General features: G+C 34.5%; 7 protein-coding genes across 9 annotated transcripts in view; 4 read left to right on the top strand and 3 right to left on the bottom strand.

Annotated features, from left to right (window-relative positions):
- The first annotated feature begins 8,035 nt into the window (after positions 1-8,035).
- Positions 8,036-9,247, top strand: LOC145597807 (heat stress transcription factor B-2b-like). Its single transcript, XM_081654051.1, has 2 exons — positions 8,036-8,562; positions 8,667-9,247. The coding sequence occupies exons 1-2, from the start codon at positions 8,281-8,283 to the stop codon at positions 9,030-9,032; spliced, it is 648 nt and encodes a 215-aa protein (XP_081510177.1). The 5' UTR covers positions 8,036-8,280; the 3' UTR covers positions 9,033-9,247.
- A 4,514-nt stretch (positions 9,248-13,761) lies between these two features.
- On the bottom strand, positions 13,762-30,594 carry LOC145597806 (protein unc-13 homolog). 2 transcript variants are annotated; one of them, XM_081654049.1, is made up of 27 exons: positions 30,268-30,594; positions 30,097-30,161; positions 28,273-28,531; positions 27,979-28,045; positions 27,695-27,848; positions 27,178-27,345; positions 26,197-26,289; positions 25,900-26,097; positions 25,704-25,805; positions 25,022-25,240; positions 24,669-24,743; positions 24,146-24,232; positions 23,853-24,038; positions 23,566-23,724; positions 22,965-23,057; positions 22,407-22,478; positions 21,176-21,293; positions 19,589-19,761; positions 18,777-18,861; positions 18,074-18,214; positions 17,195-17,301; positions 16,886-16,963; positions 16,713-16,808; positions 15,913-16,008; positions 15,628-15,811; positions 14,640-14,840; positions 13,762-14,465 (listed from the first exon to the last, which is right to left on the bottom strand). In XM_081654049.1, the coding sequence occupies exons 1-26, from the start codon at positions 30,452-30,454 to the stop codon at positions 14,695-14,697; spliced, it is 3,408 nt and encodes a 1,135-aa protein (XP_081510175.1). In that variant the 5' UTR covers positions 30,455-30,594; the 3' UTR covers positions 13,762-14,465; positions 14,640-14,694. The 2 variants fall into 2 exon arrangements, with proteins under 2 accessions (XP_081510175.1, XP_081510176.1); XM_081654050.1 differs by lacking the exons at positions 13,762-14,465; positions 14,640-14,840; positions 15,628-15,811 and having other exon boundaries at positions 16,713-16,804.
- Positions 30,595-31,889: 1,295 nt separating this feature from the next.
- Positions 31,890-40,942, bottom strand: LOC145597469 (E3 ubiquitin-protein ligase At4g11680-like). Of its 2 annotated transcripts, none has more exons than XM_081653649.1 (5): positions 40,436-40,942; positions 37,565-37,687; positions 37,331-37,463; positions 34,182-34,346; positions 31,890-32,288 (listed from the first exon to the last, which is right to left on the bottom strand). In XM_081653649.1, the coding sequence occupies exons 1-5, from the start codon at positions 40,867-40,869 to the stop codon at positions 32,118-32,120; spliced, it is 1,026 nt and encodes a 341-aa protein (XP_081509775.1). In that variant the 5' UTR covers positions 40,870-40,942; the 3' UTR covers positions 31,890-32,117. The 2 variants fall into 2 exon arrangements, with proteins under 2 accessions (XP_081509775.1, XP_081509774.1); XM_081653648.1 differs by having other exon boundaries at positions 34,182-34,349.
- Positions 40,943-42,967: 2,025 nt separating this feature from the next.
- On the top strand, positions 42,968-45,925 carry LOC145598689 (replication factor C subunit 2). Its single transcript, XM_081655068.1, has 7 exons — positions 42,968-43,165; positions 43,959-44,065; positions 44,177-44,278; positions 44,398-44,593; positions 44,963-45,091; positions 45,176-45,370; positions 45,458-45,925. Exons 1-7 carry the CDS (start codon positions 43,013-43,015, stop codon positions 45,566-45,568), a joined length of 993 nt encoding a protein of 330 aa, XP_081511194.1. The 5' UTR covers positions 42,968-43,012; the 3' UTR covers positions 45,569-45,925.
- Positions 45,926-46,610: 685 nt separating this feature from the next.
- Positions 46,611-49,488, top strand: LOC145597928 (large ribosomal subunit protein eL24-like). Its single transcript, XM_081654200.1, has 5 exons — positions 46,611-46,766; positions 48,398-48,473; positions 48,591-48,692; positions 48,856-49,004; positions 49,145-49,488. The coding sequence occupies exons 1-5, from the start codon at positions 46,756-46,758 to the stop codon at positions 49,293-49,295; spliced, it is 489 nt and encodes a 162-aa protein (XP_081510326.1). The 5' UTR covers positions 46,611-46,755; the 3' UTR covers positions 49,296-49,488.
- Positions 49,489-60,210: 10,722 nt separating this feature from the next.
- Positions 60,211-64,293, top strand: LOC145598002 (RHOMBOID-like protein 2). Its single transcript, XM_081654289.1, has 5 exons — positions 60,211-60,784; positions 62,633-62,796; positions 62,932-63,095; positions 63,359-63,609; positions 63,941-64,293. Exons 1-5 carry the CDS (start codon positions 60,483-60,485, stop codon positions 64,050-64,052), a joined length of 993 nt encoding a protein of 330 aa, XP_081510415.1. The 5' UTR covers positions 60,211-60,482; the 3' UTR covers positions 64,053-64,293.
- A 1,690-nt stretch (positions 64,294-65,983) lies between these two features.
- The window catches only part of LOC145599016 (protein IQ-DOMAIN 22-like), a 6,282-nt gene continuing 1,338 nt past the window's right edge, over positions 65,984-70,927 (bottom strand). Inside the window, exons 2-4 of the mRNA XM_081655426.1 lie at positions 67,886-68,089; positions 67,148-67,225; positions 65,984-66,968 (exon numbers count right to left, since the gene is read on the bottom strand). Of these exons, the coding sequence (XP_081511552.1) occupies positions 66,192-66,968; positions 67,148-67,225; positions 67,886-68,089 (1,059 nt within the window). The 3' untranslated portion in view covers positions 65,984-66,191. The remainder of the gene's footprint in view (positions 66,969-67,147; positions 67,226-67,885; positions 68,090-70,927) is intronic.

A 70,927-nucleotide genomic window follows, 5' to 3' on the forward strand; every position in this document is an offset into this window, starting at 1 on the left:
GTTTGATGGGAATGAGGTTGTGAGGAGGGAATGAGATTGGGATTGAGAATAAAAGGCTTGAATTCCCATCAAAATAATACTAGGGGTGGTATTAAGGGATGGGAATTGAAATATGGATAAAATGACAATATTGCCATTAATGAAAAGGGGTGTGACAAAATATTAGTAAGGCTATTTTAGTAAATTTGTTATTTATTTCTACATATTCTCATTTTGCTACCAAACAAGGTAATTGACATATTTTACCAATTCCCAACCACAAATTCCTAATCCCATTCCAACTCTTTATTCCCCCAATTCTCATTCCCACATACCAAACGCCCCGTTAATCACATATACTAGTCCATATATGGAGTTGGAAAATCCCGGCCTGAAAACCAAATGATGTTCAATTAGTATTATATGCACCATGGTGCACCTAGAATTAGGTGCACCACATCTATACTTTTGAACATTTAGTAAAAAAATTTGAACATTTTACAAAATAATGAACATTTAGTAAAAAATTATGCGCACGTCACAAAAAATGAACATAAACATGCAATTTTATGTTCATATTTTATAGAGAAATGTTCATTTTGTATATAGTAAATGTTCAGTTTATATTACAAAATATTGAATTATTACGAGTCAGACAAACTTCTTTCAAAATTTGTGTGACACGTAATAATTCAAAATTTGCGATTGTTCAGATTTTTTAACTAAATGTTCAAATTTTGTTATTTGTTCAGATTTTTTTTTGCTAAATGTTCAAAAGTATAGGCGTGGACGCGTGGTGCATTGCGATTGTTCAGATTTTTTTACTAAATGTTCAAAATTTCCGATGTTCACATTTTTTACTAAATGTTCAAAATTTGCGATTGTTCAGATTTTTCATAATAAATGTTTAAAAGTATAGGCATGATGCATTGCGATTGTTCAGATTTTTTAACTAAAATGTTCAAAATTTGCGATGTTCAGATGTTTTTATTACATGTTCAAATTTACAATTGTTCAGATATTTTTTAGTAAATGTTCAAAAGTATTGGCGTGGTGCACCTAGTTCTAGGTGCACCATGGTGCATCTTATAATTTGCGAATGATGTTGGGTTTTGACGGAGAAGGGTAGAGGCCAATCCGGCATTCCCCCATGGTACATGAGAGGAAGAGGTTGGCCACGAGGCCCACGAGTAACTGAGGGGTATGATGCTGACTTTGATAATCCGCTAATTAATTGTGGGTTGCCATAATCCAATTACGATACCCAACTTTTCTACTTTTAGCCACCAATTTCCATTCTTGGGATCCTTCACACTATTGACTCTAAATACTGAAATAAAGTGAAAAACATCGATAAATATTTTTAAAGTAAATCTAAGTGTAGTATTACTCGCTTTTATGGCTCTCTTAACATTGATGCTAAAGTATCCCAAACTCTATTATGAATTGCTGATAGCTAAACTAATTGAATTGATGAGTTAAATCAAGTTGGTAGTGATTTCCAAATGTTGTAATCTAGTTGTTGCCTTGTTGGTACTCTGTCAATTAGGGGTGAAAGTAGTTCAGATTAAAACCGAATCGAACCGAAAATAATTCGGTTTGGATTTATTTTAAATTCAGATTGAATTGGTTTGAAAAAATGAAAAAATATGGGATTACGGATTGGATTCGGTTTGTGGTTTAAAAAAATCGAATTATAAACCGAATTTAAACGAACCATTACTTTAAGCTCATTTTCTTTTTTTAAAGTATCCGACCCCTTTCACCTTTCATAAATAAACTAAAAAAAACTAATTCTCCTTTCTCAATATCTTACTCTCTCTCACAAAGAATGTAGTTAACAAGAAGAGGTTGAATGATTGTAGGAATTTTCTGGGTGAAGTTCGGGTTTGAATGTTGCAAAAGAAGGGAACAAATTTCGGTTTGGATTGGATTTTAATTTGAAAAACCGAATTAATTCGGCTTGGATTGGATTGAATCAAATCTTTATTCGGTTTGGATTCCGATTGAAATTTTCGAAACCGAATGAATTCAGATTGAATTCGGCTTTAGCTATAATTCAAACCACAAACCGAACTTTCACCCATATTGTCATTCTTTTTTATCTAACCAAATCAAACGTTAAATTGACAATAATAGTACTACGTATATTCTAAGAACCAAATATACAATATTATCGCGCTAGATAATATTAATTCTGATTAATATGATACAAAGTAACGCTAGAATGATATGGAGTATCTCAGTGTTCAGAAACAACTCAAACAAGTCAATTTGATCGTAAGGAGTAAATACGAGAATAAATTAATTGTTAGAAAAGCTGATAATATGATATATGAAGGCCCTATTTGGTAATTAGCTGGTAGATGATTGACATAGCTGATTGCATTAGCTTATTTGACTAATTGGTTATATTAGCTGGTTTGACTAGCTGGTTATAATTAGCTGATTGTGTAAAAGTGTTTGGTAAATAGTTGTTAATTGCTAGCTGTTTTAATGTATTTATGAGCGAAAAAACTAATTGTTCAATAAGCTAATTTTAGAAAGCTCTTATAACAAGCTTTTTCTAAAAGAGCTTTTTGAGCCCAAAAAGCTCTTTTAATAAGCTACTTACCAAACACTCAAATTAATTTTTTTAATTGGCCAAACATCTAATTGGGCAAAATAAGTTAAAAGCTCTTTACCAAACAAGGCCGAAGTATAGCTCAATCTATGCATTATGTATGCAAAGTGGATTACTCAGAGTTGCTCAAAATTTATCTAATCCTCAAAGTTTTCAACTCTGGCTCACCAATTTGAATGAATGCGTCAATTTTTATTTTTTTTTTTAATTTTTTGTTTTTGCACAAACCGCAAGAGATGATTATATTAATGCCACTTTGTCAGAGATAACAAAGGGTAAAGAAGGAGGTGGACAATCTTCCATCCATTGTTGCTCACCAGACAAAGTAAGGGAGTATTTAGCTATTGAGTTGGCAACCTTATTACAAGTTCTAGGCTGAAAATTAAAGGTACAAAAGTCACACAAACTAGCAGCAAGAAGTATATCATCCACGAGCAGTTGGGTGGAAGTTCTTTCCCTTTTTTTGAACAGCAGCAGGTTGATAAGGTTCAAGCAATGAATTAGAAAGGGTTTTTTTTTTATAAATGGAGTATTAGAAAGTGATTTTGGTTAGAAACTTCATTATTGCCCATTTCCTTTTTTTTTTTTTTTTTTTTTTTTTTTGGAATTAGAAAGTGATTTTGGTAGTTTAATGTTAACTCTGCAATTTAGGAAGTGGAGCCCAATCTTAACATTAAATGGGCTGAGAAATATTCTAGTCAGACTGACTTGGGTACATCTGTACATGCGACCAGAAGTAAAAGCCAATTGTGCATTTTAGCAGCCCATTAATGTTGCCTTATCTTGGTTATTTAACCTACTACCAGATTCCTTCAAAAAAAAAAAAAAAAAAAAACCTACTGTACTACAAAATCTACGTTTTAGAATAATTGATGTAATTTTTTTTTTTTTTTTTAAAAAAAAATAAAAATTTATGGTATGTATAATTTGATACAATTACTTAGTTGAGCGTCAATCAATATACTTTCTCATCGAGAAGGTTTAATGCATAGATATTTCTTAACATGTGCTAGGTGCATGCATAGGTTAAAAAATAACCGTTAACTTTAAAGTAAGTAGAAAATAAGTAAAAGATATTTTCTCGCATCTCACTATCTGACACTTATACAAAATTTTATTAGCTTCATCTTAGTCATATAGTATATTTTCAAAATCGCTATGTTAAAATCTGTATGCATTTGTATCACAATTTTAAAAATTCTTAATGCCCGTTCACTTATGTGAATGTCAAACCAATATGATATAACAAAAATGGATTTTTTTTTTTATTTTTTTATTGAATACATAATGCTAAAAAAATATAATAAAATTTCATGAAAAATACTTACTCGTTTGTATCTGGATCTCCTTGGCCTCCTTGCACTTTCAGCTTCATTCTTTTCCAACTCCACCACATACATAAGCACACACCTTCTATAACACCCCACACTCTACAGGCCTACTGGCCTACACCCTCTTTCTTTGATGAATGAAATCTTAAAGGTTAAAGGATCTAAGCTAGTGATGCATATGATATACCACTTATGAACAAAATGAGACTTGAAACACAAACCAGCCTCAAGCTCCAATGTGGGCAGTCATTGAAGCTTGACAAACATTGCATGGACAGCTACATTAAATGGACGATAATGTTGTCTCTACATCAAGTGCACTGTGCACATACATATTTTGTTTTTACACCATACGCGTACATATGGACAAACCATGCATAGCAAAAACATCACACGTACATTACCAATGTCCAATGGTGCAGGCGTGTGGATGATGTGAAAGTGAGGAAGCACAGTTAATTAGAGCTTCTCTATTGATTTGAGGGATCCTGGGATCAATTTTTGTCATTCACCCTTGTGGCTCTCTTAGCACAAAAAAATAATGTAGGTGATGTACAACCATCATGCATGATTAACGTTCCATGCACGTGTTTCCTTTCTTGGACAATTCTTGGAAATTTCTTATAAATTCATCAAGTATATGGGTCTAGATCTTTTCTGACAAGTTTTTACCTTTCACTTGAAAATAAGGGGTGAGCATGGATCGGATATCCGAAATTGGATTTCGGATCGGATATCCGTATCCGAAAATCTTGAATTTTAATATCCGTATCCGATCCGAAATGGTTCGGACATCCGAAAATCAAATATCCGAAAAATTCGGATCGAATAACTCGGATATCCAATACCCGATCTTTCAATCATATTCTTTGTAAAAAAAATTAAACTCATAATCATAAAAAAACAATTATTCATATATTTTGAATCTAATAAACCCACAATATCAGAATATAACAACCCTAAAATTTCAAAATATATAACAATCAAAATTAACACATACAATGAGAAATACTTACATCTAAAAACCCAGGAAATTTTAACAATATATATACAAAATCTATCGTTTAAATCCTAAGTAAATCTAAAAAAAAAAACTAGAAAAGGCTGAGATTTGAGAGAGAGCCGCCGAGTTGCAGTTGGTGGAGCAACCGTGAGAGAGAGCCGCCGCTTAGGAGTCATCGCTACCGGAGTAGGAAATGAAAATAGTTATACGTATCTCAGTTAGTCAGTTTGGGGGGAGATCTAAGATAGTGGAATTTGATCTTTAAAAGTTTGAGATAGCAGAGGAAGGAGAGAGAATAAGAGAAAGGAAGGAGATAGAGAATAAGAGAGAGAGAGTGACAGTGAGGGGAGAGGAAAGAGTGGCGGTGTGTGTTGGGGGAATTTTGTGTTTTAAGGGCATGAATAAGGGTTTGGGCTTTTGGGTTTGGGCCTGAAAGTTGTTGAATGACTTGAATCTTTTAATAGAGTAAGTACTTATTTTCGGATATTTCGGATATTCGGATATCCGAAATCCAAAATTTTGATATCCGATATCCGAAATTTTCGGATCGGATATCCGATCCGAAAATGTTTTCGGATCGGTTATCCTAAATTTTCGGATCGGATGCGGATTGGTTTTTCGGATTTTCGGATTATCAGATAGTTTTGCTCAGCCCTACTTGAAATGGTTATTTTCTTGTAAAAATTTAGATTTTTAGTTTTTTAATTTAAAGTTCCTAGATGAATGATTGTTTTTCAATTTCTGATAATAACTAAATTAGGGTTTTTTTCTTGAGTTTTCTAGAAAGTTTAGGATTCTTTGATCTTTTGTATGGCTATAAAAGGTTCATTATTCAAAGAAATCATATCAGAGTTATTATAATTTAAATTAAATAGCTTTTTCTATCTAGGGTTTATATATTAAATCTAACACAAGACGAAAACTTTTATGTATTCTTAAACAACTACTTCAAGAAGATCTATCCTCAAAGCCATGACTTTTTTGCTATCTATCCTTAAATTTTTGTATTATCTCTCTCTAATTTGTCTCCCTAAAGGCCCAAAATAATCCACACAGTTCAAGCAAATTTAAACTATAATCTGCGTTGGTAAGAAATAATAAATGTGTATAGAAAAACTAGGGCATAAAGATCAACTGCATATGGAAGTATGTGGCTATAAAAGGCTCGTTAGTTAAAGAAAACATATCGGAGTTATTGAAATTTAATGAGTTTTTTCTATCTAGGGTTTATGCGGTAAACCTAACACAAGACAAAACTTTTACGTATTCTTGAATCGCAACTTCAAGAAGATCGATCCTCGAAGCCATGACTTTTGATAAGTTATCTATCTTTAAATTTCTGTTTTCTTTCTCTCTAATTTGTCTCCCTAAAGGCCCAAAATAACCCACACATTCTCGTTCTAAGTTTTCAGGCAAATTTAAATTATAATCTGTGTCGGTAAGATATTTAACGTGTATAGCTAAGGAAAACTGGGACAGAAAGATCAACTGCATATGGAAGCATGTGGCTATAAATGGAGCATTATTCAAAGAAATCATATCAGGTTTATTGAAATTTAATGAGCTTTTACTACCTAGGGTTTATGCATTAAACTTAACACAAGACGAAAACTTTTTACGTATTATTAAACTGCAACTTCAAGAAGATCGATCCTCGAAGCCATGACTTTGTACTTTTGATAAGTTATCTATCTATAAATTTTTGTTTTCTCTCTAATTAATTTGTCTCCCTAAAGGCCCAGAATAATCCACATTTTCTCATTCTAAGTTTTCAAGAAATTTAAATTATAATTTGCATCAGTAAGAAACAAATGTGTATATAGGAAACTGGGGCAGAAAGATCAACTGCATATGGAAGCATGCAATAGAGCAAAGAAATCATCAACGAGCACGAAACATGTGGATTATTATTCATTTTGCAAGAAAAAAAAAATCTTTTGAAAATCATATGTTATTTTTTATTTAGATTTGTGTTTAACAACATGGGATGGCAATAAAAAAAATAAACACTTTGGAAAATGTCTCAGTTGCCCTATCATCAATTACAAAGAAAATTATGTTCCTAATTCTTTTCTTAAAAGACTTACAAAATAGTACAATCATAGAATTAAGTCTTTTAAACACAAGTTTGGTATTCTAAGTAGACAAAGATAATCAACAATTGTCTATACTCTACGAAAAAGAGTGAGTTTTTCATGTTGGAAAAATACAGTAACAAAGAGAAATAGAGGGATTTGAGAACCACAAAGGTTAATATTTTTACATATTTAACCACATTGCATGACATCTTCGTCGGATTAAGTCAATTAAAGATTAAAATACGTAGTATTAAAGTTGATGATCTCGATATACATATACTATAGTAAGATGGTTGAAAATTAGAAGATTGCCAATTTGCCATACCAGCCAAGCAAATATTTTATTCGTCATATATGGTTGGTATGCATTAGTAATATACGAGTACTACTCTATATACTAATCGAGTGTAAACTATAAGTTCTTATAGAGAAAGATTTTATTCAAAGTATACTACTTGCCTTATGCAATAGGTATATAAGCTTGCATGAACTTATAATATACGGATAATTAAAATACACGAAGTAGATTGATTAATAAGTATTGTATAGGGAATCTCATCACCTATGTACACATTTTAATAAAGTCTGAAGAAAAAGAGAAGAGTTATAAGCGTATATAGTAAATATATACTCCGATGCTTGTAATCTATTTTTTGAAGTAACAATATACTCTGTAATCTTTAATTATCTAATATACTACCTCCGGTCCAAATTACTCGCAACTTTGGGGTATTATTTGTGAGATATAAAATATTCTAAAATTGCGAGTAATTTGGACCGAAAGTAGTGCAAGTTTCATTGATCAAAATAATGCATTTCGTACTCCGTATATGTCAAATTAGTATGAACAGTATCATACATTTAAATATAGAAAAAAATAATAACGCACAAAGATAGAAAAATGAAGTTTCTGGAAAGGACGTAGTGATTCGTATCCGCAGCTTCTCGCACTTTCCGCTTCATACTCATCCAACACAACACAACACAACACAAACACACACTCTCTCTCTCTCACACAAACCTTCTCGAACACCCCATGCCCTCTTTCTCTCTCATCATTTAACTCCCTACCACGAACTTTCTAGAACCCCAACAAACTAAACCTATCCTTCCTCTTTCCCCCTATTTTCCTTCTCAACTCCTTTCTTTTCTCTCTCCTCCCTAAACATCCTTCTCTCCCCTTTCTCTTTCCAATCCAATCTTTTCATTTTCACCATTTTTTCTGATCTTATTAATTATTTAACAGTTTGATTATTTTTGTACGCCATGCTTCCAATGCCGGTGGACCAAAACGGTGATTCCGCCGGCGGAGGTGGTGCTGGTGGTAGTGGTAATGCTAGCGACTCGCAACAACGTACTCTTCCGACTCCGTTTCTTACCAAAACTTATCAGCTTGTTGATGATCCTGCTGTTGATGATTTGATTTCGTGGAATGATGATGGATCCAGTTTCATCGTTTGGCGTCCTGCTGAATTTGCTCGTGATTTGCTTCCTAAATATTTTAAGCATAATAATTTCTCTAGCTTTGTCCGCCAACTCAATACCTATGTAATTTTCTCAAACAAATTTGGATCTAACAAATACTTATTCTAATTGTATCGTTTATTTCATTGAATTAATCGATCAATTTGATTTGATTTGATTTTTTTTAGGGTTTTCGGAAAGTTGTACCGGACCGTTGGGAGTTTGCGAATGATTGCTTCAAAAGAGGTGAAAAAGCACTTCTACGAGATATACAACGCCGGAAAATATCTCCGGCGCCGGCGATTAATTCTCCGACGACTGCAGTAGCGTGTCCGACGGCGGTTCCGGCAGCGGTGACAGTAGCAGCGCCACCTCCGGTAGCGATTAGGGCAGTCTCACCGGCAAACTCCGGTGATGAGCAGGTACACTCGTCGAATTCATCTCCAGCTCCCGGCACTACGACGTTACAGCGAGTAGCAAGCGGCGCTACCCGGATGACCATTGGTAACGCTATTAGTTATACAAGCCTAAAAATTTTATTCGACCTTTGCTAGTTTGCTCTCACTACTTATTCTTTGAAAATTGACTAAATTGTAAGGTTGTAACCATTTTATTGTAAAGAGGAGGAAGTATTGGTACAAAGCCATTTAATCCATGAGATTTTAGCAATTCTCCTTGATGTAAGATACGATGGCCTGCTCAAGATCTGTAATCTTTTCATTTAATCCATGAGATTTTCCTTTAAAAAAAAAAAAAAGATTTGTTACTAATATTGGACCAATTTACAAATTCTTCTTTACTTAGCACACAAGACACTTTTTTTTTTTTTTTTTTTTTTACGAACTCTTCTTTAGCTCACAACACAGTAATAAGTGTCAGGTACTACTACTACACTAGTAGCTACTCCAATATTTTACAAACTACACTTGTGCCGTGTGCGTAACTTACTCTAATATTTTACCAACTAAACTTGATTGGATTGCATCTTTGTACATAACTTACCCGGTTACTTCAATTTTTTACCAACTAAACTTAATTGCTAAAATTTGGGGTGGTCATAAAACTAGGAACTGGGATATTTCATTTGTTAATCCTGTTAATAGGCTTGGGCCTGTTTAATCTGTAAAGTCCAGCAAAAAGGCCGAAGACTTTCAAGTCCCAACTGCTTGATGGCCCAACCACGATTTCTGAATATTCTCGTCGTTTATCTTGTATAGCTTGTGATTTAAGTTAAGTTGTAAGTTCCACAATTGCTGTCCTTTTACTTTTCCTTTTTTGTACATTTATTTACTTTTAAGATTCAATGAGAAGCTATTGGTGTAAAGTGTAAGTATGACATCGATTTGGAATCACGCGGCTGACTATATCTTTTACGGTACCTTTTATGATTTGCATGTGAATTTCGTTTATTTCAAATTAATTCGTTCCATCAAATTTGGTGGTGAACTAATATGGTCCACTAAATTAATCTAATCTAATTGGCTAATTTTACACTACCCCTACAAATAATTAGTCATAATTAAACTAATAAATAGTTGTAGGCCATTAGGCCATCATATACTCAACACTAAAAATAAAACGTTGGTCTTGTGACTTAAAAAGTCATGAAAATAAATTTCACTTAAAAAGCTCAAATAAAGAAGAGGGAAATTTCCTTATTTTTCTCCCTCCCTCACTTAAAAAGATATTGATTTGATAGAGTACTTTTTCTTACCTTAAAAAATGAGTAAAATAAAATTATCAACACTAAATTATATTTCGAGAAAATACAAATGGCTTATCAAGAAGATGAAAAAAGAATTAATCATGAAAGAAGTATATAAAATAATGTTATAGATTATGTTAAATAAACCATGACTTGAGTTGACCTACAAAAGATAAGAAAATTCTTACAAACACATTTAAATTAGAAAGTTCCACAAATGATAATCCATGATGTGTAAGACAAATCCAATTTATTAGTTTAAATTTTCCAATCATATTCCAAATATTCCACAAAGGAAACTACACTACACCTCACTCTCAACCTCCTACTCAAAAAGACTAACAATACTATATAACACCACTAAACTCCCTATTTTTCCATCTTACTAAACAAACAAACCTCAATCATCAATGTTGGAGTTAACTATAATTTCAGCTCAAGGACTCAAAAATCCCTCCTCATGTTGTTCTCTCTTCTCTCACCACCTTAAACCCTTCATCACCATCACCACCTTCCCCTCACCATCATCACAACCGTGTCACGACACGATCAAGGGCTACAAAAATAGTTGTAACGTGTACACAACAAGAGTATATGATGAAGGAGGTCCTAATCCTAAATGGGGAGACAAGTTCATTCTACCACTAGATCACACATTCTTTTCAAACAACTACTCTTGTGTTTATCTACAACTTTTTAGAAAACGGGCCTTATTGGGCCCTTCTTTGATGGGCTGGATCCAGATACCTGGGTCCGATATGTTTGATGGTCATTTTCCTCTTGGGTTGGCCCATCACTTGAGTTACCGGCTACGTGAAAAAGACGGTTCAAGAGGGCAAGGGGTTGTTAATGTTGCTTGTAAGTTTGTAGGTGAAGTTCCGGTTGTACGTCAACCTTGGAGTGCAGGTGAACGACGTTTGGCGGCTGTGGATACGTGTAAGGCGGTGATTGGTGTACCGGTGACAGCGTGGCCAAAGAAAACGAAGTGTAGAGTTAAGATGGACAATGTAGCACGTACTTGTTATAAGCAGTAGACTAGTTAACATGTGGGTCAGCAAAAACTTGTATATAATGAGTCGATTGTACATTGTACTTCATCCGTTTCAAAAACAGTTACACGATTTACAATTTACAAAGAAAACAATTAGAACATAAATTTGGAAATAATAAAATAACTATGGAAAATAAAAGAAAAAACTTCGTACTAAATGTTGTAAAATAATAATGTAAATTGAAATAATTATTTACATGTAGTATATTCATTATAAGTCACAAAGCACCAAAATACTACTGTACAAGTTAACCTTATAAAAGATTTTAGGAGAATTAATGATTTATTTAAAATCACATTTTACAGTACTAGTGTATAGCTCGAAAGATGACTTATTTATTATCTCTACCAGTTATACATAATTTGAAAATAACTATTATATGAATCATAATTTTATGAGGTAAGCTTATTTTGTACTTATTATTTACCTAACCCGTTGTAATTGTAAAGGACTAAAGGACATGGTGTGATTGGTGTCTTAGTCATTGTTATTATTATCAAGTTGTTAATGTCGTTTACAACTTTACTCCGTAACTCTATAGCGATGACTCGGTCATCATATCATTAGAAACCGTCCATTTCATACAAGATTTACGGCTAATCCGAAGCACTTGGACGGTTGTAACATAACTTCTCGTTTTCTCAAATTTCTAATCCATGCATTAATTGTATGTTTCTTACCACTGATGATTTGTCTATTGTGGATGAAAAAGTCAAATGTGGAGTTATTGGTTGTTGTAGGATACTTGAGTTCTTTGTAAATTCGGTTCCATTTACACTAATAATAGTTATGCAAACGTTCATAGAAGCTCTTTACTTGCAATGAACACATAAATAAAGTATATTAACAAATTTACGAAGTAATGCTACTAAAATAAGTATTTGTGTGTCGTTACAAAAAAAAAAAAGGGGGATTTAATTTGTGGTCTTGAAACCTTTATCCGTATGATTCCTACACCCATTAGGGTAACAATTAATATTGTTAGATACGGGTCTGGGCCGCACCCGTCATGGGAGAGTGCAAATCCACCACTTTACAAGGCCAAGGAGGTTCCACCTCAAAACCATATGACAATGAGGGGAGTAGCCCCTTAGCTTTATATTGTAGTGGTAACTCTAAAATTCTTGTAATGTGGGATTCCATTATCACTACACTCTCCCTTTAGTGTTTTTAGTGTGTGGGACAAGAGAATGCTCATATTTGGGTTGTTCATTGGCTCAACAAATATCTCTAACTATCCATCCGTAAAACTTATAAAAATTAGAAATCACAAGTAGTATGGTAATCATTGAAACGAATCTAACAAGATTCTATTACGTTTTATCTATACTTATAAATGTGTGAATAGTGTGAAAAGATGTATACGAGTACTTAATAAGTAGACTTGGCTGATCGCATGACATTTCAAAAAGTAAGTTGCTTAATAATTTGCCTCTTTCATGTCAAATGTTCCAAGCTACAAGTTAACTAATAAATAATAATCCAATGCTACTGTTCATCTTTCGGCGGAACAAAATTGTTCCTATCTTTCCACATTAATTATGGCATGGAAATTGGAAAAAAAATGCACCTTATACCATTATACCAAGATCAGCAATCAGTACACAAAACATGACCATATGAGCTGTGCGTGAGTTAGAAGTTGACTTCATGTATGACAATAATATTGTGTGCGCTAAATTTATAGTCCATTAATCCTTATGGTATATTTATAGGCTTCGGCAGTGAGAAGCCTCGAACCGGAGACCATGGTTGTGGACTGTGGACAGTACTCACAGTAGTGTACCTACGACTTGCACTTGCTCTCCATTTCTTTCTCGAGCTAGTGGCCTTGTTAGTATTTTTGTGGTGTGGACCATTTTGAGCTAATGACCCCCAAAGTTCGGATTATTTAAAAATAATCCAAAGTTGGGATTATTTTGAGTGAACGGGCAAAAGTTGGGGTTATTTTTGTCAATTTTTCCTAATAATTATCTAACCGTGAGACAATTAGCAATTTAGCTTGACTGAGAAAGTACTAATAGAGTTTTGTTATGCATTTGTAAATGCATAACAAATATAAAAATATTAAAAAGTACATAGAAGAGAGAGAAAGGAGGAGAGAGATAGGTAAGTGGGATCACTTTTAAATGTGCCACTGAAAGCTTATATAATACCATTGTCTATTTAGTGATACTATTTCTACACATAATTAGTACCACTAATGTATATATAGTACCACTACATGCATACATTATACCACTGAATGTTCAACGGTACTCTTTGATCATCCAATGATAGTAAAAACCACCCAATAGTACTACTCTAAATTCTATGCATTTGCGTGTAATTACACCCTTGCCCCTTGTCTGCATTTCTCTATGCATAATCATTAGGACAAGCTCAGTTGGACTCGATGTCATTGACAAATCAGCATCCTGGCTGGCTCAATGACATCCGAAGTTTCCTCCAACTCTAATTCATCATGAATAACCACATATGAATATATGATGATAAGAGTATGACAGTGATATATAACAGCAGCAACATAGGAAAGTTCATTTCAAACTATCAACGTTACAATTAATCCAAGCTAGAGAGTTTCACAATCTAACTGAGAACAGATTGGCAATTTGGCATCATTAAAAATGTAAATTTGCGCTAAATGAAGACTTTATTACACACGTAACATGTTTATTAAACTAAAACAGCCTACAAAGATCTACACAATCACCAAAACGAAGCCTTACAGAACTAACAGAAGCTATAAATCTATCTCTTCAACTGCATCCCCAACCAGTATATGAATAACAGTTATTGGCAAAATCTACAACAACAAACAATCGACACAGAAATTGTGAACTCAATTATTGCTCATATTCTGTATCCGGGGGAATCTTGTTCCGATCTCCTGCTTGTTATTAGCTGATTTTTGCTAATTACTGTTACAACCTCACCCTAGAGGGGTTGTAGAAGAAATGAACCCCAATGTTAATACGTCCTATTGATTATCTCAAGTTGATCAACCTCAGGACAATATACACAAAATCTTCACCAACTAACTATAGCAAGACTTGACAACCATCAACCGCCTCATCTTGCAACTAAGTTATACTGAACGTCGTCGTTCCAGCAAGATTAGAGTTTTCACACCATTAGTCAAAGTTATAATCAAGTTGCATCAAGCTGCTTCTTGTTGGAAGTTATAAAACACAGTCAGCCACTGTTTGCAGAGAAGCGAAGCATGTACTCTGAGGAGAAATGAAGGAAAAAGAAACTTTGTGTCACAATATTACCTAAACATAAAAATGATTCAAGCTAGTCCAACTAAGAAAGGAAATACAATTTTAGGAATGACAATTTTGTTTATAACTTCTCCCGTCACATACACCCAAAAGTATACATCAACAAAAACCAAATATTACCTTAAGCCCAAAATATCATAATGTATACCCCTCAGCATCAAAGCCAGACCTTCTCTCACCATGCTTCTTGGAATTTCTTCTTCAATGATTTGAAGCTACTATGTCCTGTTTCTGGAAACCGAAATGATGCACTTCTTTTTAGCAGATCTGAAAATATGGCTGAACTTGATGTGGATTCATTTTTAGGATTTTCTTCGTATTCTGCATACAGCATACAGTGACAATCAGTCAGAGTACCACTCTTAAGAGTTTACAGAACCGAAACCATAATGATAGACAAAGTCATTGAAATATAATCACTACTTGCAAGTTTTACAAAATATGAATGAAGTAAATTAAAGGCAAATACCAGTGAGACCATCAAAGCAAAGAGAATAATTCAATTTAACACTTTGTTTGGATAGGAAGAAATGAAAGGAAAAGAAGAGAAGAGAAATGGAGGGGGCCAAATTCTCTTGTTTGGGTAAAGGATTGGGGGAAGGAACGGGGAAGGAGAGGGAGGGATCCATTTTCTCTCTCTCTTTAATAAGCATAATCTCTCCAAAATTGATGAGATTTGGAGGGAAAATGGAGCTCACCTCTCCCCTCTCTTTCTTTTCCCTTCCCTTCCACCATTTTCCCTCCCCTTCTTTTCCTTCCTTCTTTGCTATCCAAACAAAGCGTAAACCAAAAAAAAAGTGAGGAAAGCATAGAAAACAGAGCGGCGCTAGCGAAATATTTTATGTACCATGATCTTTTCCTGTCATAATGATCTAAACACAGCGAGGAGTCTGCTTGTGACCATTGCACACTAAAGTGGTCAAGAAGGGAAAAGAATGCTTCCTGGCAACAACCAACTGATCTCATTCCACCCATTAACTAGTAGCTTATTGTCTCTCCTTTATATATTGCTATGACATATATGTGTCACCAACTATCACTGTAAATTATCAATATCCTTGATTATGCTTATATATTCTAATTCATACAGAGTATAAGACAGAGTCACCTGAGGATGGTGGGAACCGATACTGCCTCTTAAGAAACTTTGAAGCTTCTGTGTCCTTTTTGTGACACAATATTCGTATCAAAGTATTAGCATCATCCAGTGATCTACGACTGTGATCACCTGACTGAACCCTAGTTGAGATGTGCTCACTTGCATTCATTAGCATTTGTATAACGCTACTAGTCTGCAAAGGATCAAGAATGGGCAAGGAGAAACAACTTGAGTATTAATTTTTTAAGCAACTCAACCTGCATGTACCTCAAATTCTAAAATCCACCATCAAACCTGAAGGGAAAACAAGCTTAGCACTTGATGAGCAAACTTCGCTGCTCGCTCTACTGTAGAACGAGGAAGACCTTCTCCTTCAGCCACAAAGAAATCCTGCAAAATGGCACATAAGTCCTATCTGAGGTAAAAGAGGAAAAACAAAGATTAAACAGCTAAAAGTCAAATGAGCACATCTATTTCTGTCGCATCTCCACCAATGTTACTCGGACTCTTCATTTAACCTCAAGTATGTACCCATGTAAGACCCTTGACCCTCGGACATGGATACAACACTTGGACACTTCGTTTTGGTTCAAAATCATGGAAAGAGTTCACAAAATAGTAGAGCCGGACACTTAGACACGTACCCGAGTCGGAAATGGGTATCCGACTCCAAGTAATATAGATATCTAACTACTTTCTTCTAGACAATTAAAAGATATGTAGCCCAATTCAGAATTTCACTGCCACTAAAAGTCTTTTTCGTAATCGTAGACAATTGATAAAATAAAACACTGTCACTAATTAGCTTTAAACAATACATCTTTCATTATACTGCTCTACTGGCCCTTTTGATGAGAAATTATGAGATAAGATCCCATTAACTACCCTGCTTACCCCCTCAATCCCCCTTTCCAGACAAATACACAGAATCACAGAGGGGAAAAAAAGTCAGGAGAAGCTGTTTAATTGCAACAGAAAAGAGATATCCTCCCCGCACCCCGCACCCCCCCCCCCCCCCAAAAAAAAAAAAAAAAAAAAAAAAAATTATCTGAGAAAATTTGACCAACTGCAACAGGAAAGGAGACTTCAAATACCTGTAGTGCTCTTAAATCATCCTCCATCAATATGATATCTGAATCAGAAAATGCACGTGAAGGTCCTCCATCTAACAATACCCAAAGGTAACCTTCCTGAATAAAGCAAGAAAATCAGAAGCATGAAAAGCAAGGAGAATAGATACCAGCGCTAACAGAGTTTCAGAACATACCAATGATGCATGAAATATACTGGAAATCACAGGATCCCTCACGGTGTCATCAACTGATCCACATATTTGGTTCAGAACCTACATCAATGCATCTCATATTGTAAGTTGTAAGTCTTGTAACTATCTCTCAAGCATAAGATTTATTGACCAAATTTACCAACTGAATAGTACTCAACATGACATGCAAATTGTTACCCCGTATATGAGTAAAAATGCTTCATCAGTGCATTTCATAACCTTTCTTCAGTTGGAGCAGAATAAAGGATTGTACGTAAAGAGAAAAAAAAAAAAAAAAGCTCAATTACTTACAGAATCAACACTGGGAAGCACTGTATCCATACGAGCTTTTTCAACACCACCACGATATAATTGGAAAAGGAATTCCTCTCTAAGGTCCCAGAATACAGCTTTTGTACCTGAGGTAAATGTGTGTTAATTGAGCATGAGAACTGAGGTCAGCAACAGCTCAAAATCTAGTCACTGTTAACATTACGTAACAATGTAATATGAAGAAATAATATTTAGGATTATATACAAAGTAATCATAAAGCTCTTTTGCAACATAAAAAAAAAATAAAAAAAAACTAGTTTGAATAACAGGCAGTGCGCAATGCTATTTCAAAGTAGGCCTTTATTTCCTTTTTAGAGTTAATTAAGTATCAATCATCGTTACAAGTATAACTCCATTTTCATTATATTATTTCAAGGTTTTGTGACAAGTAGTACAGAAAGACAGTTTCGAAATTAAAAAAAAAAAAAAAAAAAAATCAAACAAAAAAATAATCTGGTGGTGTTTGGAATGAATGAATGATAGATTATATAAAGTTAAATACTAAGGAGTAGAAGCAGAAGTTCTCAACCAGGATGTGACAGAAGCGATGTAAATATTGACAATTCAGGGTCAAGTGAAAGTTAAGGATTGTTAACAAGGAGGTTGAGACAATAAGGCGTTACCGCGTTTACTGGTTAGGTAACATTAGATAACAGAAGTAAACGTCCATTGCTCATTAGGGCACTTGGTAATTTTATTTGCAAACCACAAGGTACATACTATATAGTGCATTTGTACAAAATTCATCTTGTCTTAAAACAATAGGGGCACCTCGTCAAAAAACCATTTAAAAAAATTATGCAACTATGAAAGTTTATTACCATTTAAGACATAACTTTTAAGAGTTTATATCTCACCTGTGAAGTCAATATGTTTGGCAATCGCATCTGTGATACTCGTTCTAATACCATCAAACGTCGTCGCAAATAACTCATCAATTGATTCTTCACTCATAGTACTCTCCAAGATTTCAGGAGTTTCTTCTTCTACAATGTTAACTGCGCAATACACACAGAAAGTTCCATAATCTGAAAATAGTATAAAGCTACAAGGATTTTATTAGCAAATCAACAAAAAAAATAAAAAGATGTGGGTCCGTCGATTACAACATTATGATATCCAGCAAGCCACCAAAATATATCAAGTTCAGTCCCAATCTTCTCCTCTAAATGTATGGCCTTTAAACGATTGTACTTCTTATCCCATCATTTAATCTGAGCATAGTCTTTATTTTCTAGAAGTCTCTTCAAGTGTGAAACAACAATAATAAAGATTAAATATGTTTTATGTTCTTTGGATTTCACCGATACAGCACTCAGCCTTAAGCCTCTAGACTCAGTTGGCACAAGACAAGTGAGCACCATGTGATTCAAAAAGTCAAAACCTGAAATGCATATTTATAAGAAAGCCCAAACCCACCCCCTCCCTCCCCCCTCTCCGTTCATCAGGCAGAGTGGCTCCAACTTAGAAGCATGGACATGTATTATTAGAGCAAAAAGTATCAATAAGGGACAAATCAAGTCATAGGAAGAGAATAACAAGAGATGTCCAAGCGCTTACACCATCTTCGCTTCACAGCTGGTCTGACAAGTCCCCATGACTTCCTCATGCCATCTTCCAATATAACAATTTGATTTCTGATATACTGTAAACGGAAATGGAAAACATCTTAATAAAGCCAATGTTATGTAAAAATTGATAACAGAAGTGTAAGTCCTGAAGGAAACAGAAATTGAAGTAACAAAGATGAAAATGAACAGAATTAACAGTAGAAAAGTCAGTGATGAAACAACTCAAAAACAAATATATTCCAGAGCTAAAACATGATAAAGAACTAAATTAAAGTTGAGGAAAGTCTACACTCTACAGTCAAATACCTCTTCACTCACTAACTTGTGTAGAAATTGAGACAACAATATAACCAGCTTTCTATAGTTGAATTGAATAGAGATATGAGAAATAATCCAATAAGTGGAGCTAAACATTTACCAGAGATCTAGTATCAAATGTCATGCAAGTTTATATTGATACATTCAACCGTTGTTAATCATCGTACAAAAATCCAAACATATAAGCAAATAATAGCACATAAAAAGTGATACCAGACTCAAAAGTATAAGAAAAACTTTTGTGACACTTTCTCAGTTTCTTGCATTCATATACTTGGTATTAATAATGAAAAATGCTTTTAAGATAAGACTAATATTCTTCACACAAAAACAATATGCCTGTTTTTTTTTTTTTTTTTTTTTTTTAATGTACTGTACTTATTATTATATTTTTAACTGGGGGAGGGAGGAGGGGTTGGTGGGGGGGGGGGGGGGGGGGGAGTGAGGGAGAGGATGGGAATCGGGAAGTAGGATGAAACTCACTTGAAGAGTATTCAGTCTGATACAGAGCTTGGGTAAGGTCAACTGATTTAGGGTATTAATAGTATTATCATCCAAGATCTTGAGCTCAACCATCTTTTTTCTAGGTATAGTAACCAAAGATTCCTCATAGCGTGTCAGTGATGGAGCTGATGGATAAAGGTGGCTCTTCTCAACTGCATAATATCACAGCCAAATCTCAATGATGGAAGAGAGAAGAAACGACTAATAAAATGATAATCATCAAGTAAAACAAGACAGTTGAAATAAGAATAAACAAAGTCAATGAAAAAAACAAACAGAAAGAATGATGGTCAACAATACAATCAGAGATAAAATTTAAAACTTAAAACCATTTTCCTCTATCAAAACATAAGGTCTCTGTGTAATTGATAAAGGAAAATGGCATCAGAAGAGAGGATTATACTGTACTCTACTTCATAAAAATTCTTTTCACCATTTCATCAATACAATCGAGAATTCAACAGCCATGTGTTAAAGTTTGACCTTGAAGGATGTGAGTGCTTAGTGTTTTAAGAAAAAAAGGGTAGATTCATTATTTACACCACCAAAAGATTCAAACAAGCGAACTCAACACAGCTCTTTATAGCTTTCCCTGAAGCTAAAAAATTTTGAACATCGATAACATAGTTGTGAAGCCCCACTTCAACTATGCATTCATGTCAAAACCTCCAACTGAGAATACAAAGACATATCCTAATCCCTGTTCGGTAGATCAATCGTATTAAACATTTTGGAAATGAAAAAAAATGAAAACGTGGGGATAAAAAAAACTAGATCAGCATATAGCTATCACAAGAGAAGCCAACAGACATAAACTCTCTCCTTACACACCCCACTGCATTGCGCTGCAACCACACATAAACTCTCTCCTTACACACCCAATCTCTCAAACTCTCAGTGACCAAAAGCCAAGCCCTAACTTTACTCCTTTTATTGTATCAATCAACGTGTTAATTTATAGATCTAGCGGTTTCCATAACTCAAGTGCACTTTGCCAAATCAAACTGGGATACTGTACCCATGTGTAGTGTTGTGTCGTGTACTCGTGAGTCTGGGTAACATAGATCTTAAGCCAGAGAGCCAAAATATTGTAGTGGATCTTATGACCACTATGTTACCTCAAGACTCAAGAGTGTTTCCTACTTCCAATCTCCTCCGGCATCTCCAAGCAGGCCTCAAATCACCTTTTAAATGGTATCCTACAAAGTTACTTTGGCACAGATCAAACTACTATAGATAGATACTGAATGAAGAATAATCTATTAAATACCCAAGGAGATCTCCTCCACACTTCTATTAAAACTTCTGGATAGTGTCCAAATTTTCCCAGAAACATGACTTATCAGTTATGGCCTATGTCAAGTGCAACATATCATGTTTGGCATCACTTCAGATCCTTCAACCAGAAGTAACAAAGAAAAAGTTCCAGCGTGTTCTTATCATACAAAAAAACAATTTAAAGAGCACATTATAAAGCACTTATTGTTAAGATAAAAACAAACTGCGAAAGCATTGTCTATAGTTAGTAATTGCAGCCTAACAGGCATATTCTTTTGCAAGTATTACCTAATTGGCAACCCATTTTGGACAAATAAGCATCCAAGCTGTGGATGATTAGAGAAAGTAAAGCTTGCAAATGTGTGATATTCACAGGAAGATTCAACCCAAAAAACTGATCCACCGTCTGAGAATAATAAGAAAATCAAGTCAAGCCAAGAATATCAAGAACAAATATTTAGTAACATAGGGACGAGATTATAACCATAATAAGACACAACATACAAAGACAAGGGGACTAGATATTTATATAGGCACACTGATACAAAAACAAAAAGGAAACCTTGTCTAAATAGTCACTAAGAAGCTTTTTTGAGATATCTTGAATCCACCGTACTTTTTATGTTAATAAACTTATTCGTTATTACTCTCTACAAACTTGAAAGTTTGACTCACTTTCCGTTTTGGGTTGTTTCATACTTCTTTCTTTTCTTTTACTTGCAACACAGTATCATGACATGAACATTAAGGAAGAGATTAGATGATGTAAATGGACAAATTAATTAACAATCCCGGTGTTAAAATTATTTTGATTTTGTTTTACCTTCTCTATTCACGTCCTTAAAGTGCATGCCTTGAGGTTGTGTTACAAGTAAAAGAAAATGGAGAAAGCATATTTAAGCTCACTTTTACTTTATTATAAATTTTTTCAACTCAATATTACCATCTAGTCCACCTTACCCCTACACTATTTACACCAAAAAAAAAAAAAAAAAATATATTAAACCCACACATTTATTACTCCATCTCTCTTGTCTTTATCCATCTTTTTCTTACACCCGCTCACTTTTTCCAATGAAACAAAAGCGTAAAACAACTGAGTCGAACTTTAGGGAATGGAGGGAGTAGTTCCTAAAATTCAAGTCAAGGGAATATAATTTTGCAGCAGTATAGCATTTATAAGCTCTGGCTTGTCGTTCAATATGTTAATACTACTAAGCTAGTATACACTGGACAACATCAATTAACAGATGAATTGTGGCCCCAAAATCGTGGAAGGCCTTGTCGATATTTTCACAGGTCTTCTTCCTAAATTCCATATTTGCTTCATTGTGAAGCTTAAACAGATTTATACACTGGACAATATCAATTAACAGATGAATTGTGGCCCCAAAATCGTGGAAGGCCTTGTCGATATTTTCACAGGTCTTCTTCCTAAATTCCATATTTGCTTCATTGTGAAGCTTAAACAGATTTCACAAAAGTAATCAAATTAAAAATATCCAGACAGATCATTTACCTCCTCAATCATCCTAAATACTTCAACAACAGATCCTGCATGTTTCTTTTGAGATGTCAAAGGCTCCCATAACTGCAAGAATCAAAAAGTCAATTTACTTGAGGAAAAAACCTCTAGTTCTTGCACTTCAACAGATGCAGCTCGCATAATAAACACAACCTAATCACATCAGTCAGAATGGATCTATAGATGGTTTTACATAATCATATTAACAGATGAAGCATATATATATTCAGCAAAAAGATATCATATCTAGAATTATGTTTTTTTTTTTCCAATCCTACCACAATTATTGGCTTGTAGATTTCCGTATCGATACAGCAATGAGCAATAACATCCACCCATGTTGGCAAATCCTATGGAGGTCCAATACTGTGCACTCTTTTCATAGACTAGGTAAAATAGTTGAGAGGTTGCTTCTCAAAGACTCGGAAAGAAACATTGCAGAAATAAAAGCAAGGGTAATGAAGAAAGAAAAAGGTACACATGATGCATAACTACATTACACCCAATTGAATGGTATCTCATTGAAATTACAAGTATAAGTTAGACACGAACCTCAAGATCAAAGACACGGGCAATCCAGTCCAGTATATATGCATGTTGAGATATTGACCAATCAAGAATAAGTGAAGAAGAGACATCTCCAATCTGCCAACTTAAATGAAATTTATAAGATACTTTTCCTCCAATAATTTTAAGCAATCAATAACTTAAAGAACACATCCTATTTAATTCCTATTAACTTATTAAGCCCATCTCTTTCAGTTTTGCAAATGTACAAGAAATTGGCATCATTAAAAACAGTACTCCCTCCGTCCCTTAATACAAAGCCTCTTTCTAGCATTTATTACTCACATAATAAAGAGAAAGAGGCTTTTAATTTAGGGACGGAGGGAGTAATGTTTACTGCTGACCAGGAAACCCACAGGATACAGAAGTATCTATAATGGAATGCAATTAGCTGGCTAGCTCCAATGATCCAACCAGATATAAGGTACTCCTCCATATATGATATAACTAAAATGTGCCTAGCCAAGATTAAATGAACTATTGGTTGAGAAGGGAAGGGAATGGATGACCGGAGCATGAATTCTAGATGCATTAAAACAGCAATCTATGGGATTCCTGTAACAAAAGATTACACGAGTACCCTCACCTGAAAATGGTCCAAATCAACTTTGAATGGCTGATGTAAGCTATTCCCATTAAAGCTGAAAGAATAGAGTTGAGTCAGCTCCCGATCCAGCATATGAGCAGCAGAAAGAACCAACTTGACATCTTGAGAGAGACTCGATATGCCCTGCATAAATGGTCTCTATTTATCGGAGGGGGAGGGGGGTTGGGGGAACGAACCAGTCAGATTACATAAAAATATACGAAAAGATAAATTAATACTATTAATTATTTAATTGAATAACAATTAATTATAATAACGTTAAATACCAATTTTTCCCAAAAGAGTTGATGTAATAGTGTGGCTGAAATCATCCCAGCTTCAGGATACCACAAATGTAATACAGGGCTAAAAACAGAAAATTCTTTCTCAGCAACCAATTTTACAGCATTTGCAAGTAATGCCAATGGATGCATCCTCTCTATATCTGATTTGAGATCCAAGCCATTAAGAACCTATTTGAAAATAAAACAAATAAATTAATAAAATAAAAATGTTGGCATGTTATATTCAACTCATGAACAACAAATTGACTCAAATAGATGATTCAATTCAAACTCACTAGCATGTATGCTGCTTGAACAGAGCTCTCCACATACATCTTTATTTGTCTGGATGCATCTTTTGTGGAACCATCTGTTTTAGTCAGCTGCATGGAGAAATAAAGGAGGAGAAGACGTGAAATTAAAAAGGTGATTTCAGAATATAATACCAGGTAAATAGTATGAGAAGACTGATCCTGGATAAATGCATTATAAACTTGTTTCTAGCTGAAAATTTTCTTTTTTTAACGACAATTAGAAAGAGAATTAAATCACACTATAATGGAAAACAGGGGGGCAATTCGGATGAGTTTCCCATAAAACAAGAGATTTATTGTATTAAACATGATGCTCTTAAAAACCAGTATTAAGATAGCTGGTGTTTATATTTTCTTGGGGGAAAAAAGGCAATTACAGACAGCTGCATATCACATAGATCTATGTAGAGAAGAAGCATATAAATTTTAAGCAAGAACAACTCAAACATAGCGACACTTATAAAAATAATACAAAATTAACAACAATAGATCTATAACAGCTGACCTCGCCAAATTCATTTAGATCAACGACTGCAGTCGCCATTGCAAAGTTCAATATCCTCTTAAACTTGGATGGTTTCTGGAAAGTTAGCTTACTGTTAGGATAAAAAAAATTTGAAAGGTGATGGGGCACCAATAGATGTTAAATTACACAGATCAAAGCACTAAATATAAAACAGGTATTATATTAGGCAACAGTGGCTATGACATATCAAGAAGTCTGTAATTTTTAACAGTAAAAAACCAACAAATTAGCATTAAAGGGCACAATACCTGGTTAGCATATAAATACAACACATATCCATCTAGTATGACTCCAAAACTATACTGGAATTACTCTGATACCAAATAACTAACCTGACTAAAATGCCTATGATAGTCTAGTAGTTTCCCTTCACACCAAATATGCATGGAGAGCAATATAGCTGGAACCAAACTTAGTCGAACTACACTATCTCGCCATTCAATCGTACATAACAAACTTTCCCCTTCTTCATAAAGAGATTCAGCAGCTTGAACATTCTGTATTTGGATAGTTGTGTACTCTAGCAGATCTTCCTTATCTGTTTGAACATACTACATAAGATAAAAGGTTCAGAAAAATAAATATTTCATATTGAAGGGAAGAACAAACTCAATGACAGTTATTAATAGGCCTGCTAAAAAACTTCTCTCAGGCCATGCTGTGCTTAGTGCGTAAGCAATGTCAATACAGTTCTTAAAAGTAAGAATCTACAGCAATATGGAATAAAATACAAAAGTTACCAGGCTAAACAACTAAAAAATGTTCTTACAGGGATTCCTTGGCTCCCTTGGAGATTTCTCCAAGATTAACCATTGCCTCCCCCACTCTACTTCCCATTCTAGAATCGGTTATTTACATTACAAGAGAATTTTACAATACAAATAAATGAGATGGACTTTATGAAACACCTATGATTTAGGTTGTAGAATCTAGATTGCCACTAAGAAGTCTGAACAGCTCAGAGCAAATTTAAACACAATAAAAAAATCAAAGCAAAAAATGATAGTCAAATACCTGTTTAAAGAGAGCCCAACTATACAATGCATCATGAATAATTTGAGTGATCCCAAGAGTAGACCAGGTCAGTTTGATGAGTTTCAGAATTTCATTCGCCTCCTGTATATATTTATCACAGGGACTTTACTTCTCATTGTAATACTTAACAGACAACTCTTAAGAAAAGCCAGGAAATTAAAATATGAGCACATACCACTAAAATTTGTCCTTCTTCAAGAATGTCAAACACTGAAGAAAGCAGTTTCTCATAAAGCCGGACTTTCAAGTGGTGACTGCCAGGCAAGTCACATCTTTCATCTCCATATCCTGGCTTATGGAAGATTTTCAAAGCAGAATTACTGATAGAATGTAGAATCTCAGCTCGTTCACTGGGTGACATCATATCCCATTCCTAAATAAGACAAATACTGCCATTAACCACTTAAATATGAAAAATGCTGAAAGCCTGAAATCAACCAAAGAACGATAGATAACTGATCAAAATCCATACCCTCGCATTTCTTATCTTTCCAATAGAGTATTTTATGGTAGCATATTCCTCTGTCAAATGACCATGGCAACAGAGTTCTTCCATGATATTTGCCTGTGACAAAAGAGTTCAGAGTATTCTAAATATCTCATTATATCAATTGAATATGCCAGGTAAGCAGGATGTTTGGGTGGAGCCTATGACTTAAAAGCCCGTCCTTAAAATTCTTGCAATTTAAGTTTATTATAGTAAATCCTACTAAGAAATAAGAGGCGCATTTGCCACCAACTCTCAATGCATACAGGTGAACAGCAACAAAAGTTAACATGGACCAACAAAGACAATTCCACATCAAACCATGCAAGAATGTGAATAGATGCTCATTTATAATTATAGAAACTATAACCAACAAAGTCTAGGTTCTCAGTATTCACGTAAGTTAATATACAAAGCGTAACTTTCTTCCCCCTGTTTGGGTAAGAGAAATGACATTACAAAAGAAGATAAAGAAGAATTACAAAGAAGTGGATCAGAAGTCCACCAGAAAAAGAGCCCCTATCCTTTAATACATCAGTATTTGTATATGCCAAGAAATGCTCCATGAACAGGAGTCAAATGACAAGCTAAATACACCAAATCGATCCAAAAAAGAAACCAGATAACTAAAAGAGGCTCCCGACCTCAAAATCTCCTGATTCCTTTCCACCCAAAGCACCTACTTAATAGCAAAAAGGCATCCTAACTGGCTAACTCTATACTTTATGCCCCTTTCACCTTCCAAGTTCATATGCTGGACTTGTAAATGGTCCAAAACAATACAAGGGCATCGCTATGAAACCATACCAAACCAGATAAGATTTCTTTCTCAAGATCAGTTTATCCTCAGTATCGAAACATAATTCATTATTCATTATATAGCCATGTTAACAAATAGAATGTCCACTAATATAAATCTTTAGAAATCAGAACCAGTTGCAAGCATATACTTCTTATACCCTTTACCTGTCTATTTTTCCATTGAACATAAGATTTTTCATTTGGAAAATTTGATCTTGTAATGCTCTTAATAAGGCCCAGTACAATTTGCAGAACATCAAATTGTGAAGATGATGACCTTGAAGCGCAACGCGTCAAGCATTGCCTGATGCATAAATCCATCGCTTCTGAAACCTAGTAAATATTTCATCAATCAGAGATGGATAACAGCAAAAGGTATTATTATTATATTCAAATTATTTACCTAATTTGTACAATACTTAACAATTTATACAGGAAAACAGAATAAAAAAACATATTACATGCTGTAATTTATGAAGAACAGATCAAAGTCTAGCCACTGAGTTTTGTCAAAAGTATACAAAGATTATGAGTACACAGACTACACACCAGGGTCACCAACACTAAAAGAAACATGAGGACAATTAATTCAACACAATTGATGAAAATTCATAAAAAATAAGAATTCAAGTACAAGCTACAAAAGCTAATAAGTCAAAAGTAAAGATGCAGAGAAACTTACCTCCATTTGAGTGCGTATGGTATTAAGTAGTTCCAAATTTCTATCTTGATACCGAACTTGCAAAACCACCTCTCTACTCTTTTTTCCTTTCAAACCAGCCAGAAGTTTAGAAGACTTTTCCTTTTTTCGATCTTGTTCACATAAAACTTCAATCCTAAAACATGTAAATAACAGTATTAATGTCATTACTACTAAATTAAGCAAGGGTTGTACACGAAAGAACCAGCTTTATTGAAGATACAGCAAATAAAAGTTTTTACAAGAGAGCAAGGGGAAATGTATACCTAGAAAAGGCTAAGGATGCAACCAGTACTCCATAAGCTGATTCCCGCAAATCATCCTCAGACAATCCTTCAGAAACCCTAGAACTAAATATGAGTTGTCTAAAAAATAGAAATTCATGACTTGAAATTTTAAAGGAAAGGAGCCGATGAACAATCAGATTAACCCAAACAATACATTATCAAACCCAATATAGTTGATGAAAATAGAATGCTTTATTGAGTTATCATTTTGCAAATTTGAGCCTTATATAGGCAAATATTAAGGAACAATATAAATGTATGATAGCACCATACCTGTTTGTAAGTGAGGTAACCCTAAAAGTGGAACAACACCACTCTCAGAAGACTTTGAGGGTCTAGTCATTACATTTCCAACCTTGAACCCATTTTCGTCTTTTCTTGAAGCAATCTTGTGATTAGGTATTCGTCCTGCTTGGATTGATGACTGTGGTGCGACATTATTTTTCTCACTGGCACCAGCTGGAGGAGGCCGACGTTTAGGAGGTGATCTAGATAGCTGGGATTGTGTGAGGGTATAAAAAGAATTCCCTGACTGAGAATTTATTCAACAGAAACATCTATAAGTTAATCATTATGAGTTTGGGGGCAAAATTTACATTGAAAGCACCAATTTTGAAGCTTCACCTAGATAAAGAGACAATATTAAAGAGCATAACAAGAGTATATCGATTGGGCACTTTAAAAACCAACATTCCAACGACCAACAGATTTAATATGTCCCCATCTTGTAAAAATGAGAAATTTCTCTCAAGACAACCAATTTTGATCACTTATATTCTGTATCCCATAAAATAATATCTAATACTTCGACTGTTTTATTCCCTGTTTTATTTTTACTGTGCATGTTAGTCAAGACACAACTTCTACCCTTATATTGTTAATTGTCAATTAGTAAATAAACTAAAAAAAAATTATAGAAGTTCATATATAGAAACCATACATTGAGACAAACCTAACAAGATCCAAACTGACTATGTATTTCTTTACAAATATTAATAACCAATGATGGTCAAAGAGAAGTATGTAAGTCATGCATGTTGTCATTTTGTCATGTCTTCACTTACTTTTCTTCCAATCAAGTCACTTAGAAGTTTGCCAGAGCCGAGAGCCTGTCTCTGGTGGCCACTGAACCATGGACGGAGTCTATTCCCTTAAATCATCTCATTATCGAATCTTTTTGTATCTGTTCTTTGGCTTTCTTAGGATTTTCATCTACCCCATCACTGTTTTGGTATCAGTTATGGCTATGTTAAGTCTGTTAACTGAGGTAGGGGATCTTCTACCATCTGATTTTTGTTACTTTAAGGAACTCACTGCTTGTATACCTCAATTGTTTCAGTCTTCTGTATGAGTGATTTTTAAGGTTTTATAAAAATTCTACTATAATATATTTTTAATTCTGTCATACTTCGTAAGCATACTTCTCTTTACTATATTAGGTTGAAGAGCACTAATGTGGGAGCTCAAAAGTGTCAAGCCAATCAATCAATTGATAATGTTATATCTCTCGTCCTACAAACCTAGTAGTCTTTCATCATCAATAGACCAGACCGAGCCTACTCGGATGGATGTTTCAGGGTTAAGGTAGGAACAGACAGCATTCTACTTGTGCACCACTAGGGTTCTGAATCTTACAACAATGTCGGAGACACAACTATCATTGCAACAAACGAACAATGATTGCAAAAGTCCGCCATTGCCTTGTTCTAGGTTAGGTGTGGAGTTGTGCACTTATGATTGCAACAAACATCTACAACAACTATCTACAATAACTACGAAGTATCTTTTAGTTAAAAACCTTAGTTGTGTTATCACTTTAAAACGTAAAACCGCGGTTCAGCATACCATAAACAACGAAAACTCCAGAAAAATGCATAGAATCCCTTGTACCTTTCATATCAGTATCTGACCGAATAATGGGTGAACAAACAAACAATCAAACAAAACATCACAATCAAAAACACCCGGCAAAAAACAACACAAATTGACTAAAATTAACAATCTTCACTATCATAAATCACAATTATAACATCATTTTCATGTCATTAAATAACGATCAAATTCTTCAAAATTAAAATTAAAATTAAAACCATTTACCATTGTCGGGTACTCTAACTCATGATAATAACTAATTGTCGCTTCAGCAACATCCAAAACACCACCTACAAACCAAATTTTAAAAAAAAAAAAAATTAACGCTCAAATTCAACAACAACAAAAAATGCAGAGATTCAAAATTCAAAAAACAAAAATGAATAAAAGGCGAACCAGAGTTGATGCAATTGAGGACATAATCAGCACTGAGAGTATCAAGGTTGATGTCGGAGAGAGAGAGTGTGGGACCAGAAGAAGTACGAACTTGTTTGATTAAATTTGAGGATGAAATTATGAATTCAAGCAGTTTTTGACGATCACGCCGATAACGCTCCAACATTATTGATGAATTTTCCTCCATTTTTGATCAGAGAAGAAGAAGTGAGCCGTGAAGAAGGCGTGCGACACGCTTTGACGAGTTCTTAGGTGGTGGTGGTGGTGGTGGTGGTGTTGTTGTTGTTACAAATTACAAAAGCATTGAAACAAAAACAGAAGGCTTTATTATGTTATGTTATGTCCGTTACTTTTGTGGTGTTTGATTTCTTTCTTTTATGTGCCTCTCTTTTTGACTATGATGGGACCTTGACGAAATTATTTGTTTTTGAGAAAGTTTCACTAAATGGGTGCTACTTTTGAGGGAATTATTTTCAAGGCTTTGTGATATTCTCATATTCATAATTATAATTATAACTAAATCTTTTTTTAAAGTTAAATTAATTCATATATTTTCCTAAAAAAAAAAAAAAATCATATATGACATGTACAATATACGGAACTCAAAACTAGTAAATACAATAGAAATTGCATCAAATACGAAGTAATATTTTGATTGGGCAAAAGCATAGGAGGTGTTTGGCAATTGGCTTTTTGCTTAGCTTTTGGCTTTTTAGTTTGGTCAAACAGCCATAAAAATATGTTTGGTAATTGGCTTTTTAAGCTGGCTTTTCCGCCAAAAGCCAAAAGCTAATAAGAGTAGCTTTTTCAATTGGCTTTTGGCTTGTTGGCCCACCTAATCACTAATAAACAGCTAACAACCATAAATAATTTCACCAAACACTTTTGTAAACAGCTGGCTTAAACAACTTACTTAAAAAGTCAATCCATACAGCTAATACTTTTAGCTAATCAAACAACCCAAACAAAGAAGCCAACATCCAACCGCCAACCGCCGATTGCCAAACAACCCCATAATCGTTGTAGATGAGACATTGATAAGTACTTTCACAATACTATTTGATACAGCCTTCCACGAGGTAATTATTCACACATATTTACAAGTTAAATTAATTCTTTAATTGTAATTCCTTAATAGGATTAGGGTCTAGTTAAATATTTAAATGAAATGACCAACTTACAATATTAGTGTCATATCTTAACTTATCATATATGATTGATTTGTCAATTATTACTTATTAGTACCATTTTGATAGTGACTGAATATCATTTATTAATCTTTCTAAGGGTATAATTAATATTTTAAGGGACACCATAACCTCCCCTCTTGACTTATACAATTATTAGTATTAAACATGCAATACATTGTTTTGATTTTTCACAGTACAACCCTATTTTGTTCACCTTACAAAAAAATTTAAAGTTGTACATAAAACTATACTCTGTATATTTTAATAGTTAAATTTGTACATTAGAAGCCATCCAAAATGCAAAAGATATCTTTAAGTCTTTAAGTACCAAATAAAGCAGTTTAGAAAGACAAAATGCCTTTAAGTTAGTTAAGGGTTAATGAATGATCTTTCAAACAAGGATAAAACATAAGCAAAGATAAGTTGCTCATATGGGTATTGAAGCAATTATATATTGCAACCATGAAAAAATTCATTTACAACACTAAAACCCTTAAAATAACATATACTTTGTATATTACTAGGGAGATTACAGGCTCAAGGCTTATTCTATCTATAAAAAAAAGCAGATATGAAGGTATAAACTTAGATTTATTTACACATACAACATTTTAACCTATTGCAATGAATTGCACAATGAAATCTTCACTCCTAAAAAGTCTAAACTTCCCCATCTGGACTGTAACGCTTCGATATATCATACTTGCAAAGCGGGCAGGTGGAATTGATATGTAGCCACTTCTCCACACAAGAGCTGTGGAAATGGTGACCACAAGGAAGCTCTCTAAGCTCAATGCCATCTTCATATGCAGATAAGCAAATGCAACATTCCTGAAACAGATAGATTTTAGTTGCATTAAAAAGAGTCAAAAGGTTTATTTAAAATGTCATATATGAACATGAAGTTTTTAAAATCCATTGAAGGAATGCCTATAATTGTAAACAAGAACAATAACAGCCTTTCTCTTTCATTAAAAAAAAATAATATATTTAAAAAAAAAATGATAACAGCCAAAGAAGACATCACCTAAACAGTATACCGGATAGGTTACTTCCACAAGGCCACAAGAAAAGACATTCTTTCAAAGATTACACCAACAGATTAGTAATAATGACTTAAGAGTCTAAGACAGTCACAGAGATGGCAAATATAACAGCAGAAAATGAGTAAATGTATTCTAGCAATAATGTTGGAGTAAAAAATGAACTGGTAACAGATTGAGGAAACAAATCAACAAGAAATAACAAAGGGAAATAGAAAAACATGACTGAAATGGCAATGAAGGAGCTGAAACAGCGCTACCAAACTGTACACACTCTATAGCCTTCAAGGCTTTATGAGTGAAGTCATGTTTGGTCACCTGTCCCCAAGTCTCAGGTCCTCTTTTTTTATTTAACCAATTGATCTTGCTAGTTGCTACTCTCAGACCTAATCACTAAAGATCGGAGTATCATTTTCTAATGTGTCCATCTTATGTAAATCTAACTTTGTGCTAATCTAATGTCTCCAATAACCGCCACATTCACTAATTCCAGATTCCAAAGCACCTAGTTTTATAATTCTGTGCTTCCTAGCAGGGATGCACTTCATGTAAGGTATCCTCACCTCTGCTCTACTTCATTTGTGCTTCATTTTTAACTAGCTAGCAACCTAGAATTTTTCACCATACCTAATCCACCGGCATTTAGATCTTTGATCAAAGTTTTAATGAGAACTTCAGGCAATTCCCCATTCATCAAGTTGCCATTACAATTGCAGTTCCAGATATAACCATCTACCTTCTGACTCCGCACTAAGTCCAAAGTTTGAACCTATAGTTCACGGTGGACCTACCTTAACCATCCTCAAAAGCAATGCAACTAGAAACATATGCCGAGGAAGATAGTCTTCATTGACACCCAAAAGCACATCCAAAACCAGAAAAGAAAGAAAAGGAAAAAAAAAAACACTTCGACAGCCAAACTGTAATCCATATTACTGTTAAGAAACTGTGACTCTTGGTTCATTAAGAAACAACCACCCCTCCCTAAGGTTCCTTCCCCGATCATATGTGCGCCCTCAAATAACTTGATGTGTCATTCAAAACACATCCGCAGGACCTCTCTATCACTCTATTTGCTGTATGGCCTGTATCACCCCAAATTATCTGGAATGGAAAAACAGCTATTTAAATCCTCTTAAACCAGAGACAAATCCTTACAGCACTCCAGATAATTTTGATGACAATTAAATTCAATTCCAAAACAAGCCAGAAATGGAAGGAAAAATTCTCATGACATTGGACTAATTATTTAAAACTAAAGGAAAGCTAACAGAGGAAGAAACTTTATTTCAATAATATCTTATTTTAAAAAACAAAAAGGCAAGTGTCACTAACATCTTATTAAGTTTACACATTCATACTTCACACTAACACAAGCCCCATCTTTATAACTTTGCACTGACAAACTTGGCTTTCACTCTACAGCATAGGATTGGTTAAGAACTTAAGATTGTAGCAGAAATTTAACAAGAATCCTGGGAGCAGCATGGTTCCTACAGTGGCAGTTGCTAAAAGGGCTTAAGGAAGACTCTTCTGTTGGTGCATTACTCTTAAATCACATGATAAACTTACCCTTTGGTGTGCAATTAGGAAATAAGCATACAAAAATTTCTAGGAATGTCAAGTAGATAACATAGAAAGTAAGATGACATAGAAATTGTATGTTAATAAGAAAACATACAGCATCCTCTGCAGTTAAAGTACGTTCAATAGGGCACTCTGTTCCACACTCCTTCATTATCCCTCCACTTGATTCTTCTGTTTCCTCATCAATTTTATTCTTGCTATCATCCCTGTGGAATGTATATTTTTTTAGGAGATCAATGTCTTCTTTGGATGCTCCCGCCTGCTTCAAACCGCAGCAAATTTATCACAATTGGGAATATATAGAAAAGAAAAACATGCCGAGTGAACTAGTAACAGCAATAAATTTCAGCAGCAGCAATAGCCGAAAGTTCTAGTTCATTAAAATTAAACATTATATCACAATTAAAAGTTATCCACTAATTAAGTAAAGATATTCATTGTTTCAAAAAAAAAAATAAAGATATTCATAGCAAATTTAAGCATTTGACCTGTCATCTTATGATTAGCAGACTGTTATTACCTCAAATAAGACATAAGAAGAAACCTAGCAGATTCTTACTTTAAATTAAGAGGTCGAAGCTATTGTATGAAACATGACATCTAGTTTAGGCTACAGAATAGTAGAATACAATTGGCATTGGCTCTAGAGTTTGGTACTCAGCATCATCACACTTGAGAGTTGAGAATTATGAAGGCAACAAAGGTTGCATCTTCTTGCAAGTATATAGACTTGGACTAGTGAGTAGGCACGACATGGTAGCTACTCAGTGGCAGAAACAGGAGTACATAGATGAGAGCGGGGAGGGGGGGGGGGGGGGGGGGAAGGCGCAGCAAGCTCGTAGAAAACAAGAATCCTTAATTATTTGAAGTACTCAATTGAAAATTTAACATCTCATATCAGCCCACAGCTTGTCCCAGATGACATAGGACCAGTGTGTGAAAAATCTCTAGTACAGGAATACAGGGAACAGGTTAAGAATTTCAACCAGGGTAATGTTGGCAGTCATTGCAGATAAGATTTGTCCTGAAATGAGTGAAATCTAATAACATCCAGTGAATTGTTTTCCATCAAAGACAAGAATGAAACATTAGCTTCGAATGCTAATTTGTAAGGCATATATTTCTATATTAGTGATGCAAGAGGCAAAAAGCTTTAAAGGTGAACAGACGTTTGATAAAGCATCACACACAGTTAACTAGATCATTTCCTACTCAGTAGGTTGTTTCATAAATAAGGTGGGCATAAACCTTCTCGTGTCCTACTTCTATATTCTATTTCGCTTTACGAATAACAAATGCCAGTATATTTACCTTCTTACATGATATAAGTTTTACACACACAGTGGGAGTTTCCATGTTCTAGTAGGTGTTACTCTTAATTTTCGATTATTACTTCAGCCAGTAAGCCATACTTAAGACTTGATAATTCTATAGTTCAAGCACTTTTGAAAATTTTAACTAGAAAAGTGTGTTAATTACTTGCTCAGCAAGCATATGTTTTAGAATTGTTTCACATTTGACACGATTATAGAGTGTCCTAAATTGTGCGCTCGTTGGATCCACAATCTGACATTAATACTTGTTACCCCAGTCTGAGACAATAACCACACAAAACTTGCATTCAGGTACAACTACAAATGCATCAATTTGGACACTAATACATTAGTGGAACCTGCGTAGTGACACGCATTGATTCCGATTGATTCCTGTCTTAACCCACCATTTTGTGGAGTCGGCCACTGAAACTCTGCGGACTAAAGTCACCATTGCAATAAGATCCCCAAAGTCATAAGAAGAGAGGAACCAGGGCCCTAATCAAGTCACCATTGTCCATGCTCTAAGCTCCATGCTCAAATTATACAATAATAACAACAATCAAAGCCTAGATCCAAAATATAGTTACATGAACCAAAATTTATCTCCAATACTTGCCAACCATGATCCTATCCTTCCATTCCCTTCTACCCGAGTAATATGCAAATGCAAACCCAGCTTCTACATGTCCTCAACTCCTTCCATCCAAATTATCTTTGGTCTTCCCCCTGCCTTATATTATCTTCAATATCTGAAACTCCAACTTTCCTCCTAATATCTTCATTTCTAATTATATTTTTTAAGGTGTTCCAACATACCCATCTCTATTATTCTCATCTTCCTCATATGATCCTTCATGAACGTTCTGGCCCATATAACATTCATCTAATAGATGACTGATTAAAAAAATCCTTTAACTTCAAAAGTATGCTTCAATCACGCAATACATTACACTTTCATGCGTGTTACATGTTACATCTTAATTAACTTCTCCAAAATCAACCCAAGGTATTTAAAACACTTTCATGGCACGTCCTTAACATCCAATGTTACTAATCCCCATTTGAATTCCTCATAATGTTAATACTACATTACATGCACTCAGTCTTGCTATAACTTAGTCTAAACTCCAAAGTTTCTTATTTTTGTCTCCATTGCTCCAATTTGGCATTAACACCAACTCCAATATCATCCACCATATGGCATTAGTTATCAATAGTATGCTTGGCATGAGGAGAATTAATATCGGAGGTAGTAGGAGCCAATTACATACAAATAATGAAATAAGTATACAATCATTAGCACTCCCCTTTAGTCATAAACTACCCCCAAAATGAGGTTTCTAACTCTATGCTCAAGCACGAAGTGCCCCTCTACTGATCTGCAACCTCCATAATTTGAGACCTGCTTTACTCCTTGAATAATTTCCCTCAATCCAATCACCAAATAAGACCACCTAAAGAAGTAAAGCTATATTTATAAGCCACAGGAATGTAAATTACCAATAAAATCAAACACTTGAATTTGGAAGCCTGCCTTTATGGCAACTTTTGAGGGTGCTCAGGCTAGAAAACAATGATAATTTATCAAGCTCTTTAGAAGTGTCTTTCATTCACCTGTCTTGGGGAAAGGTTTCTGTGAGTCGTGTGAAATAAGCAAATAAGCAAATAAGCAACTAACACAACAATAAATGCCAAGAAAAGCGACCAAAACTTTCAATACACCCGAAACATGCACAATATCACCCCTTATCATGCAGAAAATTAATAATGCCAGTAATAATTTTACAAAGAGCATGTCTCGTGCTAACTTCCCATGAGATAGTCTTACAGAAGAATTGGAGTTTGTGTTAACATCAAGGAATAAGCAGGCCGTTTGTAAAGTGAAAACTAAAGTGAGGAACAAGAAATAAGCATGATAGAGAGTTACCCGATCTGCCAAAACATATAAGATAGCAATAATACATGGAAGGCAACAGCAAACTGCAGCAGCAATAACAGACGCCAGGACCACGCAGAAGATGACAAAAAACAGATCGAGAACCAAGAATGCTATGCAAAGCCTGCAAGCTCCATCACAAGGTGAACGTAGATATCATACTCTGTATTACTTAACACCTCATTTCAAACTCTAACAAAAGAATGAATCTGAACCAGAGCATACCAGTAAAGCGTGGGGGAGTCTTGCTGCAAGACTTGGCCACCCACACATATCCAATAAAATCCAAGTATCCACCACATAAATGAAAACAATGTATTTGCAGATTCCAAATGCTTTATCTTGGTACTGCAAAAGAAACCACAAGCAAAGTGCATTAGTGCTTATAACCCAATATCTCGGTTACCAAAATTAAATAAAATAATAAAATAACTCCAAAGAATAGTATAATGACTATAATTGGAGAATATGAGTAAATAACTCTTAAAGTTGTGTAACAGACCTTCCTCTACAAGTATGTACTACCTCCGTTAACAGTTATTTGCAACGAAAGGGACATGCGCGGACTCCTAGGCAAAAGTTTTTAAGTGTGATTATTGAAAAGTAAGGGCATATGCTTAAGCCCTTAATATTAATGTTACTACCAAAAAAAAAAAAAAAAAAGGAAATTACACAAAAACCCAGAACCACCAAACTGAAACCACCAAAAACCATCGGAACCACCAAAGCCATCGAAACCCATAACCCAAAACCACCACCAAAACCACCGGTATTCAACTACGAATCAGGCAAACCAACGGTGAACCACTGAAACCCTTCGACGAACCACCAAAACCACCCCTACCGAAACCCTTTAACAAACCACCAAAACCACCCCCACCGAAACCCTTCGACGAACCACCAAAACCACCCCCACGAAACACCAAAATCAACGAAGAACCACCGAAACCCACGATCCACCCCCCACAAACCACCAATATCAATGAAGAACCACCGAAATCCACGATCAACGAAGAACGAAGAACAATCGAAACCCACCAAAATCACCCCCTACTAACCACCAAAATCAACCAAGACCACCGAAAGCCACGATCCACCCCCACAAACCTGCAAACCCACCCTTAAACCACCAAATGGAACCACGAATTCAAGCAAACCATTAATGAACAACCAGATCTGGAATTTGGTGAGAGATGAAGAAGATGAAGGAGGAGAGAGAAAGATAATGGGGAGATGAATTGAAATTAATCTGATTATTAGGGTGGGAAGGCTTAGATAATTAATTTAGATTAGAGTTAAAATGATTTGTAATTATGTATAGTTTTATGTGTTAATAATGATTAAATGAGGGTATTTTGGTCATTTTGACAGACTAAAGTTACTAAAATAGGAAAGAAATAAGTTTGTTGCAAATAATAGTTAGCACCCCTTTTTAGTAAATGTTGCAAATAACCGTTAACGGAGGTAGTAATTAATAAAGATAAAGAAATAAATTTTTAATTTAGAGCAGAATTTAGTCAATTTACTACTGCCACAGGCTAATTGGCCAAATGTCAATGTATTCTTTCTGTTCAAATATGTATAACCACCATTGAAGATACAATTTGACAGGATCAGAATTTAAGAAACCTCCATAGAGTGACAACAGTGAGAAAAAAGTCTAAATGAAGTCACAAAATCCCTGTGGACAGGCACATAAATCCATCTTTCACCATTGTACAAAGCCGAAACATCCACATAATTTAGAGCCAGAACATCCCTTACACCTTCATCCACATGTTTTGGACCTTCCTTTTCTCAAGAAAATTATATTCAGTTAAAATCAGTTTTGCTGGGCTTAAAAAAATAAGTTTTGATTAGCATCTTTCAGTCAGAATACATGAGACAAATAAATTTGTTTAACAAAAATCAGTTTTCCACAAAAAATAATTTCAATCGGAAAAAAATAATTGCAGTAAAGTAAAGATCAATAAAAAAAAATCTTAAAAAAAATTAATAAATAAAAAAAGCGCCTTTATGTAGTGTATCTGCCCTAATAATATAACTTGGCAGCTTGCACACATCTCAACTACATTCATTCCTCTCATAGATTTCTTTCGCCCGATGCTATACAAGGGTCTAAAGATTATCTTAAGTTCTTATATCTCAAAGAAGCAGCATCTCCTCTTATGCTATAGTATATAATTAGAACAACTTCTAGTATCCATATCTCACAACTTTTAACATACCGTCCTACAAGCGGATGCCACCTACTTTAATTGCTTAAGGTAAAACCTAAGAATTGAAACCAAACATGTTCACATCAACGTCCTTTGTGGATCTCCTACATCAAATGTAAAAAATCTTGAAAAAAAAAATCATATAAATAAATAAATAAAATAACCTGAGCTCCATCTAATTGATCTCGGATAAATTTATTGCAAAACAAGGGACTATTTTGAAAGAAAGTCGGGGGAAAAAAAATTTGTACCCAAAATGATTAAAATAACATTGGTCATACTTAACTTCTCTTTCAAAATTTTTGGCCAATATGATATGGATAACACAATTTGCATCAAATATCCTCCATTTCACTAAAAATGCAACACTTTGATACTTTTGGATATTAACACTTATCACTGCAACCTGCCAACCCGTCTCTATATATATATTTTCATACTATCAACTTTTCGTAATTTTTACATATTGATAATTAGAAATATTAATCATTAAAATTGTGCGTTGGCAAACATGAAAAAAGAGATGTGTCAAAGGAAGTATATTCCAAACTTACTCTTTGTATAATCACATGGATTACCAAACCACGTCTCTTGCAACATGCAAGTGTTGCAAACTAGCAAATTCCAGTGAAACAAAGGAAATAAACACATACATACCATCGTAGACTCGAAATTACTAAATATATAGACACAAAATCTTGATATGTCATGAATATCATCCGCACATTTCTCAGCTTTTAGGTTATTTCAAAATTAAAATTATTGCACATCATCAAATTGTAATCTTAACCACATACTTCCAAAAAAACATACTATAATAATAAAATGTTTCCTAAATTCCAAACAAATGATCCAATCATAATCAACAAATAATCACCTGGATTCCTCAAAGTAATCATCACCGTGTTCGACAGCATTCCGAACCCTCCTCCTCCGACGAAACTCAACAGAAACACAGAAAACATGGAGAAGACACTGAAGAGCATAACCAGCAATCCAAACCCTAAGAGGAAGACGAAGAGAATCCGACCAAGTGAGAAAAAGCGCAGCAGAAGCAGCTAACACAAAGGCGGTATTCCAAGCAGCGTCAAGCGCAACAACAGGGGAAGAATAAGCCCAATCAATTTGTCTCTCTTCAATCTCCTGCGCCGCCGTTTCTCTGACCGCCATTGATGGAGCTCTCATCGACCTTCGACCGCTGCTTGCGCGCCGTATCATCCGCGCTGCGTGGCGGAGCCCCTGCGCTCTCATCGTCGCCGGTAGGTCGGGGGTTACCGGTGACAGAAACGGCGTCGCATCGAGGCTTGACATTGGAGGTTTGAAACGGTGTCGTGTGATGGAGTGTGGAATTTTCTGGGACACTTAAATAATTTTTTAATTTAAGTTTTTAAAATAAAGGGTTTTTGGGTTTTAGTGTTCGAGTGATGGAGTATTTTGGGTTGGGTGGTTGGTGTGGTGGGGTCTATTGTTCGGAGGATAGGGTGTGTTCATGTAGATGACGGTGATGGAAAAGTTAAGTGTAATGTGATTATGTGATTTGGATCTTTATTGCAAATTTATACGGTTCACATTTTCTAAATTGAGCTAAACTGAACTGAACTGATTGGAGCTGAACTGAACTGAATTGATTGGAGCTAAATTGAACTGAACTGAACTAATTAGAGCTGAACTAAACTGAAATTAAGTAAATGTGAACGGGTCCTTAAGCCTTTTCTTGTCAAAAAAAGGCTTGTTAATCTTGGATATTTGGCCACTAGAAAGCGCGTCTATACAATTTAGCATATGATCATGTCACATAAAGTCTTCTTTGATTTCCGTTCAAAATAAAAAAAAAAAAAAAAAATCTTCTTTGATTTAATCTACTTTACCTATTGATATTTCAAGCAAATTAAGATTTAGATAGACATTTTAAAACCAATTCTATGTACAATTAGTTATTTCAAATCCTATCATACAAAATAAGGTAATGTTCTCAATTGTATTTCACTTATCTATTATCTTTATTTCTTTAATTTAAACTTCTCTTATAGTATGAACTTATTAGCTCTCATTTTATCTTATCTAAATTTATTATTTCTTGTCTTTCTTATACCTAATTCGAACTTATTAGACATAAAATAAGTGAAAATAACCCTTTGAAAAAAAAAGAGAAAATAAGGTAAGGAGAATTGAATCTAAATTTCATAAAATAATTCCATACTCGTATACCTTAATTGTATTGGTCTGACCGACAAATAGTTTTAAGGTATTGAGTTGAATGACGTAAAATAGTGTGTTGGGCGTAGAAACTAATGCAATCTACTTTAGAAAATGCCTAAAATCATTTAATGGGGAAAAAATTAGGAGCATTTTAGGAAGGTCACTGTACAATCAAATCATAATTTGAATAACAAAAGACTGTTATGGAGAGCGGAGAACCGTAACTTTCGCAATAATAGGAGGAGGTATCAAGATTATAAGCACGATTAACTATATTATTGCCTATTTTATCCTTAAAAACAATTCTAGTTGATCTAAAGTTATTATGAACAGAGATATCAAGAATATGACATCTACTTACGCATGTCAATTTAACACCATTTATTTCCATTAGCAAAGTTGTACACGACCAACTATACCCCTAATTATATACTTGAATATACAAGTACTCGTATTACTTTACCCCTTGATAAACTTTGGTACTCTTTAGGTTAGTGTAAAGTTAGGCCTATAATTTCTACGTAAAGCGGAGCAGATTTGAACAGAGAATGCAGCGGTCAGCGGAGCTCTAAAGAAGAGGACCTTTGACTTTTCTTCTTAAGGGCGGGCCTCCCTTATGTGCTGACTAGGGGTGCTAATCGGGCGAGCCGAGCCCGAACTATGGTCAGCTTGGCTCGTGATCGTTTAAATTTGTTCGAACTCGAACCGAGTTCAAACCTTTAAGAGTCGAGCTTTGACCGAGCCGAGCTTTGACTAAGCGTTGACCGAGCCGAACTCGAACTGTTTACGAACAAACTTGATTTATTCTTATCCCTAGTTTACTTGTCTTCTTTATTGTTTATTATTAATTTTTTTTTATTTTACAACAAGTTTATTTTTTTAATAATGAAAACACTAACTTAATATTGTGTAATATCTATTGATAAATATATTTATATTTATATACATGATTTCTTTATATGAAAAAAATAATCGAGTTTGTTCACGAACTTTCGAGCCGAACTTGGCATAACTCAGCTTGGCTCGTTAAGGTCTCGAGCCGAGCTCAAACCCGAGTCGAGCCACCACGAATCGAGCTTTGACCGAGCTTTGACCGAATCGAGCTCGAATAGTTCACGAATAGCTCAGTCTCATTATCACCCCTAGTGCTGACTATATTTTTCGCCCTAAAATCAAACTCCTACTCATAAAACACTCGTTAGTGAGAAAATTGGGTTGAGCACTTGAGCTTTGATAGTGGGAATAGCAATTAGCAATGGCGTCTTCTTCATCGAATAGCGGGTACGAGGTACCATGGGTTGAGAAGTACAGACCCAGCAAAGTTTCCGACATCGTCGGCAACGAAGATGCTGTCTCTCGTCTCCAAGTCATTGCTCGCGACGGCAACATGCCTAACCTCATCCTGGCCGTACTTTCTTTCTTCCCCTCTTTTTCAATCTGAATAAAATAGGCAAAATTGTACAATTTGTATGTCTGAAATTAGTTAATTTTGTTGAATGTCACTGGTATTTGGATGGGTTTTGCAATTTTTTGTTTTCCCGCCATTTTTATATCTGGGTTTTTTCTTGGGGAATTTCTGAAATTGGAGCTTTTTTCTGCAAATTTAGTACTAGATAACTGGGTTTGGCTTTTTTTTAGTGCTATATTCTGTGTTTGTATTGATTTTCCTTGTTTTGATTGAAACCCTAATGGGTATTTTAGTTAGCAATTTTGTAATTAATGTAATCGAATGAAGTCATTTGTAATACATTCTTGGAATGTTTGTTGTGAAAATGTTGATTGTTGTGTGCAGTTTTACTGCAAAATAGTGCAAATTGCTGTTTTTGATGTGTTAAGATAGTTATCCAATGGTTTAGATTCATAAAAGGCAGAATTAGGGTAGGTAAACAATTTACTGAATTTACTGAAGGAAAGAGGGAAGCTTAAAGTTTGATCCTTTTCTTCCCCCTTTTCTTGTCCTGTCCTGTGCTGGGATATCGAAGGTTTTAATTATCACGAGCATAACCACTATTGATTACGGTATCTTGTGAATTGTATAATCGCTCCTAAGCAGTACATGGGAAGATGGGGTTATGCAAACAGATTTTGCCTATGTATAGAATGGACTGAATGACTGTATGTCCACCTTTAATTATTATGGTGATGGAGTTACTTTATATGCTCTATGTCGTATATTGATGAGACACCATTTGGATGTTTAGGGTCCCCCAGGTACAGGAAAAACAACAAGCATACTCGCTCTTGCACATGAACTTTTAGGACCAAACTGCAAGGAAGGAGTTCTGGAGTTGAATGCCTCAGATGATAGGTATTCCTACCCCCCCCCCCCCCTCCCCCTTTCTCTTCTTCCTCTCGAAAGATGCTATTACTGCTCACAAGGGTCTCTTAGATACTTACTGCACTTTTTTCCTTTTTTTAGGGGAATTGATGTTGTCAGGAACAAAATTAAAATGTTTGCGCAGAAGAAAGTTACTCTCCCTCCTGGGCGACACAAGATAGTTATATTGGATGAAGCTGACAGGTAAAACTGTACTGAGATATTCTAAATGTGCTATGTTCATCATTTCTGATTTCTGACACTCCTTTTGTGACTTTATGTGTTCCTTTTTCGAATTTTGGGGCTATATTGGATTGAAACAGCATGACATCTGGAGCTCAACAAGCTTTGAGAAGGACAATGGAAATATACTCAAACACTACTCGCTTTGCACTTGCGTGTAATACATCTTCAAAAATCATTGAGCCAATTCAGAGTAGATGTGCATTGGTCCGATTTACAAGGTTGTCAGATCAAGAAATTCTTGGTCGTCTCATGATAATCATTGAGGCCGAACAGGTAGTCTCCTTCTGTCAACTCACTTTAGCTGAAGATGGATTGTTGGGTGTTAGTTTTTATGTAGATTTGCTTTCACTTAGTGTTGTTATTTGGGGATAAATTATTGGCTTATGACTTTATGAGTTGCGATAATCATCGCTGAGGCTCATCTAGATATCGTACTTTATGATTGTCATTACTTTTTAGTCTTTATTAATTAGTCTGTGGACTGCATTTTGTTACTATGAAGTATGAATGCTAAAGAGTGGCTAGGTTTGTTCTTGTTACATCAGTCTTCTCCCTCCTCCCCCTCTTCATTTCCATGCATTGCATGTTGGTTTGCTCAATTTCTATTGCTGAAATAGGCTTTTGTGTGTATTGGCAATAAAGGTTCCATATGTTCCAGAAGGTCTTGAAGCTATAATCTTCACTGCTGATGGTGATATGCGGCAAGCTCTGAATAACTTGCAGGCTACCTTCAGTGGATTCCGATTTGTCAACCAGGAAAATGTCTTTAAGGTTGCTTCTGAAAACTGTGTTTTTTAGCTTATGTCAGAAAATTGGTTATTGTTATCTGATTGTGTATTATCTTTGGTCTGACAGGTTTGTGATCAGCCTCATCCTTTGCACGTTAAGAACATGATCCGAAATGTGCTTGAAGGAAAGTTTGATGATGCTTGTTCTGGTATGAAAGGCCTCTATGATATGGGTTACTCCCCTACTGACATAATCACTACACTTTTCCGCGTTGTTAAAAACTATGACATGGCCGAGTATTTGAAGTTGGAATTCATGAAGGTATGAGTATATGCTTGTAGGACTTGTTGTTGACCTTCACATTCCCCACTTCTGGTGCAAGTCCTTATTTCTCTTTCATGTGTACAGGAAACTGGGTTTACCCATATGAGAATTTGCGATGGAGTTGGCTCCTATCTTCAGCTATGCGGACTGCTGGCTAAGCTATCACTTGTCAGGGAGACTGCCAAAGCAGCCTGATAACTCGGCTAGATGGTTGAAGAGTGGTTCTCCTCCACCTGTTTCCATTTTCCAGTGACTTCAGATTGTGCAAAAAGTTTCTATTCTGTAGATTCAGCTGTTATTTTGTGTAGAAGTTGAATTGCTGTAAGAAAATTGCATTCCTTGCTTGTATCTAGGCAGAGCCTGGGTCATCTAGGAATACATACAAATTAAAGTTTATCCAGGCATGCTTTTTCTTGAAGACAGCTGAAAATCAGTTATGTATTTACTGATCTTATGCTTGCAGCTAATGATGATTTCTCACTGGTCATGGAATTGAAGCTGGGAATTTTTTAGTCCTTTGGCAATGTAAACATGGGTTGATTTATATATCTTGCGGCTAATGTGTTGTGCCTTCTTGTGATAATCTCTGAACATGTGTCTTCTAAAATAATCGGAAGATTTCAACTGTGGTTAAGAAAGACCAAAAGCTATTTTACACTCCACTCTAGTATTGTAGCATTGATGTGCTGTGGTAGTTTAAATAATTGCACTGGCTTAGGAGTTAGGATGGAGGGAGTACAAAATATGTCTTACCTTAAGGGCATCTAAGAGTGTTTAATTTGCTCAATTCAAAATTCCTAAAAACGAGCTAATATGATTACCTTAAAAATACTTTTGAATACCAGACATACTCGAGCATAAGATGAAAGTCTATTCTCCATATACAATTGATAATGAGGCAAATGATTTATGATTCACTTTTAGAGGTAAAAACAACTCTTTTACATTACTCTGTTTTTTGTTCTTTACTTGCACCATCCTTTTGCCACTCTCTTTGTAGATTTTTTTTTTATATATTCTTATTTTTTTAAAAATTTTTTTTATAAAAAAGTAAAAATTATTTAGACAACTTTTATCATAACTAGTTTCACAGAAAAATAATTAACCCTTAATTTTTTTATTTTAAAAATACTCATTTACATTTATTTTAGTAAAGGTAAGGCCCAAAACAAGTGAAAAGAGCCCAATTAGTAGGTGGTACGTTTTTTTTTTTTTTGAGGGAATAGTAGGTGGTACTTGATTGAGCAAAGTAACACAAAAACAAGAAATCACAAACACAAAAAATAAAGCTAGGGTTTCGTCGCTTCTCTCTCTCTGGTTTGGTGACTCAGGGCAAAGCACAACTGTAAGACGATCATTGTAAGCCCCGCCAGCCAGTCGTCATGGTTCTCAAGTAATGACCCTCTCTTCCCTTTTCTTCATTGTAATTTTGCATTTTTTGCGCCAATTTTTGATGAAATATGTTTTTTTTTTGAAGAGTGATGAAATATGTTATAAATCATATTTTTTGATTGTTTTTGCATAATCTAAATGTTGCATTGGGAATATCAATTTATGGGTTATAGATGTAGCAGCTTATTGTGTAGGAAATGGGTTTTTTCAAGGGATTGACGAGTTTGTTTAAATGGCTTATTTGAGCTTGTTTTTTGGGTTGTTTGTAAATTTTGATTGGGAAAATGCTGAAGGATTTAGGGTTTTAAGAGGGGTTTTGATTTAGTGTTTTTGGGTCATTTTGAAAATGGGAACTGGATTATTTTATATGCCTCAGATTAGTAGGATCATTGAGTAAATTTGGCGTCTTGTAAAATGAATAAATGATAGCTTGTGGATGACTGGATTGTGCATACCCAGAGTGAACTTATAATTGATTATTGTGGCAATGCTGAGCCTATTTTGTAGTTGAGGGATTTCGGGTTGGCGCAATGTGGAGAAGTGAGAGTGCTGGGAGTGCCAGGCAGGGTTTATCTGGAGTGAATGTTTGAAAAAGAGATAGTGTAAAGAGAAGACTTTAGCAGTTGTGAACTGATGATTCTAAGGTTGTTTATTCATCTTATTAAGCTATTGTCATGGTTTGGAGAAAGAATTGGTGTTTTGAGTCATATTTTGGTTTAAGAAAAATGTGAATGTGTCGTGGATAATTGAGCTTTTGTTTGAGCTGACTCGAGGATGAAATTGCCACAAATTTTGACCTAATTCTTGATCTCAAACTTGTGTTGGGCTAGATTGATACATTTCTATATGAAGTTTTATGTTTTTGGAAGAGGGTGTTATCTACTGTGATTCTAAGGTTATTCTGTATGCATATGATTGATAGGATCTATGGTTTTGGTATGAGAAATTATAGCCTATGGATTGTTAATACCAATACCCCAGGGTTAAGCATTTAAATGAAAGTTGTGGGACTTGTGGCTTGATTAAGCCTATTTTGTTGTTAGGCAAGTTGAATGAGACGGTATGTTGGGAAGTGAGACTGCCTGGCAGGGTTTATTTGGACAAAATGTTTGAAACATAGGGGATTGGAGCTTGGGACATCAGGTAAAGAGGGGATCAATACAGTTAGGAATTAATGGCTCTGAGTTTGTTATTCGATGTATATGTTGGTATAAGTTCATTGTTCCGGTTTGGTTTGGAGAAAGGATTGGGGTTGAGTTATATTGATTACGATTTGGGGTTTGTGGATGGGTTGTGGATGATTGAGCTTTTGTTTGAACTTTGAATTACTATTGAATGAATTAACCACGCTTATTGACCTAGTTCTCTATCTTGAACTTGCGTTGGGAAATTGGGCTAGACTGATACACTTCTTTATGAACCATGTTTTTAGGGTCGTTATCTATTGCGATTCTAAGGGCATTATACATTGATTTAATTCTTGAGAACATTGTGATTGTGCATCTGTTTATGATTTAAAATTTTCTTTTTTAATAACATAACCCTTCTTTAAAATCTGTTTTACCCTTCCATATATATAGCTGTGTACTTTGCTTGGTATTAACCTGGTCGCGCTTAAACTGTGAACCCCAGGACGGAACTTTGCCGCTTTAGTGGTGCAAAGATATACCCTGGAAGGGGTATCAGGTTCGTTCGTTCAGATTCTCAGGTAAGCTATTCTGATAATTGTTGAAGTTTCACTTCATAACTTGGTGTGTTTTGCAGCTGACTTCATATTCTTGAGGAACCATAGAAGCTAATCAAACTTTGATGATCTTTCTTGAAGGTCTTCCTTTTTGTCAATTCAAAATGTAAAAGGTACTTCCACAACCGTCTGAAGCCTGCAAAGCTCTGCTGGACTGCCGTTTACCGGAAACAACATAAGAAGGTAATAACCCTCCTTTCTCCATATTTCTATTGTGATCTTATCTACAGAGTACAGACTACAGGTTAATGTGTAATTGTGTAATGGGCAATCACTTTTGGTAGATTTTGATCATGAAGTGCTTAAAATAGTGGTCTTTGTGTTGGTTTTTCTTCTGTTTGTACAGGATATCTCTGCGGAAGCTGTGAAGAAGAGGAGAAGGGCCACCAAGAAGCCTTATTCAAGGTCTATTGTTGGTGCTACATTGGAAGTTATCCAGAAGAAAAGAACTGAAAAGCCTGAAGTTAGAGATGCTGCAAGGGAGGCTGCTCTGCGGTGAGTTCAATTGCTACTACTCTGTATAATGTCTTATGGCATAGTTAGCATCTGAATGTTATAATTGGACTTTTCATCTGAATTACCCAATACTGGTAGTCATTATATGAATTTTGAATGACATGCTTCTGATATTGTAGTGAGATCAAGGAAAGAATCAAGAAGACCAAGGATGAAAAGAGGGCTAAGAAACAGGAGGTGTCCAAGGCACAGAAAACCCAGGGTAAAGGTGCTTCCAAGGGAGCAGCTCCAAGGGGCCCCAAGATTGGTGGTGGAGGTGGAAAGCGATAAACTCTTCATATACTTCCGTAGGACTTTTTACTGTTGAAGGGAGGTTTTTTTTTTTTTTTTTTTTGCATGTCTACCTATTTGTATTTTGGTAGTAAAAATTCTAATGCTAGAGGATGTTGAGTGAAATGAATTTTGGTACTCATTTTTGTTACTTGTAGATTTTATAACATGTAGTGAAAGTCTTGTTATATGAGTTTGATGTTCTGGTAATGTAGGAGCTTTTGACTTTAATAAGGGTTAAATTTGGGACTAAAATCTGAAATAAGTTTTTGTGGATAGAGCTTGAGCTAGGACAACTCTACACCTCTCTAAAAGATTTATTGTATCGTTGAGCTTTAGGTGCTGTGACCCTGTGATAATCTGGATCTTGAAAGCAGAGCAGTGAGCTACTTAGATTTGCCATGGACCCATGGTCTACGCTTTGATTGAGCAACAGCAAGTTTAGCTCATTTGAGTTGCTGGAAATCATGGAACAACATAGTTGCTGAAGTTTAAAGCTTTGTACACAGTATGCAGAGGTTATTTGTACCTTTCTAACAATATCTGGATGGCTTCAAAAACAGCAATACCCTATTTTGGACTTAAATCAATTCTCTGTTTAAGTGGAACTCATAAATTATGATCATGCCGGATTTTAAACAAATTCAAGCCTCTTGTCAAAGCAACACATAAATTAACGATAATGTCACCATAAAGATTAGGCATGGATGCACATCAAAAATAGGATTCTAGTTTAGATACAAGAAACAGATGTTAGAAATACACTTCCTCATAGTTTATCTCGCGAGTATGTACTTGCAACTTTACGAGTTTACGCCACTCCTTTGGAATAATTATGTGCTTTCATATTAAGTTTCTTGCTCATATTAGAGCGTCTAATTTTATAACTGTATATGGTTTACTATGCACTAACAAATTCATTTACTCGTACCCCAACCATGCATCATCATTGATCATTGTCAGTAACATATCTCCAACTATAAACTACCACTTACAATGAGAATTCACAAATTGGCGACCACACCAATTGTCGGAGCATAAAAGATGGTCATCGGTTGGGAAAATTAAAATCCTTATGCCCCCTTTAATAACCGTTTATGAATAATGGTAATGAGAATGAACTTAAATGTAAGGAAAGAAACTACTTGTTTATTCCAATTATCACTCAAGATTAGGGATGTCAGTGGGGCGGGTCAAGTAGGAGACCCGCCCCATCCCCGCCCCAGTGGGGCGGGGATGGGTCTTGGTTTGGTGGGTGGTGGGGCGGGGATGGGGATGAAAACGATACCCGCCATGGGTGATGGGGCGGGGGTGGATTTTAAGTTGTACCCGCCCCACCCGCCCCACTTCGTACCCGCCCCATCCCCACCTCATACCCACATATACTTTTATATTATTTTATAAAAATAATTACGTGAAATAAATATTAATTATAATATTTTGTACTACACTTATGTTATAAACAAAAATGTGTGTAATATTAAGAATATTTTTTTTTAATATTATAATCCGTATTAATTATGTAGGATTGTGTATTTGAGACACGGAAATTTGGTGGGTCTTGGGTGGGGATTAGGCGGGTATTTGGTGGGGATTAGGCGGGGATGGATATCCAAGTGGGGGGTGGGGCGGGGATGGTTTTGGAGTTGTACCCGCCGGGGCGGGGATGGGGATGAATATTAGACCCGCCGCGGGGATGGGGATGGGGATGGGGATGAAAATGATAGGTGGGGATGGGGATGGGAAGGCCAACATCCGCCCCGCCCCGCCCCATTGACATCCCTACTCAAGATGACCTTAAAGAATACCACCTCTCATAATGGGTAGCAATGGAAATATATAAAGAAAGCAAATTGGGGGGGGAGGGTTGAAATTGAGTTCCCAAGGAGATTATATGTTATTTTTAATGATAAATTACACTTAAATTCATTCTTATTTTCACAATTTATTACCGGCTACCAAACGGGCCGTTAAAGTTTGAAGATACCAAAACCAAAACCGTAACAAAAACATCCTTGGTGAAAAGCTCCTCATTGCTCTACCTTGTTTTTTAGACAAAAGCCAAAAGCACAAGTACACTAGAAAAGCAACAAACAACTTCACATAAAACGAAATTCAAATAAAATCAGTTCTTTATTTTCAAGTACTCGTTGCACCACCTGATTGCATAATTTGATACCTAATTCTACGTCAAATGCCACCCAACACTCTTGCAATTTCATGCTCCATTGCTCCCACACTCCACCAGCAGTAACTATGTCACATTATTCTTAGCACCAAAAATGACGAATAAAATACCCTTATTCTTAGCACTCAAACGTCAGATACATATAAATCTCAAGATGTTATGTCCCAAAATAACTGGCCGTGTATATTATATAATAGAACGAGTAGCTAGGCCCACTATATTATTTAGTTGTTATGTAAAATACCTTTAGATTTAGCACATAATCGAGTAGATACAAATCAATTTCGTATACCTCATGTCTTGAGTCTTCATTCTTTTTCTTTCATGCAAGATTACCCACATTTGAATTATTCTCTCAAGTCTCAACACACAAATCCAAGACATCGGACTAAGTACTTAACATAGTACTCCGTAACATGCAATTATGTTATTGTTGTTTATCCATTGTCATATGCATGAGTAATTGAACTTGGTTTGACGGTCAAATTCAAAATACATGCGAGTTAGTAAGAGTCCTTGAGGACTTTGTCATGTGGAATATGAACAAGTTGCTAGCAATCGAGTTGTACCTAATCCATCTTGTAAGCTAGATGAAAGAGTCCAATCTCATGCGAATTAAGTTTAATTTTTAATTCAAAACTTCAAATTTTTGTAAATGTATGGCTCAAAAATGTATGTATGCCAAACCCCAAAATATTCATAAGCTTTTCTTGAATTGGAGCTTAATATTTTTATTTTAGCTGTAACATATTTTATTTAATTGGAACATCATAAATCCTCATATGTGGCTGGCCACACCATATGGTCAGGCAACATGGAGTGGTTTCTCGGTCAGCGTTACATACTTACATAGGTTACTTCGTCAGTGCTACAGAGGGTTAATCAGTCACTATTATAGGGATTACTTCGTCAGTGTTATAAGGGTTACTCAGTTAATGTTATAGGGATTGCTCGATAAATATTACAAGAGTTACTTGATCAGAGTTATGGGGTTACTTTGTTCTTTTACAACCGGGTACATGGTGTAGTTAGCCGCACACAAGAAGCGCTATTGAATTTGAAACATATGTAAATAACTTTTAAACATTTATTTTAAGAAATAATTAGAGAAAGTAAACACACACATCAATACTCTATACTTGATTTCTATTAAGGAAAGATTATTTTTATTAATTTTCAAGGATTTCTCTCTATTTTATTTCAATTTAGTTTGGGATTTAATAAATATTTATTTTATTTTCATTTTGCAAGATCAAATGTAATTATTACAAAACAACACCAATGCATATAACACAAATAAGCTACACATTTTAATAAAAATAATCTAAGTAACAACTCGTGCATTGAACGACCAAAAGACTAGTTCATTTAATCTCTCAAACCACGATAAGAAGAGAAGATAGAGTTAGGTTATTTATATTTTTCAATTGATTTGTTTAATGTTATTTATTTTCAATAATATAATAAAGAGAAGGTATTGTGTCAGTTCGGACTGACGAAATGTTTCGTCATGCCGGACTGACAAAATGTGAAATTTGATATCCTCAATTAGCGGGATGATATCCTCTATTGGGTGGATGATATCTTCTACTAAATGGATGATATCTTCTACTAACTGGATGATATCCTTTATTAGCTATATTATATCCTTTATTGGTTGGATGATATTTCTACAACCTGGATGATATCCTCTATTGGCTGGATGATATTTTCCATTAGGTGGATGCTATCCTCTACTAACTGGATTATATCCTCTTTTGGTTGGATGACATTTTTACTACGTGGATGATATCCTTTATTAGTTTGATGATATCCTTTATTGGCTGGATGATATCTTCTACCAACTGAATGATATCCTTTATTAGCTATATGATATCTTTTATTGGCTTAATGATATTTCTAGTACTTGGATATCCTCTATTGGTGGGATGATATACTCTATTTGCTCGATGATATCCTCTATTAGCTGGATGATATCATATAGCCAATAGAGGATATGTATAAATTATTGGAGGATATATAAATTATTTGATGAAGGATAAATGTAACTTGTTTGATGATATGTATAACTTGTTTGATAATACGCATAACAATGGTGGAACCTCCATTGAAGTGCTCGTACTAAGGTCATGGGTATAACATAATTTGCTCATCCCTCAACCAAAATACATGCATATGTTATCAAAATGCTCACAATTCAACATACAATCATATGGGACAATCAATTTCAACAATTATACATCACATAAGAAAGCCCCAATTCGATTTTTGGGCATTTTTCGGAAAAATTGAAAATTAAACTCTCTCTCTTCCACCATGAATGACCTCACTTCTCACCTTCGCCATTGATTTCGTCATCATCATCGTCGCCTACAGAGGGAGACACCATTGTTGTCATTATCGTCATCGTTGTCTTTATCGTCATCTCCTCTAACTGACGAAACATTGCCACACCCAATACTTTGTGTATAATATAATAAACATTAAAATAATAGGTAATAACTTTGATATTTCAATTTGATAAATTAAAAATCTTAAAGATGGTATGAAAACATAGTAAAATAGAAAATATCTTTAATTTTGGAAAGCAAATCAGAAATTATAGAAAATATCTTTAATATTTGGAAATTAAAGCAAATAAGAAATTATAGGTAATAGATATGATGTAATTATCATAAAAGCATAAACTGCATAACATGATATCTTAATAATGATACAAATTGAAAGCAGAGTAAAAAATAATACTTCCTCCTTTATTTTATTATTGCACCATACATGTTGGCATGGGTACACATTTTTTGGTAGTAGGAAAAATGAGGAGAGAGAAGGGTAAAAGTACAAAAAAAAGTCATGTGATGTAAACAAAAAGTAAAGAATCAAATGTTAAAAGTAAAGTTATATTGGATATTTATAGTGTGAACACACATTTTTTTTGTTTCTTTTAATGAAAATGGTGCAATATTTGTGAAATTCCTTAAAAGGCAAGTTGTGCAATAATAAAAGAACAGAGGATGTAGGTAACAACTATGATATCTCAATCTGAAGCAAGCAGGGGAGAAATAATAAGCAATAAATATCATATCTTAATATCATAGAAAAACATAAAGAAAATAACAGGTAATACATATGATATCTCAATGTTAAATTAAAAAGTACTCCCTCCGTCCCAAAAAGAACGACCCATTTGGGTTGATTACGCGGGTATTAAGGAAGTTAAGTAAAAAGAAGTAAAAGTATATTGAAAAGATAAATTTACATGGGATTTGTAAAAAAATGGAGAGAGAAAGTAATAAAATAACATGGAAAATCAAATTTTTATATGGGGAAGCTAATTTTGCACAAATATTATTGCAAATTGGTGGGTGTTTTAATGCAAATGGGTCATTCTTTTTGGGATAAAGTTTTGGCCAAATGGGTCATTTTTTTTTTGGACGGAGGGAGTAGAGCATAAATTATAGGTAATAAATATAATATCTCAATCATAGGAAATCATATTAGAAATGATAGGTAATATATATGAATGATATGACATCTCAATCCTAGGTAAGCTTGAGAAGAAATAAAGATGCTAATAAATTTAATATCTTAATTATAGGAAAACATATCAGAAATAATACATGATATCTTAATCTTAGAAAGCATATAGAGCAGAAATTGTAGGATACATTAATCATAGCTAGGAAAGGATATTAGAAATAATAGGTAAATATATGAGTGATATGATATCTTAATCTTAGGAAAGTAGAGAAGAAATAATATACGCTAATAAATATGAGTACGATTTTTTCATCATCATATACTCCCTCCGTTCCTAAATGATAGTCCCTTATGGCCTATTTTTAGTCCCAAATTGATAGTCCTATTTGACTTTTTCAAGTACTATTAATATCAATTTTTTTATCAAAATTTCCTCCAATTACAACAATATTTGTGCAAATTTAACTTTCCCATGTAAATTTTGTTTTTCAATGTACTTTTATTACTTTCTCTCTCTACTATTTTACATACCCAATGTAAATTTATCTTTTCAATGTAATTTTACTACTTTTATTTAAGTTTCTTAATTCCTGTGATTTTTGCCCATAAGGGACTATCATTTGGGGACGGAGGGAGTATAACCTTGACTCCTTGAGTTTTTTCCTTAAACTTTTTCACATACACCATGTACCTTCAAGTTTTCTAAAAAATACACTAGATACCTTTGGTTACTAGCAATTGTTATTTCTGTTTTTTTTGTCAATCTTTAAGATTAATTATATCTTGGAATCACCCCAAATCCTTTCCCTCACTCTTGGAACAAACTATCCTCCTTCCCTTACCCATAAAACCATTCTAGATCTCCTTTCCCCAACCCCTACAATCTTACAGATGTGAATTTGGAGATATATACGGGGTGGTTTTAAGGGTGAGGATCGGATGGTGGTTTTGGGGGTAGGGGAAGGGATTTGGGGTGGTTTCTGGGCATAATTAATCAAAATTTATTCATCTTGCAGTCATTAAAGGTAAATGAATAAAGTGAAAACTCGAAAGTATTTGGTGAAAAATAATGATGAAAGGGAGTATTGTTTTGAAACAAAAGGAGTATTGTTTATGCTTTGCTTTCTTAGGATTGAGATATCATTTTTATTACCTATTATTTCTGATCTGCTTTGAAATAATAGGTAATACATATGATATCTTAATTATAGGGAAGCAAAGCAGAAACAATACTCCCTTAGTTTTAAAATTAATTTACGATTTTTGATTTGTTCAAATGAAGGGTTTTGCGCTTCACATCTAATACTCGTAATAAAGGTAAATTCCTATCTTTTTATAATCCTACATCGTTATATACTTTCTACCCAATCAAGCGCGTGAGGTTAATATACGTAGTACTTGTAATATTTTATGCTCCTCAATGATTATAGTCAAGATTCAAAAAGATGAGGAAAGCTCTTGGTATCTTTAGTGTTAAGAAATGGAGTTAAACAAAGCCGCCAAAGTGGTATCCAAAATATAGGAGGCTTCCAATCTTTGTTGTTGTCTGACACTACTCTGTTATCTGAGGCTTTAAAGTAAGTTATACGCGTTGTCTGTAAACGTTGATTGCCGGGTACCACACGTGAAAACGCGGGAACCAACTGAATGCACTATACCTACACTTGCATCATTTTTTATTGTCAACTTGTTTCATTTTTATCCATTTTTATCTTTGACTATGACCTAGACTTATTACTAGATCAATTGGTTATTAAAATAAAATGTTTGTACTAAGAAATGGAAACATTTAGAATCTTTCATCAGTAATGTATAATTACTATTATGTCTTAAAAGATGAAAAAGTTTGTTATAATGGGCTTGTTTGGTAAGTGGCTTTTTATTGGTTTTTTTGGTTGGCTTTTGGCTTTTTCATTTGGTCAAACATTCAAAATTTGTGTTTGGTAAATGGCTTTTTTAGCCAGCTGAAAAGCTGGCTTTTAAGCCAAAATGAAAAAGCTACTTGGAGTAGCTTTTGGCTTTTGGCTACCTAAGTTACTAATAACATCAAACAACCAATTTTACCAAACATGTTTTTAGACTAATAAAAAGTCAAACAACCAACAAAAAAGCCAATACAAATAGCCAGTCAAATCAGCCAATCAAACCAGCCGACAGCCAACAGCCAATTGCCAAACAAGGCCAATAATGATGATTTAGTAATTAAAAGATGAAAAAGTTTGTACACTAAATTTAGTCGAGCATAACTTATTTGTTATTAAGCGAGGCTACACTTTATATTTGAAGAGAATATAATGGTATATAACTATATAAGTAGAGAATAAAAATGGATCATTTTGTTTGGGTAGCAATTGAGTCAAGTCAAATTAGATAATTATCGAGTCTATTGCCAATAATTTATCAATATGATAAATTGATAGAATATACGATAGATATTCTAGTTATTCTGTTATACTAGGAGATATATTTTGTGAATATTTGTAAATATCTTTTGAGATTCCTAACGTGATTAGGACTCACGATTGTAACCCTATATATATTGATTAATGGAAAAACACTCCAAGCTGAGGAGTTTCACATTATCGAACATGGTATCACAGCTTTAGGTTTTTCGATCTAGCTTCCGCATAATTTTTTTTTTTATTTGAGTTTTTCACCCAATTACGTTTTCCTATTTACGTCTCCAATTTTAGGTTTCAATTCGTTCTATTAAGTTGATTTCAATTTAAGTATGTGACGGACATGCAAAAAAATTTTAAATTGTTTTTCAACTCTCAAAGTTGCAAGTAAATAATTACCTTCTCATCATTAGACTTTATCCTTGTTTTAATAAGCTTTTATCCATATCAAAGATCAAATTTGGGCAAAGGGTTTATACGATCAAATTCGGGCAAAGGGCTTTATTCTCATGAGAACAAAGTCATAACACAAAGTCTTATATGTGGCTGGCCACACGATGTGGCCATTCAAAACGAGGGTTACTTCATTAGTGTATTAGGGATTACTCATTCAGTTTTTCAGGGGTTACTTCGTTAGTGATATATGGGTTACTTAGGGGTTACTTGGTGAGTATTATAAGGATTACCGGGTCAGTGTTATTGGGGTTACTTTGTTATTTTACAAGTGGTCACATGGTGTGACCAGCCGCACACAAGACGCACTGAAGTCATAATAAATACTCGTACTTGTAAATAAAGATAAAACTTTTCCCCAATATTATTGCAGTTAAAAATAATGAATTACTATTAACAACATGAAAGTACTAAAATAAAAATAAAAAATAAAAAAAAAAAAAAAAAAAAAGAAGAAGAAGATTTCTAGAGTTGTACTCTTACCTAATTAGTTGATACGCCTCCTAATGATATGGGTAAAAAGGTTGCTTCATCTGCTACTTACTTCCCCTACCTCTACAAATAGCTATTTAGCACAACAAGTTGATGAGAAGTAATTTTCAAAACTTTTTAAAGTTTCAACAACTCCTTTATGTTTATCATTCCATTGCCTTTTTAACATCAATAATTATGTAATGTGGACCCTCTATATTATCTAATTCACATTTTTTTGGTGGATTTTGCTAGAAAAGAAGTTTGTCTCATTTCAACGTCTTTGTGCATTTTCCACACGCTTCAACTAATTATAGTGTGAAGATGTTGCTAAATTTAATTATTTTTAGAGAAAAACAAGGAACATAAAGTACTATAATGAATGTAGTTTAAGGTGATGGAAGGAATTTCTCAAAGCTATAGTTTAAACTTAATCCATTACAAACTATCATTACAAAAGGAATTGAACCATGTATGGACTGTAAATTTAATTTTTGACTAAGGTTAGGATATTAGGATAAGGATTAAAGCTAGGATGCAAGGGAGGTGAAAAATATTTAAGTTCATTAAAACCCTACATGATGCTAGAGAAAAATCAAGGTGGATGAGCATGCATGGAAAAAAAAAAAAAAAATACCATGCGTTTACGTACTACTTCTTTATGACTCCAATGAGGTTTATTTGCTGTGAAATGGTCAAATGAGAGTCGTATCTTAATATCTTACTCGTATATGATTAAATTTTGTCTACTCTATTAAGTGTATATATATTAAACCATTTTTTTTATATAATAAAGATGAAAATGGAAGTCCAATATATAAGGCCTTAAGAGCCTTTATATGTCAATGGTTGCTCCAAACTTATAAAAAATGCTCGTATAATCTATAATTACTGTTATTATAATGAATTTTCATCATATAAACAGTTATATTTTGACATACATACTTTGGAATAGTAATCAAATAAAAAATAACGACTTTGAAATTAAAAAGCATAATCTATGTAAAGAGTAATTCTAAAAAGACATTAGTGATGATGTGATATAAGTTGTCACCTTCAATATTAATAGGATTAATATTGCTATCCTATTAATATTGTTTTTTTGGAACATTATCCTCAAATACCATCGTATTTTGAATAACAAAAAACAAAGGAAATATTATGAACCATTAGAATAGAGGCTATTGAGTTTGAAATTCTCTACATAAGTGACTTTCAACTCTACGTAAGTGACTTTCAACTAACATTATCAATTTGCTTGCTTCAACTTAACATACACATTATTATTATTATTATTATTATTATTATTATTATTATTATTATTTTTTTTTTTTCTCTCTCCACTTATATCAAGTTACATTTCATCACATGATAAATAATCTTTTCACCAAAACAAAAAAATAAATAATCTTTAATCTCAATTTAATTCAAACTCTTTTACTTATGTTGCTTTGCATACATATTCTCCAAAGGTGGCCAATGTACACAATACACACGTCACATTCTCCAGTGATTATTATCATTATAGACTTGATAAATTAATTAGCATTGCAAACTAATTAAGTGATATTTTGTAATTAAATCAATAAATTTATTCATGCTCTAATATAACATCAACATGACATGTTTATTGATATATTAACCAAGTGACATTTTTATGATTACTAAATTACTCGTATACAGTCTGAATTTTAACATTGTTTCATCACTACGACAATAGCCATAAATAGATATATAAAGTAAAAACACACACATTAAAAATATGAAATAACATCAGAATGTAATTTTACACCCGAGTAAAGATAGGATCCTTCTCCGCTCTTCACCATATAGGTCATTATCCATTACATAAAACGCGATTAAGACATGGTTTGATAGATAAATAATGTTACAAAATTCATAAAAACACAGGACAAATTAGCTGGGATTTAATCAATTTCAAGTCAATCACAAATTCACAACACAACCTCTTCAAATTCTCTCACTTTCTCTCTCCTCTCTCTCTTCTCTCCCAATTCCTCCCCTGTAAGAGTAACTTCACCGACTCGCATCAAAATTCAATTCAATTCAATCAATACCCACCCTATCACCAACACCCACTTCATCTTCTTCTTCATATATCAACCACTCTCAATTCTTCTTCAATCCACCATTAAAATTCAGAGAGAGAAAATCAATCAAACAATCAATTAATTGAACATGGGTAGTAGAGATCCAGAGAAGAACAGAAATGTAAACGTGAATAATGTTAATTACGCAAATCAGTCGAATTACCCAGTTGCAGCATCTGGGTATCACATTGAATCTTCTGCAAGACAATGGACATCTTGGTTGGTACCCATGATTGTTGTTGCAAATGTTGCAATGTTTATAATTGTTATGTTCGTCAACAATTGCCCCAAAAATAATTTTGGGTTTAATACTTGTGTTGCTCGATTTCTGGGTCGCTTCTCTTTTCAACCTCTTAATGAGAACCCTCTTCTCGGCCCTTCTTCTAACACGTAATTTTCTACCCTTTTTATTTATTTTTTTGGGTTGATTTTAGTTGTTTTTAATTGGGTTTTTGATTTATTGGTGTTTTTTTCTTGTGATATTGCCTTCTTTTAGCTGATTTATTCTGAGTTTAGCTTGATTATTGGCTTTTATTGTGATTTTTTTCTTCTTTCAAGCTGATTTAGTGTAGGTTTATGGTGAAGTTAGCTATATTTTGGGCTGTTCTTGTGATTTTGTTCTTCTTTTCAGCTAATTTAGTGTAAGATTAAGATAAGTAATGTTGTTAGATTGAATTTAGTTTATTTAGTATGGGTTTTTAAAGAACTGTTGTGGGGTTTCTTATTATGCTTAATCTTTGTGAATTTAATGTGGGTTTCTGATTAATTGATGTGGGGTTTCAGATTTTTAAGTGATTGTGTGGTTAGTAATCTCAAAGTAGCTGTTTTTGCTTGATTTTTATTGCTAAATCTACTGTATTAGCAACTGCCGTCTGGGTGAGTTTTGAGAATGTGGACTTGTGGAATTCAGAAATACTGATTCTTAATTTTAACCTAGGCATCTGGGATTGCTTGAATTCGTTACTTGCTTAGTCGAAATCAATTTTTATTGGGAATTTTCTTGCAATATGTTTACGAATTTTGTTTGATTGGGTGTTTGGGAGTATGATTCAATACATAGTAATTCATGGTACGAGACTATGTGGCTGTCACCTTCAAACCATCTTTATTGATTCAATCATGGGATTTATCCTCTATTTTATGCTTTCTTTCCATATAAAAAAGCATAAAAATCAGCTTTAATTTTTTTTGACTCGTTTATGTGATGACTGGGTTTATTTGCAAATAGAAAACCATTTTGAATTTGTCTTGCTTGCTTTTTTGGCCGATATTGTTGCAGTACTTGGTGAATGGTGAGCATACCATAAGTATTATATTGCTTACATATCTATGGACGTTTCTTTTATTTTTTGAATATTTCTTCCTTGTATGCATGCCATTATGTCATTGTGCTTGGCTGGACAATGGAAAAGTTTACTATTGTAAGTCAAGATACTTCCAGTGGAGGAAGTGTGTGTTTGTGAAAAAGCTTAACTAATTTGATATGAACTAATTAGTTCGCTTGTAGATTAAAATCAATTTCCGTACTCTCTCAGCTCCTTGTTAATCATAATTTGATTATTACAACTATAAAGGAGTATAACATAAATATCTGTTTTGAAACAATATTAATGCTGGCGTAGTCTCAAGGGCTATGAGTGAGAAGTTTTAATCAAAAACTCAAAGTATTTAACCGAAGTACCAAACTTAGTTGTTGTCATAAATTCTCAACTTAATATCATTTTGGGATACTTTTTAGTCCTTATACTTATCAGTCCTTTTATTCATAGCCCTAATGGCTATAATTAGCAAAAAACTTTAAACAATACTTTGGCATTGTAGGTGTTAGGTAACTGTAAAGATGATTGTTTTGATGTGCATTAGTTAACTAAATAGGATATCACTATGGGTTTTACTGAGTATGACTTAGAATGACATTATGGGGTAGGCCGGGTATCTGTTGTGTATGAGTAGTCTATGTTTAATTTGAGAATTCTAGTGTACGTTGGCTTTAGCATTGATTTTCTGGAGAATTGTTTTTGAGATGGGAATGAATATATTATTAACGAGCATTAAAAAGTTTGTGAATTTTTGTTGTGTTGTATGAAAATTTCTCTTTTACAACCCCCCCCCCCCCCACTCCCCTCGGAATTCCATAGCATAGCAGTATTGTTAAACTAGTCAACACTTAACACAAAACCATTTCTTTGTTACCCCTAACGATTTTTATTCTTATTGGTACATCATTGACTCCTGCAGATTAGTGAAACTGGGGGCTCTTAAATGGGATAAGGTGGTACATCAGCATGAAGGCTGGAGACTAATTACATGTATCTGGTTGCATGCTGGTGTAATCCATCTCCTTGTGAATATGTTGAGTTTGGTTTTCATTGGTATCCGCCTTGAACAACAGTTTGGATTTGGTATGGCCTCTTTTCTATAATCATAACAATTCGTGCATAAAACAAATTTTATATCCTCTGCGTGTGGCTGACTAAATGTAAAAGTAAATATACTATGGGGGACTCAAGGTTTGTTTTTTGTTTTACCCGTGGCAGTGCGCATTGGAATATTATACCTGTGTACAGGTATTGGTGGATCTGTAATGTCTTCACTCTTTCTCCAACAACAAATTTCTGTTGGAGCCTCTGGTGCTTTGTTTGGACTACTTGGTGCAATGCTTTCCGAGCTCTTTACTAATTGGACAATCTATGCAAACAAGGTAACAATATCTCGGTTTCTACTGACGAAGTAAAATTGAACAAGGGTTTTTATTTATGTGTGCTTATTCGATAATTAGTTTATCTAGTTTAGGAGTGTATTACTTGTGCTTCAATAAACCTAATGAATCAATTAATTTTTGTTATTGTTTTTTAGCTATTAACATAAGAGTATGTGATAAACACCAATAATTACAGAATACCTATAATATGTTGAAGTACACCTCAAGTTTATTTGTCTCTGAGTTTCTTTGCAATTTTGTAGGCTGCTGCATTGTTCACACTTATAATCATGATCGCAATCAACTTGGCAGTCGGAATCCTTCCCCACGTTGACAACTTTGCACACATTGGAGGATTTATATCAGGATTCCTATTTGGATTCGTGTTACTCTTACGTCCTCGATTTGGGTGGCTGGAGCGTCACGAAATGCCAGAACATGCACGTGTAAAATCCAAATATATGGCATATCAATTGGTGCTCTTCGCTATTGCTGCAGCGCTGCTTGTAGCTGGGTAAGAATTTTCACTATGATGAAACTCAGCGTTTTTTGTTCTAGAAGTGTTTTCCTTTGAGATCATACATCTTACAGATACATACATACTCCCCGTTTATATGGTCCCTCCCCCCCTCCCTCCCTCTCCCCCTTCTCGACTCCTTGAGAGATCATACAACATCATACAGAGATATGTGTTCACTGCTCATATTTAATGTGTATTGACCCTTATCCAAACCTAAAGCACCACATTGGTCTTTGGGTAACTGTTGCAATCATCTTCTCATATGTTTTGTTTCATTTTGTTGGTAGATTGATCAAATAATCATCATACGTGTTGTTTGTCACAGATTTACTGTTGGATTGGTAATGCTGTTCCAAGGAAAGAATGGAAATGACCATTGCAAATGGTGCCGTTACCTGAGCTGTGTGCCTACTTCAAAATGGAAGTGTGGAAACTGAGAAGAAAATGTCAGATTCCTCTCCTTCTTTTCTATGCGTTAATATATGTTCGCTTCCACGTTAGTTTCAAGTTTTTTTTCTTCTTTCTCGGCTTTTGGTTTTGGTTTATATAGATGGATGTCGGTTATCATTGTACATGGAGTAGTAGATAGTGATACGTATATCTGTTTTTTGTTTTTTTAATCAGTGTGTGTATAGAATGATTTATTAAATGGAAAGGTGTGTGTAATTGTTGTCCTTATATGTTGTGAATCAGCAACAGTGTAACATTTTTTTTATTCCTTTGTTTTGGTTTTTGCGAGTCTTTAGTTCGACTTAGTATTTTTTTTCGACGGGCTTTGACTTCTCCTTCCACAGTATGGGTTAAGGACTCCCTCAAATACTACCGTAGTACGAGTACATGTAAATTCACGCTGATACAACAATACAAATGATTTCAATTCAGTAACTCCAAGCATAGGAGAGCGAAGTCTTTCACGTCAATGCTGAATGATTCATATTAACATGATGAGTTATCAAATACGTCTCTTATTCACATTTCATTGGGCTAGGTCAATTTCACTAATTTCAGTTCGGATCAAAATCTTGTAATAGAGTTAGTTTAAGATGTTATTTATGTTTAGGTTTTAGTGAGCTCTAGATGACAATAACAGGTGATAAACAACATTAAAATTCTTAACCAATCAATCCAAATAAAGAAAATGATGTCCTTTTCGCCCGTCCGAAGAAGAAAATGATTTGTGTGGCTTTCTCTTGTACAATATGGTATAAAATCGATGAATATGCTTAAATGATTCGATGAAAATAGGAAGATATTAGGAAAGAAAGATGTAAGGGGGTAGTGGAAGTCGTCATCAGTTGATGTTGGGAAATTTGGAAAGTTAGGACCTGATTGCTTACCACTTTGCTATACAACCCCATCATTTCCTTATAATTTTTATTAATGCTCCATGATTATGAATGAAAGCCTATGAAATTAATACAAATAATATAGCTGTGCTGAATTGCTGATTAAACTCATCATATGTTGCAACTAATTCAAGCTCTTATTTTTCAAAGACCGGGTGATAACAATAATAATGTTAGAAACTTAGAATAATACAATCCTTACAATTGATAGAGTGACCCTTTACAAGAATAGCGTTATGTCATTCCCTAAGAAAAAGGAATGAGGCCTACAAGTAATCCAATTTCCTATCTTATGTTCCCTATCGTATAAATAGGAGTGATTATTGGAGCACAAAGTTTAAGTGATTGACCACACTATGTGGCTATTGTTACTTGGTCGGGAGTTATGTAGCTTAATCAGGGGTTACTTGTTCAAGGGATACTCGGCCACTCAGGGGTTACTCATTCGGCCAAGGACTACTCTCTCAGCCATGGGTTACTCTATCAGGGGCTATCCGATTAGTGTTTTGATGTGTGACAGCCGACCGTACAGAAAATGCGCTGTTATTGGAGACATATACGACGAAAAACAAGAGAAAGAGGAAGGTACCTACAAGTAAATTACTAAAATCCTTTTTCCTCTCATTCACACCGAACAGTTCACTAAATAGCCTTACTCATCGCGTACATTTAGCAATGTTCATGTGGGTGAAGTAGTACTTGTTAAGCAACAATACTAGTAAGTGAATAACAAACATAACCCTAAAATCACAAGCATTTAAAATGGGGTTGTATACAGCTTGGCTACATGGGTTAATGTGACCGTACCCTGACCGGCACTGTGTTGCCAATAATGATTACCACCACCACCGACAGCTAACCTTATTGAAATCCCTCATTATTATTTGTAACACTTCAATATTATTATAACTATACACAATCTCAACCAACTTCATCTTGGGATTTATAATGTTCCTTCATTCATATACATTTCAAGGGACCACACTCATATCTTGGTCACTTGGCTATTGTACTTACTTTTATAAAACATTTAATAAGATAACATTAGTTAATAATAATAATGACAATCTAGGTTCAACAATACTGAATATGAAGCATTAGCTTCCTTCTTTTGGGTTAGCCATATGAGTAGTATAACACTTGATTAATAAAAGTGAAAACAAACACTAATCCTAAGAAATTGCAACAAGTTAGACTAATTAGAGATTTAAACAAAACAAACTTTCTGTTCTAGTTGAGATACCCGCTGTAGTAAACTACTGTACTGTCCCTCACTGGCATGCCGAGCCTATCCAATCGTCCTGACCCGGGGTAAGCCTTGCTTGTGAAACTTGCATGCATAGCTGAAGCCCTTTGTGCATTTGATCTTGGGTGGTGCTCGCCAAGGCCGTGAATTGAGTATCTTTTAGTCAAACTTGTTCTTTCGTACTGAGGCCTTTGCTTTGGAGCACTAAGGGATCTCATTTTTGCCTTAGATGATTCTGTGTAAGCCATGTAGCTAGGACAGTCCGAGTACCCACTAAAACAACCGTCGCTCTTAGTAGGAGTAAATGTCCTTGAACTGTTGCCTCCCTGAGAGGCAGCTGAGCAGTATTGTGGGCTGTTTTCTGCTGTGCAATATGAGTTCTTTTCTTCGATGAAGTCTTGTGGAAGTAAAAGAGGTTTTAGGGATTGAACTACTTCACATGACGCGGGGCTTTGGACTGTGTGGTGAGTTGTCGAGTCCTTTGAGGTAGTCTGGCTGTGGCTTAGAAGCTCTGAAGTTAATAAGCCTGAGTGAGAGGACTCAAAGAGGCTTCTCCTTCTAAAGGTGTAATGGGGTTTCCCTGTGTCTATTTCGAGGATTTTATCTGCTCGATCATCGTCTATTAGGCATGTTCTTGAGGAGGCTGTAGCTCGAGAGTCCCACATTGGTTCCTCCATTCGAGGGTCTGACCAGGATGAGCCCAAGTTTATTTTATCCTGGTTCATGGAGTTCAATCGGCTACCTGACTTTGAACTAATCCTCTGAGGCAAGAAAAAAGAATTGAATCAATGCATGTCGCTTAACTATTAGAGAAGAAAAGATTGAAGGCTTTGAACTATTCCTCTGAGGCAAGATCATAGCCATGACTTTTCATTTCTCCAAACCTTGCACTGTGGTTCATTAGACAGACATAACTAATAATAAGCTATTTAGAGTATACCTTAATGTTAGGTGAATGATCCTGCTTTATGCTTTTAGCTCGAACAACTTGGTCAGATTTATCAGGGGTTGGGGGTCCCTATAAGACAGAATTCATACACATGAGATCACCAACACAATCAAGTTAGACTACAATCTACATGATAATATTCATCAAGAAGCATGGAGAATTCTAATGTACTTCCATAGTTTCATGGTACTACTTGGGTTAATTCATGCATTTTAAGATCAATAATGAATCAGATTAACAATCAATCAGAATTATATCAGTGAGCTAACTTTATGCAAAAAGACCTACATTGAATTATCACGAAAGATCGAGGCTTGGACACTGTCAAAGCTAAACCTAATAAGGAACTAATGCTAAAATCAGATTTTAAATACATCAGATTTAAGATTTTCTAAGATTTCCCATATTGAAACTTGGCTAACCAGCTGATAAAATGGTCAAACTAAGCCTGCATAACCAAATTGTAAACAAAAGCAGCTACTAAAAAAATGATTGACCAAGTCTTTCTAGCTCAATCATTAAAATTTCAACTCCAACCACCCCTTCACTTTTTACCTACTAAACAACTGATTATTTTCCAAAAGATTGTTAAAGATTTAAATCCATATATACTGTCACCACTGACTAAAGTAGAAAAATAATGCAAATTGGTCATATTTTTGTCAACATTCCTAAGAAAAAAAACTCAAAGAAGCTTCCTACAAATTCAACTTTATAAAGAATGCTTACTGGGTGAAGAAGAATGGGGCAAGATTTGGTAGATGAGAAAGGAGATTCAGGTATATAAGCACGGACCGATCTGGCCCGCGCTTGAGCCCGTAGCATAGCTTGCATGCAACGCATCGTTTCATTGGTTTTTCGTCTCATAATGTGTCCCCTGACAAGAGCCTGTAGTTTTACCAGCCCTTTCAATGCTCGCAATGCTCTCCTGGCCTGCATGTATGATTAACATAACAAGTTGATTAATGCATTCAATATTTTCTGAACCAACCAAAAACATTACAATCAACATTTCATTTCAATTCAATCAATTAGTTACATTTACAAAGTTTTTGGCGCCAAAGAGTAATGCACAAAATAACATGATTTTTTTAATTAAAAAAAAAAAGGCAACAAGGTGCCAAAAGAGAAGCTTTTTTGTGCACAGTTTCCCTGAAAAAAAGGGAAAGGACAAAATATTCAAGAAAGACAGAGACAATTCAACTAATACAGAGTTCAGATTTGCAGGCGCCTAAAAAAAATACACAGTTCTGAATATAATCCAAACATAAACAGTATTCATGCAAATACTTTACTCTAAATTTGTTCTTTAGTACCAGAGTTAGATCCCATAATCTCAAGGGGTCAACACCCTATATTTGAATGTTAGAATTAGAACAATGTTTACTCACTTTGACCCTACATAGAAATCTCAATTTGGCTTTGTACACGTTTTTCGAAAAGTGAATGACAAAAATAAAACAGCGTAGGTTAGGGTCTGTTCTCATACGTTTATTTTCAGTTCAGTTTAGTTTAGTTCAGCTCAGCGCCTAATTTCCTTCTCTTATAAATTATTCATTTCAGTTCAGTTAAGCTCTAATAAGTTCAGTTCAATGAGCTGAGTTCAGTCAATAAGAACAGACCCTTAATTGATTAAAGATAAAGAACGATGAAAAAAATGGGATTTGATTAATTAAAAGTGAACATAAGATACGATTTGCTAATCAATTTATAATTAAAGGTACATAAAATAGAACAAAACGATAGAAAGTAAGACTTTTATTTGGAAGCAGAGAGACTACAACGCTTAATAGTTTATACACTATGCGATAGAATACACCTAAATAAAAACTAGAAAATGCCTTGTGCAATCGTTACAAGATAATTACTTTTCACCATTGGAAATAGTAATTTAGAGCCTTAGAGGCTTTCTTTCCCATTTCTCACCAAAAAAAAAATGTGGGGACTTTGAGGAGAGTCCACAATATTCCACAAAGCTCAAGAGCAAGAACAAAAAGGAGAACAAAAGCCAAAAGGACAGTTTGCCAACTCCATGTTAAAATCAAGAAGAAAAGTAAAATGATCCAATGTATGCATGCATGTTTTGTCAAAGTCCCTATTTTGTCCTTTGGCTATTACCAATGGACAGTAGTTACCACTAAAGTTTAAGGAACAAACAAGAATAATCACCATTGGATAAAATCTCTGTATCACTTGTTATATCAATGGAGTAATACAAACAATACAAAACAATACTCGTACTTCTACTAGACTACTAGTAGTGATGAATAAATTATAGTATGACGGAGTAATAAAAAGCCGAAAGGAGGGATTATTAGTTTAAGGAAAAGGAAAAAGTTTCTTATAATACGAAGGTAATAGAGTTGTTAATAAGCTCGAGTCTTAAGAATCAAATCTAAATCACTTGCTCATTAACATAATACCTCTACAAGTTTAAACCACAATCAAAACTTCTAACAAGTGTAGGATTTTGACCAAAGTATTATAGCTCAATAATACACGTACATGACACAACCTTACAATTTAGATTACACATAAACTTCGTGTGCATCATTCATTGTCGGTCCAAAATTATTAAAATCACAACACATACATTAAAAAATGCATTGTTATCATCAACTAGCATATATTAATCAGCAATCATGTTGTTTTCGAGGGTCGGCAAGTCCAAAATGTCCAGCTTAAACCCCACAACCAAAAACCAGATGACATTGAGACAAAGAAGTGTTCAATGGGAGTTGACCAATAAGACTACATGTCTCATTTTGCATCTAATTCTCACCAATTTTGACCTCTTTAATCCAAAAACTTACATGTGGTTAGTGATGAGATGATGAACAACCAAATGAACATTAAAACAAAAAAGAAACTATCTTTATTCGAATTTAATTGTCACATTACTAGTTGAAATGAAGAGGACGAGTAAAACACAAAATGGGGGTGACAAAATTCGTATAGGTACGACGAAAGCACGTACAACAGCAATTGCTGGGTACTTGCTTGAGGGTAACAAGAAACAACCCATGAGCTGTATATTTGCCAAATCCGTGTATTGGCATTATCAACCATTAAACCACCAACTTACAATATACTCCTATTTCTTCCTATATTCATACACCTACTATTGGAGTTCCATTAAATAATACTTGTACTCCGTACCACAATATTGTCAATGTCCATACATAGATAATTACCATTTTATCCCCTTTAATTGGAAAGAGCATACTCGAACTTATAATACTATGTATAATTCTCCTAAATCCCAATTAGTTATTCCCAAATCCCGATTAATTGCGTTCTTCCCAAAGTTTTAATAAAAATAATAAAATCTAGTACATGAACCAAACATTAAATAGAAACTTGTAAAGCAAACCTAATAAACCAATCAAACAATTCAAGACTTGATTTTTACGGAGTATGATCCGCCCTTAATATCGAATTTTGTCTAACACCTTATATTAAATATCATCTATATCACTAGTATTTCTAACTTTCGGTGTAAAAAAACACCCCTCTCCCTCGAATCAAATCTCGTCTATATCCCTACTCCTTACAAAAGTTGCGGACTTTCCACTAAATAGAAAACACCCTAACCCCTAATATCGAATACTGCCTACACGAGTCCTCTTACTAATATCAAATCTCGTCTACATCACTTACTCCGTACAATGAAAAGTCTTAAGAAAAGTTGGCAAAACTAGCACAAAATGACTAAACAACCACTAATAATGAGTTCCCACAAAAACAAAAGCTCTTAAAATTGCACATGCT

The sequence above is a fragment of the Chenopodium album genome, chromosome 20, assembly GCF_948465745.1.
Source record: "Chenopodium album chromosome 20, dcCheAlbu1.1, whole genome shotgun sequence".
NCBI classification, from domain to species: Eukaryota; Viridiplantae; Streptophyta; class Magnoliopsida; order Caryophyllales; family Amaranthaceae; genus Chenopodium; species Chenopodium album.

What these genes read in the sequence shown, in the direction of transcription:
- LOC145597807 (XM_081654051.1), top strand. Translation starts at nt 8,281, where the DNA reads ATGCTTCCAATGCCGGTGGACCAAAACGGTGATTCCGCCGGCGGAGGT. An exon ending in TCCGCCAACTCAATACCTAT is followed by an intron (nt 8,563 to 8,666) that starts GTAATTTTCTCA and finishes GATTTTTTTTAG; the next exon opens with GGTTTTCGGAAAGTTGTACC.
- LOC145597806 (XM_081654049.1), bottom strand. Translation starts at nt 30,454, where the DNA reads ATGGAGGAAAATTCATCAATAATGTTGGAGCGTTATCGGCGTGATCGT. An exon ending in GAAAGATAAGAAATGCGAGG is followed by an intron (nt 26,098 to 26,196) that starts GTATGGATTTTG and finishes TGTCTTATTTAG; the next exon opens with GAATGGGATATGATGTCACC. An exon ending in TTCAAGCAGCATACATGCTA is followed by an intron (nt 24,039 to 24,145) that starts GTGAGTTTGAAT and finishes ATTTTCAAATAG; the next exon opens with GTTCTTAATGGCTTGGATCT.
- LOC145597469 (XM_081653648.1), bottom strand. Translation starts at nt 40,869, where the DNA reads ATGTCAAGCCTCGATGCGACGCCGTTTCTGTCACCGGTAACCCCCGAC. An exon ending in GACTCCCCCACGCTTTACTG is followed by an intron (nt 37,464 to 37,564) that starts GTATGCTCTGGT and finishes TGGAGCTTGCAG; the next exon opens with GCTTTGCATAGCATTCTTGG. An exon ending in TATATGTTTTGGCAGATCGG is followed by an intron (nt 34,350 to 37,330) that starts GTAACTCTCTAT and finishes TGCGGTTTGAAG; the next exon opens with CAGGCGGGAGCATCCAAAGA.
- LOC145598689 (XM_081655068.1), top strand. Translation starts at nt 43,013, where the DNA reads ATGGCGTCTTCTTCATCGAATAGCGGGTACGAGGTACCATGGGTTGAG. An exon ending in ATATTGGATGAAGCTGACAG is followed by an intron (nt 44,279 to 44,397) that starts GTAAAACTGTAC and finishes GGATTGAAACAG; the next exon opens with CATGACATCTGGAGCTCAAC. An exon ending in TGAAGTTGGAATTCATGAAG is followed by an intron (nt 45,371 to 45,457) that starts GTATGAGTATAT and finishes TCATGTGTACAG; the next exon opens with GAAACTGGGTTTACCCATAT.
- LOC145597928 (XM_081654200.1), top strand. An exon ending in ACCGGAAACAACATAAGAAG is followed by an intron (nt 48,693 to 48,855) that starts GTAATAACCCTC and finishes CTGTTTGTACAG; the next exon opens with GATATCTCTGCGGAAGCTGT. An exon ending in GCAAGGGAGGCTGCTCTGCG is followed by an intron (nt 49,005 to 49,144) that starts GTGAGTTCAATT and finishes CTGATATTGTAG; the next exon opens with TGAGATCAAGGAAAGAATCA.
- LOC145598002 (XM_081654289.1), top strand. Translation starts at nt 60,483, where the DNA reads ATGGGTAGTAGAGATCCAGAGAAGAACAGAAATGTAAACGTGAATAAT. An exon ending in CTCGGCCCTTCTTCTAACAC is followed by an intron (nt 60,785 to 62,632) that starts GTAATTTTCTAC and finishes TGACTCCTGCAG; the next exon opens with ATTAGTGAAACTGGGGGCTC. An exon ending in TGAACAACAGTTTGGATTTG is followed by an intron (nt 62,797 to 62,931) that starts GTATGGCCTCTT and finishes TACCCGTGGCAG; the next exon opens with TGCGCATTGGAATATTATAC.